Source organism: Hesperophylax consimilis, chromosome 15, assembly GCF_061612785.1.
Source record: "Hesperophylax consimilis isolate HC1 chromosome 15, BYU_Hcon_1.0, whole genome shotgun sequence".
Taxonomy (NCBI): domain Eukaryota; kingdom Metazoa; phylum Arthropoda; class Insecta; order Trichoptera; family Limnephilidae; genus Hesperophylax; species Hesperophylax consimilis.
The window spans coordinates 17369709-17441797 of NC_142850.1; the positions used below are offsets into that span (position 1 = coordinate 17369709).

General features: G+C 34.7%; 1 protein-coding gene across 2 annotated transcripts; it reads right to left on the reverse strand.

Moving 5' to 3' along the window:
- Window positions 1–20192: 20192 nt before the first annotated feature.
- On the reverse strand, window positions 20193–59936 carry FucTA (glycoprotein 3-alpha-L-fucosyltransferase A). Of its 2 annotated transcripts, none has more exons than XM_089640006.1 (8): window positions 59673–59936; window positions 32937–33559; window positions 28883–29005; window positions 25521–25964; window positions 24909–25103; window positions 22658–22893; window positions 22035–22206; window positions 20193–21721 (listed from the first exon to the last, which is right to left on the reverse strand). In XM_089640006.1, the coding sequence occupies exons 2-8, from the start codon at window positions 33024–33026 to the stop codon at window positions 21527–21529; spliced, it is 1455 nt and encodes a 484-aa protein (XP_089496132.1). In that variant the 5' UTR covers window positions 33027–33559; window positions 59673–59936; the 3' UTR covers window positions 20193–21526. The 2 variants fall into 2 exon arrangements, with proteins under 2 accessions (XP_089496132.1, XP_089496133.1); XM_089640007.1 differs by lacking the exon at window positions 59673–59936 and adding an exon at window positions 46472–46601.
- Between the last annotated feature and the right edge of the window lie 12153 nt (window positions 59937–72089).

Below are 72089 nucleotides of genomic sequence, written 5' to 3' on the forward strand. Positions count from 1 at the left end.
GGCGGGAGATTTAAGTGTTTACAAGGCTTGTGAAGATTACTTGATGGAATGGGTAAAACCCTTGGAAGATTTCAAATGTTTTGAGTGAATGACATTGCTGAAAGAGAACGAAAACCTAGAATATGATGATTTAGTTTCATGCATTGAGTTCTTGAACATCAGAGGTGTAGAGATTGACGATGTTAAGCTACACGATCAATTTTGTAACTTAATTTCATTTCTTAAATCAAAATCAGATGAAGATGAAGCATATTATGATTTGAAGTTGCACGAGCAGTGGACAGTCTAATTCAAAAGTGTTGAAAACATTGAATGTTTCTCATAACTCCTCAAGATCTGCGAGTTTTATTTTTGCATAAGCGCACATAACGCATAACTCAGTAGAGCAAAGAGAGGAATAGACTAAGTGTGCAGTCCGTTAAATCTTTAATTCTTACTCAATACAACTTCAAAAACATGACATGTGAAGATTTTTATAATTATTTGTTAAAAAACCAAGAACTTCATTCCAAAATTGGCAGCCCTATTTTTGAATGTCCTCCTTTTTTACAGCAAATCCTCCTTTTTAGATCCATCTGCCCTCCTTTATAAAATTATCATCGGGCAACCCTAGTCGAAACAGGTCGAAAGTAGACGTAATACGTTCCTAGTGAGTGCTTTATTTATGCGTACCTAGTAGCCCACCCAGTCAATGAAGGGAAAAAAAGACCCAATGTCGGAACTAATTCCCCGGAAGCTGAATTTTTCACAGATGTTAGAAGACCTTTAGAAATGTATTTTTACAAAAGTCCCCGACTTTCCCCCTTGTGCTTCCTTCCCCACCCCCTCTTGAATATATTTTCCAAAGCCTTTTGGAAACGCTAATATCTCCTTAATGGTTTGATTAAATCAAATTATTTATTTTTTGTTTATTTTCTTATTAGTTACTCTAAAAAATTGTATTGTTTCATTTTTGCGAGAAAAGCTGTATAATCTCTACAATTTCTTAGTAAAGGAAAAATGTCAGTTTTTAAAATAGTATTTCAGAATATATTTGCACATAACTTTTTTCTAAAATAAATCAACACAACTTGTAGACAATATTTTTAACTATAAAATAATGTATATAATGATGGGGTTTAATTTATAATAAGGCACGTAGGCTGTTAATAAGGAGCACGGCGCGCGGCGGCTCGAACGCGCAGCGGTTCGCGGCGCAGCGAGAAATTACAAAAACCTAAGGAAAATAATGATTAATTCATGTATTTGCTTTATTTTTATAACAAATTCATCTAACGTTGAAGAGTTTTATTGTTATTTACCAGTTTTAGTTCGGAGGAGATGGATCAATATAAATATTTTCCCCTGCCCAATGAAGCGCTTTCATTATCCACCAACCGCCGTGCCCCGGTCTGGCTAAACAGTCATATTATGTTGTATGATTGTTTGTAACTTGTTATTTAAATAAAGGTATGTGGTAAATTAATGGGAATCAGTTTACGCGTCCTCAACAGTAACCTACATGCTCCAGGGACATGAATATTCTCGGGCAAACAGAGCCTACACTTTAACAGCAGCGTCTCTTATCCACGTAATGAGAGAAGAATACCAAGATATTGATGTGAAATTAAGACAAATAGAAAATATGTATCAAGATTTAGTTACGTGGAAAAAGATATGGAAGAGGTTAATAATGATGACAATCTAAAAGAGACGATTCCATTTACTGAAGCAAGTGAAGACAGGATTAAGGATTTCAGATGACATAGGCCCTGAGGGAAATTATTTTCTTCAGGGCCTCCTGTGTGGAGTAAATATAAAAAAAAAAAAAAAAAAAAAAAAAAGGAATCATCTAGTAGGACTGCCAAGTTGTGGCTTTACCTTCTACGTTGCATCGACCTTATGCTTAGATTTATATTTGCAGAGAAGTCCGGGAATCGGAAAATGCACCTAAATACTATTGTTGATATGCTTCCATGTTGAGCTGCGCGAATCAATGAAGAAAAGGGATGAGCTAGATATAGGAAAATATACATCATGGCTAATACAGCCCGTTCACCAAGCTCTCAGGGGAGCTGATGTCTCTTCAGGGTTTGTTACAAATAATAGTCTCAATTGTGATAACGCTTAGGTGGGGTAACTATGAAGTAGTAACTATGAGGTGGGCCTGGCAGCTATGCAAAAAATGAAAGGATGTAATTTTGGAGATATTGTTACGTAATACAGTCTCCCTATGAAGTTGAATAGGACATAGTTGCCCCAACTTCCCCTCACTAGTTGCGACACACGCGGCCAGATGGTCGAAATACGTGATCGACTTGGACCACCCAGGCTGCTCGCGGTCAACACGGGCGGCCCTAAGCGCGCTTCGTCAGTGCAGAACCGACCTTGGTTAAAGCAACACGGTCACTCGCGATGGCAAATCTACTCGCGGACATGACTGGCATAATTACGCAATAACGAACGCGATCTCGTTCCAGTTTTCTAACTAAATGTATCGCCATCAAACTTCCAATCATGTTTATTATCTCGGTTCGAACTAAACTCAATGGAGTCCCGTTCTCGTGTAAAATCCCGAGTGCATATTACCACACCAACAGTACCGCTGCTTTTAAGCGCGGGAAACCTGGGTCAACATGATGTACCACATCTCAAGGCGAATCGTAAGCTTTCAACCTATCCCCTTTCTTGTGTTCAATTCTGGTAACTTCATGTAGAATCTGCGCTTCATCCGGTCGTCGTCAATTTAGAGGAGAGAGTAGGAAGATCTATGTCACCCCTGTATTTCTCGAGATGATTAATATACCTTGTGCCTTTCTACCCATGTGTTATTATTGTGTGTAAACCTGTCCGACCTCCTAACCGATGGACGAGCTGATGACCAAAGGAACTGCCTACCCCTGATAGTACACGAGTTTCATCTGCCTACCCTTTATCTGAGCTTAGCCAACTAATTACCTGGTTCGATTCCGGTTTTATCCATGACTTAGCACTGACGCAAAACGTGGGTTTTCTTTGGTTAATTAATCGTCCATCGGGAGGTCAAATTGGAAATAATCTTGTACTCCTTCACTCTGTTTTCATGCCTTGTTTTGTATCAACCTTTGAATAACAATGTTTTCTTCCAATAAATCTTAGCTGTTCTACAAACCATCGCGTCAAATCTAAAACAACCGTGTCACATTAAAACAATTCGGTGTTAAATTACAAGTTTTACGAATCGTCACTCGACAAAATTTTAAGTACCGGTATTCTATCACAAGGTGCGCAACCAACATTTACTTCTTTTCGGACATCTCAAACATCACATAGTGATCCAAAACCACAATGGTTTACTTTCCAAGTGCAATTATTAGAGAGAATGAGCTACAATAATCTACAATTCAACAGTTTCAAATCTTGTACATGATACAAAATAAATTCCTTGTTCGTGGAACCATAAGCCAGCATTGTTCTGCAAAATACACAACCAAGGAAACTAAAGCCCTTCTGTCATTTGATAATTCCGCTTTATATGTAATAAAGGTGGGTAGAGTATCCTTTTCGAAAGAAAAGTCTTGAAAGCCGACTTACCCTTTACATATAATTGAGATTCGCGATTGACGTAAGTCCCCGACGTTTGGCACTTCTCCGCAATGGCCTGTCGTTTGTCTAGTGAAAGGGAATTTTACGAGTAAATAACCAAACACTGGTTCTGCTTAAATTCAGACAATTGGTCACGAATCACAAACAAACCCTCCAATAATTGTTGAAAAAACAAACAATACTCTCTCGAAATCTGCACTTTGAATTTTTGTTTTTTTTCTCGGAAGAAATTTTTTTCAAAATTTTTTCTTCGAAACCAAGGACTTTGAATTTTTTTTCGGAAATTTTTCAAAACTCACATCTCAGGGACTTTTCCACTAAAATTGCAAGGAAACCCCTGGCCGTTTTGTTTTCACAAATCAAAGACTTGGAAATTTTTTTCAAAAATTTTCTTCACTCATCAAGAACTTTGAAAATTTTTCGGAAATTTTTCAAAAACGCACATCTCAGGGACTTTTCCATCAAAAACACAAGGAAACCGCTGGCCATTTTTTTTCCATAATTGGAACTTTGAAAATTTTTTTCGGAAATTTTTCAAAAACACACAATCTCAGGGACTTTTCCATCAAAAACACAAGGAAACCGCTGGCCATTTTTTTTTTCCATACTGGGACTTGGAAAAATTTCACAAAATTCTTCACCTACCACCACAAGCAAACCCCTGGTATTTTTTTTTGAAAAACAACCAGCCACACACTCGGACAATTCTTTTTCTTCTCACAAAGTCTAAATCAACTTCCACAAAATGAATCCTCAAAACATCACCTTAGGCATAATAGCCAACATCTGCTCTCAAAGTACTCAAAGCTTAGAAAAGGAATTAAAAGACAGGAATATTTCTCCTTTCAACAAAACCAAAAACATCCTGACTAAATACGCAGCATATTTCAACAGGAAATACATAAAAGGGCTGCAATTTCAACCCGGCAGTATAATTGCTGACACAAACAGACACAATCTACGCAGGAAACATGTCACCTTTAAGGAAAACGACACAGTTTGGAGACGCAACAACACACTCTCACAAGGTGCTTTGTACTTCTCTGCAAAACTGGCTCCTCGCTTTGTTAAAGCAAAAGTGCTGAGAAAAATCTCAGATGTAGTATATACCCTATCGGACGCCTCTGGTAAACACATCGGTAACTACCACGTGAAAGATATTGTCCAACTAGGAAGTGTGGACACAATGGACACCACCTTCACTAGGACACTACACTCATAACTAACTAACTTTTGGCTCTACCTTTGTCCCACGAGATTTGGCCCTCGTGCAGACAAACAGCATGTCCTATCGCGTAAGTTTCATATAAAAACTCGCATTTCGACCTCTGCAAGGTAACCTTCTCATTTTTCTAAAAACACAGAAGTGTCAACTGTGGCTTTTAATCATTTCTCACCCATACATGTACTACTATGCTCTTTTGTATAAACCTTTTGTTATTTTTGTTTCTTTGTCACACCTCACCGTGTATTGTATATAAATTGTACTCATATTTTGTACGTATTCTTCTCTGGAACTGATCATTCTAGTCAAGAGACTTTTCTGCTTCCCAAACGATTGATGCTCCCGGAGTCATGACCCTGGACATTAGTTGTTAGTCGTCACCATTCTGACACTTACGACACTAAATATAACTATTTTTTGTCATAACTACCACAAAAGTCACGTACAATATTGTATGTAAATGTTTTTTTTAACTCCCTCATGTTCTCTGTTATTCACATTGTTTTTCACATTGTTCTTTCACATTTGTTCGTCACATTTGTTCCAATGGGTTCCATCGTACATATAATAATGACCCTTTGCAACATACACCCAATTGAGGTGAATTTTTCTACCCCTGTAACTTGTAATCATAATGCGTGTGTAAATTCCAGTTTGGTATCGTCATTTGATTCAAGTTTACATAGGTGTAACAAATAAAAGTTACAATTACCTTTTTTTTAAAGTTTTTTCAGTTTTGTCTAAAAATTGAATGGCGCTCAACATTCCCATTTGCTCTAATTTGTTGTTTTTTCAGAAATTGATATTGACACGTCAATTCTGAAAAAGGTTGTTGTAAAGGAGAACAAACGCCGTTTTGTCCTCCTCATCAATAACAATGTATCATACATAACACCTTTCGGTCACATTGAGTATGTAAAATCTTAAGATCTCAACTTTCTGACCCCAATTTGTTATATTATGTACTATATTTTGACTTAAATGACATTAATTTGCCTTGTCAAATACACCGAGCCAGGTCACTTATATTAAGTCATCCTGTGTCTCTAGGTGCCTCTTGTATCTACTTGTAACATAAAGTTCACAACATTCGTGTTTGTGGCAATTTTGGCAACACCAAGTGTGTTCCCCGTTTTGTGTTTGGTCGTTTTAAGTAAGTAAAACCCTAAAAGGTCTTAAATAAACCGCTACAAACCCTTTTTGCAAGCAAAGAGTAAGTAAAACCGATTAGGTCTCTTTTGCTATATGTGTGTCTTGTTTAAGACATCCTTATAGGCATATGTTTTGTATTATTGCCAACTTAAAGCATAAACCCAACCAAGGGTTATGCCATCTCAACATTTTGTAAGCAAAGAGTTAGTAAAACCAAATAGGTCTCTTTTGCTACATCTGTGTCTTGTTTAAGACATCCTTGTAGGCATATGTCTTGTATTATTGCCAACTTAACGCATAAACCCAACCAAAGGTTATGCCATCGTCTTTTTGATAATACCAATAGCCACTACTTGATTGTTTTTGACATTGTGTATGTATCTTTTTTCCGGTATTGAAATGGTACTTTTTTATTATTGAACGTTGATATGTTATTTTCATGATACATGAGAATGTTACAATATCCACCATGAGACGAGGGATCGTTATAAAATCTAATACTATACATGAGAATGTTATAATATCTACCATGATACGAGAAGTTCGTTATAATTACTTTTTTTACTGGCTCACATACACTGTGGCCAAAGAGATAATTTGTTCCATAAATGGTTATAAATATCTATGTTGTACCGTCCTTTCAATACTAGGGTTCTTTCGTAATTCGTTCAATTTCTACATGAGACGTGGAGACGTTATAATACTTACCATGATTCGTGCGAACGATACAATATCTTGTTGTTGTTTTCTTTAAATAAGTTGACACTATGTACTTGTTCTACCGGACGTAGATCATTTTACCCTGACTTGTCGCCCTTAATTGGGACCCTTTTGTATAACTCATGACACTGAGGGAAATGTCCTTCACTGTAGTGAGAATTTTTGTTCTCTTCAAACAAACATGAAGCTGTGCATTCAGCAATTTTTTACGCTAACTGATACCTGTGGACTTCTTGTCAAGCGGACCCAAGAACCATCCACTATCCATTGACCATGGACTAGCCATCAGCCTCACTGTTGGTTATGAGGTATCGTGTCGTGGGAGTTAATTGAGACAGTGACACAAAACCACCTAACTCGTTGTCTGGGAGACGAATAAGAAAAACTCCCAGGTTTGTGAAGCCTGAGCAAGGGTCTGTCATGTTCTCACAAACTGTAGAAGATTAAAAACGACCCCTAATCTTTCACCAAATACACGTGAAAGATTAGATTGCTATTACTGTGTATTCTCCTTCACCTTTTCATCAAATTCATGTATATGTGTAAAGAGTTAGGAAATTTGCTGGTTGATATATTTCGTCCTCACATGGAGATCGAATTGAGAATTAGCTCAGTCACTATCAATTTTCGCTGCTCAAACCCTCCATCCTTCACCTTTCCATCAAACTCATGTACATTTGTAAGAAGCTAGGAAATCTGCTGGTTGACCACATTTCGTTCTCTGAAAGAGATCGAACGGAGAATTAGCTCCATCACCAGCAGACCTTCTCGCTCAACGCCATTTTTTTCTCATCCCTCATTATCCTTGAGGTTAATTTCATGAATCTGGAAGGTGTACCCTACGCACATAGCGTATCGTCTATCTATAAGACAATCTTTATCCATGAAATCTGCTTCAATAAACCTTCCTTTTTTCACCCCATTCCTAGGTAATCAACACATTTCTTGTAATTTTGAAAGTCGTAAGTTGTTATCGCTCAAGCGCTAACACCGGCCATGGAAGGCCAACTTCTTTCAGAAACTTGGTGTTACTACGGTACAACCACCTACCTATACCTTGTAAATCAAATAGGTAACCTCACGCCAGTCGTGATAGTTTTTGTCTCCCCGATCTCGGGATACTCATGGTATAGTCAGCACATTAGATCTCTCTCTACTCTCTCCTCTCTAACCAACAACGTTTTTTTGTCTTTTTGTCTTTTCTCTTGAACACAATTTGTTTCTCGTTTTTTCATCATTGGTCTACCAGGCAGGTAAACTTCAAGAATTTTGACTCTAATAATAACCAATTCCCGGATTAAAAAGAAGACCAGCAGCCCTCCTCATCACCTGCAAGCTGAGCTTCACTTCTTTGCCGCCTTCACTTCCATCACTCACTTCTCTCCAATCTCTGCGTACCAAAAACACCCGACCGCACCCAAATTAGGTGTGAGTCGTGCGTGCAGTTGCAAATCAAGTTGTCTCATCATTCAAACCACATTCAAAAAACCAACCTCAGAGCATGCCAGCTCAAGGTTAGTTATGTTCCTGCAAATCAACCACTTGCCATTGTGCAATCACCAGCCATTTGTACAAATCAACCACTTGCCATTGTGCAATCAACTACTTGCCGATTGTGCAATCAACCACTTGCCATTGTGCAATCAACTACTTGCCGATTGTGCAATCAACCACTTGCCGTTGTGCAACCAACTACTTGCCATTGTGCAATCAACTACTTGCCGTTTGTGCAATCAACCACTTGCCGTTTGTACAAATCAACTACCTGCCGTTTGTACAAATCAACCACTTGCCGTTTGTGCAAATCAACTACTGGCCGGCGTACAAATCAACCACTTGCCATTTGTACAAATCAACCACTTGCCGATGCGCAAACTCAACATAATAGCCATCACACGCATCAATCATCAATCAACTTACTGGTATTACTCCATGTTATTACCAAATTCATTTCACCTTGACAACCACTGCTCCACCACATCAGCATAATGGAATTCACACAACAACAGAACCCGGATACTTCTGGCCCTCAGCATCACCATCTCTCAACCACAACCAAGAAGCACAGTTCAATTTCTATGACCCTAGTGATACTTGAGTGCAATCTCAAATGGGTCAAGTTACAGTGAAAGTGTAACTTTACTAACTTCAGTGAAATTACGTCTACTTGGTACTCAACGAAACACTACGCTCTTCAAACTTAGCTTACAGACCAATGAAATTTTAGAATCAGGTTGTTGTCTTTTCATCACTGCATAAACTTGTATGTTTGTCTTTTCATCACTGCATAACCTTGTATGTTGTTCTGTCATCACTGCATAACCTTGTATGTTTGTCTTTTCATCACTGCATAACCTTGTATGTTGTTCTTGTCATCACTGCATAACCTTGTATGTTGTTCTTGTCATCACTGCATAACCTTGTATGTTGTCTTTTCATCATTGCATAACCATGTTTCTTTTCTTTGTTTTTTTTTGTAAATCAACACTTTTTTCTCTCTCTACTCCCCTCACGACAAGGTGAAGAGGATTTTTAGCGCCTAAAGCTTCATTACCACGTCGCCTTTTACTGGCGGAGGGGGAATGTGTTACGTAATACAGTCTCCCTATGAAGTTGAATAGGACATAGTTGCCCCAACTTCCCCTCACTAGTTGCGACACACGCGGCCAGATGGTCGAAATACGTGATCGACTTGGACCACCCAGGCTGCTCGCGGTCAACACGGGCGGCCCTAAGCGCGCTTCGTCAGTGCAGAACCGACCTTGGTTAAAGCAACACGGTCACTCGCGATGGCAAATCTACTCGCGGACATGACTGGCATAATTACGCAATAACGAACGCGATCTCGTTCCAGTTTTCTAACTAAATGTATCGCCATCAAACTTCCAATCATGTTTATTATCTCGGTTCGAACTAAACTCAATGGAGTCCCGTTCTCGTGTAAAATCCCGAGTGCATATTACCACACCAACAGTACCGCTGCTTTTAAGCGCGGGAAACCTGGGTCAACATGATGTACCACATCTCAAGGCGAATCGTAAGCTTTCAACCTATCCCCTTTCTTGTGTTCAATTCTGGTAACTTCATGTAGAATCTGCGCTTCATCCGGTCGTCGTCAATTTAGAGGAGAGAGTAGGAAGATCTATGTCACCCCTGTATTTCTCGAGATGATTAATATACCTTGTGCCTTTCTACCCATGTGTTATTATTGTGTGTAAACCTGTCCGACCTCCTAACCGATGGACGAGCTGATGACCAAAGGAACTGCCTACCCCTGATAGTACACGAGTTTCATCTGCCTACCCTTTATCTGAGCTTAGCCAACTAATTACCTGGTTCGATTCCGGTTTTATCCATGACTTAGCAATATACGACTGAAAAGGAAAGACATGGTGACTACCCAGCAAGATTCAAATCCGCAACTGTTAGGAAGAGACAAGTTGCAGTAAACCCCCAGTAGCTATTTAACAGAATACTGTGCATCAGTGATAGTCCTAGCAAGCTTTAGACCTAGGTACTTAGGATATGAATTGGCTTCAAGACCCCTTCTATTTTTGATGAAGTCTTCCTTCGTAAAGGAACAAAATCATGTATGGCATAAGTATTTAGCGAAAGTATTCATGACGAAGTTGATTTTGAAAATGCTGCAATAGTCATCGATGGGGGATACCTCGTACACTCTGTTGTTTGGCAAACTGAAACTTTTTACGGAGACATCATCAAATCATACTCACGTTTCGTCCATATTAAATTTGGCAAACATTCTATTGTCGTTTTTGATGGATACCCTGAAGAACCAACTGTAAAATATGAAGAGCAAAGACGAAGGTCCGTTAAAAACTCATCGTGCGATATTGAATTAAACTTCACTGCACGTTGTTTGACTAAGAAGGAAGCTTTCTTATCTAATAAGAATAACAACAAGAATAATGATGGAAGCACTATGTCATGAATTTAGTGAATCTGGTTTGAAAACTGTCACGACCGCAGGTGATGCCGATATTGACATTGTACTAACCGGCATCGAACAACTCAACATCTTCTCAAAAGTGATTGTTGTTGGCACGGATAGTTATCTTTTGGTATCACTTGTAAGTCTTGCTCCTGAAGGAAAATCTATTTTTTTCTGTAAAGATGTTGGTGGAAAGGCCCCTTCAAAAACTTTCTATATCATAGAGAAACCCATAATGTTACATAAACGGGCTGTGATACGACCTCATCTTTATATGGGTTAGGAAAGATAAAAGCTGTTGACGCGATGAAAAACAATCCCGAAGCAAAAGGCGCAGCTGAAGCATTTCTGGAAAAAGATGCAACTGAAGAGAACTTGTTGCAAAATGGAGAAAAATTCGCTCTCGCCATGTATGGTCTTGGTAGCTACTCTAATTGAAACGAAGCTCGATACTATAAGTTTAACAGACTTACGACAAAATCAGCTTTTAAATCTAAATTTGACTTGGCATAACTACCACCGACTTCACAATCGTGTCATCAACATTTGTTGAGAGTTTATTTGCAAGTACAGTTTTGGTTAGGAAACAAACTAAGCCCTATAAACTGGGGATGGAGGTACGAAAATGGTGGAAAGTAGAAATTTTTGAAACCATTTGTTCCTGATGACATTCTTTCTATGGTGTACTGTTCCTGCAAGTCTGGATGTGGAAATTACTGTGGCTGCAGAAAATCTGGATTTATCTGCTCTGCCATGTGCTACAACTGTAACGGATTATCATGTCTGAACACACCCCAGTATGACGAAGAAATGGAAGACTCTCTTGACTAGAAAATTATTTGAATATTTGCCTAATTTTGTCATAGATAATAATGATAAGTATATAATATAATTCACAAACCGTTTTGTCATTATAATATTTTTAAGGTATATTTTAAGAAGCTTGTTTGAAAGTAAACCATTTTAGATGTATGCACTATTTTAAGTGATTTGTTGTTTCAGCATTTTATTGTTGATAGGTGCACATAATAAAACAAGTGAGAATTGCCACAAAAGATTTTTTAGAACTTCGCCATGACATAAGGTCTGCGATATTTTAATGTGGTGAAAGGGTAGTCCCACGATGTCGTAGGTATTTTTGTCTTATTTCACATAACTTTATTTAAATAATAAGTTACAAACAATCATACAACATAATATGACTCTTTAGCCAGACCGGGCCACGGCGGTTGGTGGGTAATGAAAGCGCTTCATTGGGCAGGGGAAAATATTTATATTACCCCCCTCCCCTCCGAACTAAAACTGGTAAATAACAATAAAACTCTTCAACGTTAGATGAATTTGTTATAAAAATAAAGCAAATACATGAATTAATCATTACTTTCCTTAGTTTTTTGTAATTTCTCGCTGCGCCGCGAACCGCTGCGCGTTCGAGCTGCCGCGCGCCGTGCTCCTTATTAACAGCCTACGTGCCTTATTATAAATTAAACCTCATCATTTATACATTATTTTATAGCTAAAAATATTGTCTACAAGTTTTGCTCAATTATTTTTTTCGGAAAAAGGCTCAGAAAAAAGTTATGTGCAAGTATATTCTGAAACAGTATTTTAAAAATTGATATTTTTCCTTTACTAATAAATTGTAGAGATTGTATAGCTTTTCTTGCAAAAATGAGAGAATACAATTTTTTATAATATCTAATTAAAAACTAAAAAAAAAAAAATAATCTGATTTAATAAAACCGTTAAGGAGATATTAGCGTATTCCAAAAGGCTTTGAAAAATATATTCAAGAGGGGGTGGGGAAGGAAGCACAAGGGGGAAAGTCGGGGACTTTTGTAAAAATACATTTCTAAAGGTCTTCTAACATCTGTGAAAAATTCAGCTTCCGGGGAATTAGTTCCGACACAAAACCTTCATTGACTGGGCTATAGTACCTACCATCATGGCATGTACTTCAATGAATTAATGTATTAAGTGGTTGGATGAAATGATGTTCAAATGATGCTTTACCTGGCACACTTTGGCCAGGAAACAAACATGGGCCACCTGAGAGCCGCGGTGATCTACTTGTGCCACTGCAGGATTACATTAAGAAAGTACCGAAGCAACCATCTACAACACGGAACACAGTGCCACAGGTGCCAAAATTTCGGACATGGGTCCAGAAATTGCGCACACGTCGCTCGCTGCGTCAAATGCGAAGGAAGTCACGCCACACCGGAGTGCCCGAAAACAAATCGAGAAGAGCCGGCCGTCTGCTGCAATTGCGGCGGAGCCCATCCCGCAAACTACGGCAAATGCCCCAACAGGGTGGCATACGTAGCTGCTCTCCAGCGCAGACAGGAGCAATCCAACGCCCAGAGGCGCAAAGAGGCAGAGCCCCGGGCACAGAGACCCGCGGCCAGAGTTGACGGCCGATCCTGGGCGGACGTAGCGGGCCGAAGCAACCACCAGCAACAGGCTCCTGAACAACAGGAACCACCAAGAACCACACCAGAACAACGCCAAGCGCCAAACACCGGATCCTCTGATGACGAGGACATAATGATCCTACTGCGAGGCCTCATCAGGGTACGCGAAAAATTGGCCTCCTGCTCATCAAAGACAGAGAAACTGATTATCCTAATGGAGCTCCTCAAGGAGATCACACCGTGAAGCTCCATGAGAAAAATAACAGCGATGACGAAGAAATAGTATCCTTTTTTAATATAACAAAATATGTTTTTTCTTCCACAGGAATTCTCTAACAAACTTTTTTGCAGGACCACCGAAGCGAAAAGGACGCAGCCAAAACATGAAAAAATGAAATACTTAAATTCAGTAAATCACAAAGTCAAACAGCGTAAAAAGTTCAGAACTTATTGTTTTCTTTTTCTTGTCATTTGTATGAGGTTTTTTATCCAGTTAAGAATTTTTCCTCATAAAACTTATTAATGTAACATAAATTCAGTCAATTAAATACAACCATCAGATGGTGATAGTAATAAGGCTAATCAGCCGCAGTACTAGTTAGTTAGAAACATGAAGGGTATTGTTATAAGCCCTAGCTAGTTAGAGGATTACGAAAGAATCCATAAAATCAAAAAAAAAAAAAAAAATGATGTTCAGATTTATGGATCTATACCAAAGTCATCCCTGTCCTTGGGATCAGAAGCAAGAAGTTTACAAAAATAAGAATGCCCGTGACACTGACATTAATTATACTATTTTTGAAATGTTACTGTAACTTAGTAGTTATTATTATTAAATAACACGTCTGTGAATGTTTCAAAAAATAATTCTTTTTTTATCTTCATAACAAATAGTAGGGCATCAACTATTGCAACGAACACTTCTTTTATAAACAATGATATCGTATTTTTGTAACTCTTTGCATTGAAAAAGAATCCCTCATTGCCAGGTATCTTAGAGTAATTTGTAACTTAGTTTTTGCCGGGACAACCTCGCGTATAACTGTGTTCTGATTTTGGATTTTTTCTCAAATTTTAGACAACAATATATTAAATTGTTCTGCGGAAATTCGCAAATGATTTCGATAGCCTTCGGTATCTTCTAATGCCATCTCTCTCAATATAGTGTTAGAAGCACCCAATTCGTTTCTCTGGCCCACATAGATGTTTTTTCATATTCTTAAGTTTCTTTCCGTAAAAGGTCCGAAATCATAAGGACGCATGCAGCGATTATTTCACTTTACGCCATTTTGATTAACAATATCGGTTCGAGTTAAATCGAAACGTCTGAACGAAATCCTTTTCAATTTTTGGCGTTCAACTAAAATCACTCTGTCTGAACGGGGCAATAGCAATGGCACAATAGATGAATCATCGGTGATTTTCTTGATCTTTTGGAATTGATGAAATCCCCAGACGGCCCAGACCAGCCCAGACGTTCCTAGAGGTACTGTGATCTCAATCTTATAACAGTATGGCACGGCACAACGGTTAAAATAGGTCTAACAGATCGAAGCGGTGAGTCTGGACTTCGAGAACCCTTTAAGTTTATAGGCTTCTGAATAGTGATGCAACAGAGCTCTGCTTCCGCTTCCGCTTCTGCAGAAGTTCCGCAAGTTTTTCACTTCCGTTTCCGTTTCTGGTTCCGCAAACTTTATAACAGAACTCTAAACGGAGAACACAGCGAGGAGCGCGAAGGCGGGGGGCGCGGGGACGACTGGACAGGGGGCGGGACACAAACGATACAAACGTGTCGCAACGAGTTCGTTTGTTTATAGTTTATGTATTTTGGCAACACTGTGTTTATTTATTTAGCGATCCGTCTGATTGACAATCCGTTGTTAACCGACCAATTGCCTTCTCTAATGCATAGACGCAATGTAGGCATGCTGTGTCTGTTCTACAGGTATTTCAATGGAGCTTGCTCCAAGGAGCTAGCAGCATTGATTCCTGATGCACCGGTGCGCGTGCGCGAAACTCGACGGACACGAACTGAACACCCGTTCACGGTTGACGTTGGCTTCATGAGAACGGGCCGTTTTTACGACTCGTTTTTGTGTAAGTCGGCTCGTATGTGGAATGAGCTACCGGCATCTGTTTTTCCTCCCTCCTATGATCCGAGCCTCTTCAAGGCCCGCATTAACAAATCCCTTCCTACAGCCCCTACCTTATTCCGCCTCACAACGCCGCCCAACCGGGTGGTGACATAGTTCCCCTATCTGTACACTGCACAGGCAGGGACACTCTTGTGAGGTGTCACATAAAAAATAAAAAAAATCATGATTCTGCATTCTGCGCATCGCCACACCTCGTGACAGTCGTGACGTTTAGTAAATCTTCTGTTATTCTACTCTACTTATTAATGTTGTGTTTAGTGCAATCATGAAACCAAAAACAAGTCCCGTTTGGAACTATTTCGTTGAGATTGATGACTCAAGTGCCAAATGCAAACTCTGTCAAAAAGTGTATTCGCGAAAAGGTCGCACGACTACAGCTTTAAAGAGTCACCTAAAATCTAATTTACCACTGTTTAATTTAGTACACTGTTTAAAAAATATAATTTACCACTGTTTAATTTCGAGTACTAAAAGTATAAAATACAAATTTAATTAAACAAATCTTAAAAAATAAAATTGTGCTTTTTCTTCATAGTATTAACACTTCCGCTTCCGCTTCTGCTTCTGCTTCCGCTTCCGCTAAGATTTACTTTTGACATCTGTTTCCGTTTCTGCTTCCGTTAAGACACTTCCGTTGCATCACTACTTCTGAACTAGTTGCTCCAATATGTAGCGAAGAGCATTGATTCCCCCTGGTGGCCAGCCGAGTCTGTTGATCCTGGGAACTTCAACTGCCATTGAATTTGTATCCTAACAAGTAACAATAATTTATATATTTTAATGATGCATTTATGCATGCTGTACGGGAAGATGAGTTTCAGGATAATCTGATAACCGAATTTCAAAGCACCTACATAATAATATATTTATGTGTATTGGTGGTGAAATAAAATAAGTCTTTTATTTAAAATATTTTATTTACAAACATCACGTTCATGACTTTTTGTGCAAGATAAAAATAACATAATAAAAATATATTGGATTAAAAATAGACACAAACTTATATTTTAAATTAGATTTGCACAACATTTGTGTAAGTATGTGTTAATTAACGAATGATTTCCGTAATCATATTATGTAATAAAATGGCAGGAAAATAAATTTATAATTAATTAACAGAAATTTAAAACATATTATTTGTAAGAAACAAATAATATTATGGTTTATCTATTTCATTTTTTCGTAAGAACACTATGTTTCTGTTAAAATTATCACATTTGCTACAATAACTTATACTAGATATTTACATTTCATTTAGGTAACAACGTACGCTCTGACTAGTTTTCCTGCGAGCATAGTAGATAATAGAAACAATGATATGGCATGGAAACGCCGACCAAACTGCACGAACTGTCAAAGGGACGGAGCCAATGAAAGTTGCGTTTGGTGTGTAGGCAGAAACAATGGCAGTAGATGTTGGCGACACTACTGATGGTTCAAGGTACATCTCCTTTGCTTCTATTATCTATGACTCCCTCCAATATCTGCTATCAATAAATTTGGAATGCCACAGAATAAAAAGTGTTTGTACATTAAGGCGTAGGTACAGCTGACAGCTCCGTTGAACCAAAACCTCCTAGAACACAAGGCCGGGACACTCATTCAAAGCAGCCTCCTAACTTGTATGGGATTTTACAAAAAAAGATTTTTTTTTTTCAATTTATTCTTATTTATTAAAACATCTTAAGGCGATGCACTACGTAGTAATGCAAAATCGTGTGTTTTTGGTTTGAAAATTTTGTCGCCTAGAAATGTTTCAGATGCTTTAATTAAATACTGCGAGTAGAATACATCTTGACCTTTGAAATAATCGAGTATTTTTAGATAAGTCTGTTTATAAGCCCAGAAAAAAATAATGTATAAGGCCTATGAAAACTGCTTTAAAGTTCAAAATCTCCTACTTACGAACCCATTTTCGGTTATGATTTTATTGTATAATGTGGCAAATTAAGTTATTTATAAAATGATCGGAAAAAATTAAATATTTATGCCTGAACATCCACAAAATAAAATAAAAGGCACTTTTGGCCATGTTTTTTTCTTGCATAAATCAAAACAGGCGGATGGTGTTAAGCGGGAATTTAAACCTTATCGCCAACTACATAAGGGGTGTTATCGCCAACTACATAACGGCTCGATTTAAAATATTACACGACGGAGTGCATCGCCTTAAAATGGTTTGGTTAATTTAAAAAAAAAACATTACCTGGATTTTCCCATATAAGTTAGGAGGCTGATTTGATTCATTGTCCCGGCCTTAAGATTTTGGTAGAACTCATCATGAACGCATCAAGAAACTGAGGTTGCAAAAAGAAGCTCCTAGCGGCAGGACCTCCACTTTTTTTAATAATAGGCAATTATTGCGGACCATTCAAATCAAACCTCGCATGAAGTTTTATTAACAAATTTGTGGTAGTTAAGTTTATTTGTAACACCTAAAAGGTTTGTCGTTGAATCAAAATTGTGTATCTTTATGAAAATAATATATTTTTATTAAAATTAGGTGCGAGTCCAAGCGAACAAACCCTATCAATAACATTGCCTATTTTTTTTTAATAAAGAAAATTTAACATAAATTTTCAAATAAGGTTATTTCTACTTCGCATAACGATGTATAGAATATGAATTAAATAATTGCCAGTCTTAAAAATAAACACATATGAAGCATAAAATCTTTTATAATAATAACTTATATTTAAAAATCTTTCACGAGGTCAATACATATTTGGTATTTCGACTAGAAGTCACAAGTTACTTTTATTATTTTCTAATTTCACCTCCGGGCATTTGATTTTAAAATGGTTTTCAACATTGAATAATATGCTTATTTAGTTGTAGATATCCTATTTACAATAACCATAGCATAATTATTTATATATTGCAATAAATATATAATATCAGTGTTATGAAAAAACTTTAATATGCATGTAAAATTTGTGCTATTTTGTGTATTAATCACTTTTATAAAAAGTGTAGGAGCAGGTTTTTTTAATGTTTCTTAAATGATGCTTAAAAATTAAATATTACAACAAAAATGCCCTCAATAATTGAGAAAATAAAAATTGTTAATTCATGGAATTAGTGAAATAATATTATGTGACGAAACTGATATTATTATAATATTACACTACCAGAAATTAAACATGGATAAAATTACACCTCCTGGAGTTACATACGTAAAAAGAATGCAAGTTTTAAAGAGAAGTGTTTACTAAATAATTTTCGCATCGAAAAACAAAACGAAGAAAAGAATAAGGTTCGAAATAAGAGATTTAAATTCTTATATTATTATTAGTAGAGAAAGTTTTAATAATGTAAATAAAATATTAATAATCATATTTCGCAATAAATATAATTCTTCAAATTTTAATCCGCAATAACAACATATTTTTAAATGTAAAATCTTATTTCAAACATCCTACACGGAGAAAACTATATAAAATATTGCTAATTTGTTTCAAAAAATCTCCTAAAATTATTCATATTTCGGTTGAAAACGGTATTGCAAGCAAACGGCATTAAGTAAAGAATTGGTAGATTTCCCATTAACTGTTTGATGTTTTATCGTGAATGAACACGTGTTCATAAAAATTGAAATATTTTCGCATTTGGTCATTGTTATTATAAGGACAAACGCAGCTGCACGAACACGTGTTCCGATATATTATGAAAATACTAAAAGTTTACTAGGAAGCGGCCTGCTATCACGTTTTCAGCAGGATTTTAATAAATCAGCAATACTCATTTTTCACCGTGCACAATTTTTCCATTCTCTTTAATACCTATGTCGAATGCATAAAATACGTAAAATTAAAAACTTATTTTTTTTATTGTTTTACGCGGTGACCGGATAACTCGTCAAAATGACAATTCAACACACCTATAAAAAGTGTTATAAAGTTATGAAAAGTGATGATACATTGTTTTTGTTTCATCACTTTTAACGACTTTATATCACCTTTTAAAGATATGTTGAATCGTCATTTTGAGGAGTTATCATAGAACCGTTTTACCCATGTACAGATACGTTTGTACATCGCCGAAACATTCTTTTTCTAAAAGAATTTATAAAATCTATTTAAAATAGTATATTAAAGTATAAGTGGATAAACAGGTCTTTAAAACACGCGCGATTTTTCGAAATAAAGCAAGTGTTTTAAAGACCAGTTATCCACGAATACTTTACGCTATTTTTTTATTGGTACACTTTGAAAACATAAATATTGATATTATTATTAAAAATTTGGAAATAAGAACTATTAATGAATTCGTGATGTGACATCACAATATCATGTTGTCATGGAAATGAAAAACACAAACATTTGACGTTTAAAATATTCCTGTCAGATTTATAGTTAAAAGTTGACGACTTCACATTTTGTTGATTTGTTGATGTTGCCATGGTAACTTAAAAAAACGCGCGTTCCATAAAGTGCGATTTAAACACGCTAGAGCGTACTTTAAATGAGTAAAAAAGGGCACCAATAGAAAAAAAAACATTACAGCACGTGGCATTGGAAACTATAAATGAGTAGCATTACGTGTTGAAAGTGTCCCAATTGTTATTTTCAAAATGCGCCAAAACACTAATTTAGGCATTTGTTTTGTCAAATCTACCTTTTGTTTTTTTTTCAACAAGATATTTATTTAGGACACTAAAATTTAAACCTTATTAAAAAAAGATTATTTTGACGTGTACAAACAATGGGTATAATAAGTAGGTGTAATTCTCTCCACGTAATGTAATATCATCCATATTAATTCTCACGGTGTAATATTGTAAATGAAATTCACGACTGTATACTTTTGACCCGACACTGTCACATCGATAATTATTTATTTTTTATTAAAACACAAATAACTTAGTTTACATCACTTTATTTCGATACAAAATCTCAACATGTTTCGTGAACCAAGTTCACATCATCAAGAGCACAAGTATATACCTGATGATGTGAACTTGGTTCACGAAACATGTTGAGATTTTGTATCGAAATAAAGTGATGTAAACTAAGTTATTTGTGTTTTAATAAAAAATAAATAATGCCATCACAAAGTGAAAAACAGTTAGAAGAAGTTTTCTTCGAAAAATTGATAATTATTTATCAAAGAATGGTGGAATGTCATTATTTGGTACAAACATTTCTTACTTTTAAAAATAATATTCACAAATACTTTTTTCTACTTATCTAGGTACAGTTTATTTTTCTGGTAGGCATAACAGTCACTGTTTTTCTTTGGTTTTTACGATCGTTGATAGTTTAAATAGTTGCGGTTTGAAAAAAACAACGGTTAGGTTCAATCGAGATTTTTTTTTTGGTTACCATTACGTGTTGCGTTTCCTACTTGTTTAGCCAACATTTCGGATAGCGTCATAGTGTCCATCATCAGGGTACATATGTCACTGTAACGTTATCCGAAACGTTGGCTAGGGGGAAGCACAACACGGCATAATAATGAAAAAATTAATCGCGATGATACTTTTGGCGTGAAAATGTCAAATCATACCCAACATTTAGATTATCATAACAAAACATCAAGTTATCAGCCTTTTACAAAAAACCATAATAATTAGTAGATACCTAATCTAAAAATTAAAATAAAATAAAATAATAATAATAATAGGTAAGTACCCACATTATTATTAATATTATCTTTTTACAGTCTTCATCGTCACATCACAGCAGGCGTAACTCAAAATCGTTTGAATTGTTTTAGGAATGATGAAAAATTATCAAATAGGTACACCATTATTTATAAACATGTTATTCAATAGAAAGGTGTACTCCGTGCTTACAACAGGCACAAGCAACTAACAACTGTACTCCGTGGTTGCAACAGGCACAAGCATCTAACAACTGCAACAAGTTTGCCCTACACTTGTCATGAAAGTATCATTTCAATAATTACATCAAGCGAATTGTACATTTTCTACACTGACGACTAGGTATAATATATAGTAATAATAATATCATGATATTATAATCGTATCCTGAAAAAATGTTTTAGCGTGGCCCTAAACTAAACACTTCACATTTATTAATTACAAAAGTAAATAAGGTCGATAATTTTTCGTGATTTCATCATTGTTTTTCTCAAATTTTGTAGGATTATGAACTTGTATTACTATTATAATACTTCGTTAATTATTTCCTAATAATTATTCAAAAGTTTTTCACTGGTTTCCGTTCAATTAGTTCTCCTAAAAACTTCCTAGATTTATTTGCTGTTCCGCCCTTTTCGAGAAAGTTCTTTCGCCTTTTTGGTCGAATATAGCTATTTTCTGAGTGTACAGCATAATTTTTTTAATCTTTGGCAGGCTTCTCTATACTATCCTTTTAGTTTATTCGTTGTCTCCACCTTCCTCGAAGTCCTGGTCTGGGTTCGCTGGTCCCCGGTTTCTCCAGGATCCTGTAGTACAGATTCCGTTGCCTCTCCACCACTGTGACACGTCTCTGTAACTCTTGGGCTGGATATCATCGTGCAGCATTGCGCACACACGACACCAGAAGTACGTATTGATGAGCGTACCAGTACCCTGTAAGGAAAACACACAAACATTAAATTCATATTAATTTACAAAAACTGTTGATTAATTACTTTTTGACAAATAACCCAGCATAAAAGCCTATTTCTTCATAAGAACATGTCCGATTATTAAAAAAATATCTGACAATGCGAGCTACAGGAACACACACACACACAAGAAACTACAAAACTTAATGTTTGACTCATATTTGTTTAAAAAATTCAAACATTGCCCGCGTTATTACCAACAATCCCAGCCTGAGAGCAAATCCACGAAGGCCCTAATCGAAGCCAGATCTCTTTTCAAATGTATTGATACTGACCTTCCATTTGAAGTAGGTGTTGTATAGCTCGTCATCTTTATCAAGCCGGTGAAGATATTCTGCCAGTTCCTTCGGACTCTCAAACTCGTCCACGTGTATGTACGAGTTGTAGGGAGCTGCCACTTCATAGTCCTCCGGTCTGGCGCCCATTACTATCGGCAATATGTTGCGGCTGGAATAAACATCGATAAGTCAGTATTACAATAACACAAAGATGGTGAAACTAATATCACCACCGAAGAGTTCAATTTAGAAAGATAGATAAAATTTGAATTCAGGGTATACATTTCTCACAGCCAAAAGTTACAGGCAACCCAAAAGAAGAAAATACATAATTAGCAGTCTTTGAATGCAAAATAGGATAACTTTAAGAATGATCCATGAAGTCGAGAAACTAATGCAAGTGAAAGACCAAAGACCGCGACGGACTGGCACCGGTGGATGTGCGACCCTAGTGGAACAGACCCAGTGAAGAAATGATTTGACTGCTTAGAACAAGATTGTAGTAGGATGTAAACAACTAGAAGATGGGCGGAGAACATTTGTAGAAATGGCCAAATCCACACAGATGATGGGGAAATGTAAAATAACTTAGGAAGCTTTGAACTGAATTTGATAATTACCCTAAACCATTGACGAAGAACTTCTCCGTGATGTAGTCTCGACAGTTGGAGTTTTCAAAAGCGAGATAAAACTTGTAGTCCTTGTCGAGGATCTCGAAGCACTTGTCCGCGTTGTAGCGGGGACAGCGCATGGTCCCACAGGCCCCGTAAATGTCCACTTGGATGTGCTTCCCGAGCTCGTTGGCGTACTCGAGCCGGTGGTTGCGGGCCCCACAGTTGGACACGAACCAGGCCACCTGGAAATAATCAAAAGGAAGATGTCAAAATAGACTAAGATACCAGATAAGATAACAGACAAGACCGTCAGGGGAGGACCTTGCCATAAGGTTGCGTTTAATTGCTTTCAACAGTAATTAAACGCAACAGCAAAACTGAAATGTAAGCATATTATTTTTATTCAGAAGCGTCGTCCAATTTCCACGACAAGGAAAATTCAAACATATTTCTTTCCAGCTATTTTTTTCCTGTACCTAACCATCAAGCAGACTTTTAAAAATATTTTTCACAAAACAACAAGTTTTACGTTTACGTGGAAGACAACAAGTAAAAACAGACCCGTAAAAGGATGATCGAGTAAAACTTTTAAAATATAATGCTACGTATACATACGCGAGCCGAACTGCCAAACTGAACCTCAACTTATGGAAAAGGAACGCAGCAACCGCAAATGGCGCGAAACGCCGCTTGCAGTAGCTTCGTTCCTTTACCGTAATTCGTGGCTCGGTTCGCGTTTAAGTTCAAAAATTTATATGTACCATAATATAAGAAGACAAGAAATTGCACAAACAGATAAACCAACAGGCAACGAACTAACTTTATGGTAATTAGAATAGGATTTAATTTAAAACAAAAGTCGCCACTCTTCTCGACCGACAAAAGTCATGAACAAAATTACTTACTTACAAGAAAAGAAATTTCGCTTACAATATTGATACAAATCAAAAAATATATGTTTATTTTCCTTTCGGTGGATTTTCATTTAGTCCAAGGATAAATTAAATTTTCTGGAAATATAATTAATTTAATCTAATCTATATTATTTGTTTACCTTGGTTACTATTTATTTAATGTCCCATGGATATTTCAAAATTACCAGATAGTGTTAATCTGAACTAAGTGTGTGTCTGTTTGCATTGCCGATAAGGGTGCGTACACAGTTTATGATTTATTGCAACATGCAAAAGTACATAATATTCGTATCTGTCCGGTGGATCACCTTGTTTACACGGCACTTATAATTTTTTTAAATTTTATACTTTTATCTTGATAAGTGGATTTCAAAACAAGCCCAATAATAACAACATTGACGAGGAAATGAAATGAGTCTCTTTTACGATAGCGTTACATACATTAAATTGATACGGTGTCAATCACCAACACCTTTAGTTAAAGCGACATAAAACTTTAATAACGGGGCGCTTGCTCGAGGCAATCTTTTTAGGTTACCCACCGGTGTAAGTTATTTATATTTATGATTAATAAAAATAGTACCTTATCATTAAAATATACAAGTAAGTAAAGTACAATTTATAAAACATTTTTCACCCATAAAATTAGCGATGAGCACCAGATTTTATTTATCTAGATGATGAAATAGTAACTTCCCCAGGTATTTAGAAACATATACAATTTTAGTAATAGGTACGTTTATTAGAAATAATTCAAACAAACCCCGCGGAAAAATCAATTTACTAGGCCTGCTAGGGTAAATTCGACCGTAGGTCCGTTCAATACGCTGGGCCGCATGCCGAATATTTTTGAACACGCCTTCTTCACTTACGTCTTTGAGATTGCGATTATATTTTAGGGTATTATTTATTGTATCGTCTTAATCGGTTTCTCGGACGTCTTCTGCTTATTCTTTTATTAACTTGCACGATATATATTGTCCATCCACTTTACATAACCAAATTTGTACTTTTAATAGTGTACTGTCTAGTGACTTGCAGTCAGTCCTCCATAACTTAATTTTCCTGATTTCGTACTTCTGTAAACGTCATCAGTCATCATCAACCCTCCCGTTTTTTAAATAACATACTCTACCTAATATCTCTAAATTGTGATGCTTCTGCAGCCTCTTTTTCAAACCTCTCGACTCCGGACTTGCTTTACAATCATAATTAAATCAATCTGCATCAAAGATCACTGTTCTGATTCACACTTCATTCATCATTTAGGATTGAGATTGCTAGAGCTTCCGTACTGTTAGAAATAACTGGTATAATCAGCTGAGCTGAAGAAAGAGTCGTACCTTTTTCGTTTTGTTGGTGGCGTAGTTCCTGTCCATATTTTCGTTCTGTGTGATATGGGGATTATAGTAGTACCATCTCTCGTAGGGCGTCACGATGTCACTGTCTCTTCTGTAAGTGGCTGTCCAATTGAAGGCGTCGGGGTTTTTTATGTTGGGAGTGTGGTAGGGACACTCGAGATGATACAGCATCCATATCTGAAAACAATTACACTTGACTTTAAAACAATGGTTCCATGATAACTCAACACAGTGACAATTCAACACACTTTTAAAAAGTGATATAAAGTCATTAGAAACGATGATTTTTTTTTAATCTAACCTAACCTACTTAACCCAGTTAATAAAGTGTTTGTTTCATCACTTTCCATGACTTTATATAACTTTTTAAAGATGTGATGAATTATCATTGTGATGATTTATCCGGTCACCGTTTACACCACCAAGTTAGGCACATGCCCGTGAAACTTTGGACAATCGATATGTCACTAACTTTTCAATTGTGGAAAAGCCAAATGCTTGAATTACGAAACCTGAACTCATGGGGATAAATTAATAAAGCAGAGTTTTGTAAGAAGCTCTAAGTGACAATAATAATACTGTAAACATTCTTACTTGGTTTTTAGGTCTTGCGACATTGGGTGGTATGAAATGATCCTTAAAAATTATGGCATCAGCATCTATCGTGTCTTCGTGCTCAGCTGATATGGTGCACGTGCTAACTGGGCAAGAATTCTGCTTGTTGAACACGCTCCTTCCTGGCTTGACGTTCCACGCACCCAGCCCATTCGGGAGTACGATCTTCTTCAGCTTTGGACTGTCTTGGTTCGGTACATAGTCCGGAGGGACGAACATCAGCTGGTCTGGTATTCTGTCGTCTGCGGATTCTGAGGGGAACAGTCGGGCTACTCGCCGGTTTGTTTGGAGATCTCGGAGGGCACTTCCCGGCCTTCTGACTCCTCCCTTGACAAACCACGGCAGGGGAGGGGGCGAGCTCAAACGGGCCTCACCCACTGCACCATCAATAGGGTCATAATCGGGCCCTTGCGTTGCTAGAATCTGTAAAGAATAACAATAATTCATTATATTTATATTGTCTCGTATAAATATTTATCACTGCACTGCGAGGAAATTGCACTTCATTCAACTGGTTTCCAAGTATTTCCGGAAACTCTTTGTTAAAAAATTAATTTCCGGAAGTAGTTATTAAATGTTTTTCATAAATAAACTATCGCTTGCCAGTCACGTGTTTTCGAATTATTGGTATTTGATGATTATTTTTATGAAAAGGTGAGTGCAAAGGCAATCATTTTTTTATGATCATATTCTCAAATGCTACTGAACTGACGGAAAATTCTTTTGAAAATTTATTTCACTTCGCAAATGACATTCTATTACCACAATAAATTTTAATCAAAAAATACTAATATATGTTATAAATTGCCTACCTAAAATGTTCAGCATTACATTACAAAATCTTATAATTTTATGGTTTTAATTTTTTAAACTCTATTATAAATAAATTATTAATTATTCCGACAACCCCAAAAATTTGCAAATAATTATTGTGGCCACTATATCTGGAATCTATTGAACATTGATTTTTATCAGATGGCGTAATCTGGTTGATTGATATGATATAGTGCCTGTTTTTCCATATCACTGCACTGCAGAGAGATTGCAACATGTTCTTGAACTCTTTAGTGCCTATTTTTCCATATCACTGCACTGCAGAGAGATTGCAACATGTTCTTGAACTCTTTAGTGCCTATTTTTCCATATCACTGCACTGCAGAGAGATTGCAACATTTTCTTGAACTCTTTAGTGCTTATTTTTCATAGCACTGCACTGCAGAGAGATTGCAACATGGTCTTGAACTCTTTAGTTCCTATTTTTCATAACACTGCTCTGCAGAGAGATTGCACCATGTTCTTGAACTCTTTAGTGCCTATTTTTCATAACACTGCTCTGCAGAGAGATTGCACCATGTTCTTGAACTCTTTAGTGCCTATTTTTTATAACACTGCTCTGCAGAGAGAATATAAATTAAAGAATATAGAAATTGCGGAATCCTAATAATAGTTTAAATAGAACTACGTACAGGAAATTACCTAGGTAACCAGCCGAGATAACCTTATCTTCTCAATATTATATTATTTGGCATGGGGCGAATCTACTGATCGCATTGACATGATAAAGATTAAAAGATTGAAAGGTTTCTGCTATCAATATAATGTAAATATGGTTATCAGAAAACTATTGATCCAGTATACGGGATGTACTAATTAATGCTATACTGATACCTAGTCAAAGTACATTACTTTCATATACGTTAATTTTGGTTTCATTAAAGTAGTGTTCATATAATAATGATTTAAGAACTGGTTTATTTTTAATACCTACTATAGTTACCCCATTTATATTAATGTTTATTTTCCATGTAAAAGCCGTAAAAGGGCCTAAATAAATTAATTTAATTCATTTAAACCGAACATGGCATATAGGACGGATTGTTTCGGAGAAGTTAATTATCAAGTTCTGTGAAAGATTTTTCAAGTTCTTAATAATAATAATAATAATAATTGGATAATTTGTAGAGCGCCGTTTTTGTGAAAAATCACCTCAAGGGCGCTGTACAATTTATTTCCTAGGATCTACATTTGTTATTTAGAAAAGATACCAAAACATACTTACCTGGCAAGTCACTTCCGACAAACACACTTATATTAAAAAGTTTATGCTTATAAAAGATAAAACTGCACGCAGAGGACACTATATCAAAAAACAATGGTTATCGCATGACCTTAAGTCTGCTATAGTTTTTATTTTAATTTAACTGTCTTAAAAAGCCTACAAATTGTTAGTTGAATAGAACTTTCACAGAACCCGAAAATGAACTTTGAAATTTGATGAATTGTTCAAATTCTCCGAAACAACCCGTCCTTAGCTGTGTAACTATGTACTTTGTCATTTGTTTTTTAATTATTTTTTCTCTTTTCCAAGGTTTTACAGTTGACTTACAGACTGGTTGTTTTAAAAGTTTTTTTTTCAAGTTCTGTGAAATTTCTATTCTAGTTCTGTTTGATATCATTGTAGGCAAGTTGCTTCACAGCACTGAAATAATAACAGAACTTGAATTCAAGTCACACCGAACTTGAAAATTGACTTCGAAATTTTATGAATTGTTTAAATTCTGTGGAACAACCCTTGGTGTTAAATTTTATTTATTTTGTCTCACTAAACATAAATCATGTTTTTTCTCATAAAAATCAACCTCACTAGGACTAAGCCTGTATCGAGGTTAACAATTTACAGTTAACATAGAGTAATCACAAACATAAAGTAATACTACATACAAATACAAAAAAATTCAAAAAGAAAAAAAAATATGTGTTATATAAGTTACCAGATGATATTGAAATAACTTTTGAAGGTTATACCCCATCAATGTATTATTAAACATTGAAGAAGCAGATACATGGATAAAAATTAGTATTGTTGATTTATTAAAATCCTGTTTTCCATTTCCTAATTGAATGTTAGTACTAACTAACATTACCTTAGTTAAAACCTTACGCGTACGGAATACGGAACACATGTTCATGCAGCTGCGTTTTCCCTGTTAATATATAGTGACGAAATGCGAAAATATATTTTTATGAACACGTGTTTCGGCGTCGCGTTAATAGTCTTTTTTTACTAAAATTTAACGTGCAACCTCTCAATTCATTCATTAATGGCTTGCAGTCCCGTTTTTAACAGGGTTACGAATAATTTTAAGAGATTTTTAATAAATTAGCAATATTTTATATCAGTAAGTTTTCTTCATGTAATACTGATAAATCTAAAAGAAACGTTAAACAGAACAAGACACAGAAAATTAAAAAAAGGTTACTAATTTTTCCCATATGTTATGTACACTCATTTTAAATTGCTTTATTACCATACAACATAATATTGTGATTAATAAACTTACCCCAGGTATATTATTAGGCAATTGGACAACGTGCCAAACGTTGTTCAAGTCTTCGCCTGCCGAAGGAATAGGGGCTAGAAGATTGCTCTGTTTCTCTGAACCCCATCCGGAGAGTAAAGTTTCCTGTTGAAATTAGATGACTTATTTAAAATGGAAAAGGATAATGACGAATGTTTTACTCAAAGAAGATAAATATTTGACCTTTTGCGTTCCCCTTATTTCTTAATTTTTTTTATTATTTGAACGATTTTGATGAAAGGGTTTCGGCCTAGAGATGACATGTATTAGGAAATACAGACTTCTCAGAAGAAATAAATACAATTAGAAACCAGCAAATATTTAAACCGGTAAATATTTAAACGGGTAAATAAATAATAATTACAGCCACGAGGACAGATGATAATGATAAAAATGGCGTACCTACCCAACAGCAAGAACTGGGGGAAATTGAACGCTCAGTAGATAAGATCAAAGGAGATGTTAAAAATGAGGCAAAGAAAAATATGAAACATCCAGATCCTATTTATTGTTTTTGTGTTTAATTCGTAGAACTCCATTTAATTTTTTTTATAAATTTAATTTAGATTAAATTTGATAATATTATTATTAAGTTCTGCAAGTGTTTTAGTTTTTTATTATTGTGACAGCTGTTTCGGCTTACAAGGCCATTTTCAAACTGTGGTTAGTCCACATTGAGACGACGTATTTATACTATTTCAAATGTAAATTTTGAAGGTGCATACATTGATTTATTACTGTTTAAACCGATGACATGATATATTGTTGGTTAAAGCAATCTATGATTTCCCCTCAGTAAATGGTAATGAATTCTTAATTATTTACTAATGACTTTATTGCTATGAATTATTTGGGTGCATTATACTGCTTGGGTTTTGTGAAAATACTGAGAAGTGGTGAGTAAATTATTTTCCGTACTTTATTAATTAGTGTTAAATTTGGGTCATTCGTTCGTTTATTGATTTCTAATTGTTCAAGTAAATTTAATCTAATGCCCTTTTTTTCTATATGCAATGGTTTAGGACCGCATGGGAATTTGATACCCTAGATTTTGATACACGCGAACATATTAACGGAATTATATTTGAAAAATTTAAAACACAACAAAATAAACTTCAAAATTTGATTGATAACAAAAATAAAAATTCGAAAATAACTAAGATTCCCACCAGAAAAAATATAGAATTTTATAAAAAAACTGTGAATTTGTCAAACACTGCATTTGAAACGGATGAAAATAATTTATTAGATAAAGGCTTTAAATATAAAATCCCTAGCGAAGTAACACGCAAACAAATAGAATCATTAGCTATCGACACTGAAATTTCTCTACGTAAAGTGGAAAATAATAATTTAACAAAACACGTCACGGCAGTTATTTTAGAAAAAACACTAAAATCGATAAACAATAAAAATAAATATGCTGTCAGTACAGAAACCCGAACATTGAAAGAAATTAGAGATAAAATTAAAAATAATAATCTAACTATAACCAAAGCTGACAAAGGTAACTCAATCGTTATTTTAGATAGAATTGATTACATCAGTAAGGTGGAAGACTTCTTGTTACCAGAAGATTTTAAAATTTTAACTAAGGATCCAACCAATAAAATTGTCAATAACGTCAACATCCTTATAAATAATTGCAATGCCATATTTCCCACCGAATGGTCAAAGAAAAACGTAAGGGTCATGAACCCAAGAGCCCCAGCTCTGTATGGCCAACCTAAGCTCCATAAAGCGAATAATCCAATAAGGCCCGTAGTATCTTTTATTAACGCCCCTACATCAAACCTGGCTAAAAGACTTAACTTCATCTTCAAAAAATTAACAAATTTTTCACCACGTTACAGTGTCAAAAACTCGATAGAACTAGTTAATAAAATAAAAAATTTTAATCTCCCGCATAACTGTAAATTCATTTCTCTAGACGTAAAATCCCTATTTACCAACATCCCCATTAAAGAATGCCTAATAATAATTGAAAATATCTTGGAAAAATGTAATATCAATCCGGTAATAAGAAAAGAGTTATTCCAGCTCATAAAAATCTGCGTAGATACAAATTATTTCCTTTTCAATGATATCTATTACCAACAACATGATGGTCTCCCCATGGGGTCACCATTAAGTCCACTTCTAGCGGAGATATTTATGGATTATATTGAAAATATAATTCTTAAATCTCCCTTAGCTAAACATATAGTATATTATGTCCGATACGTAGACGACATCCTTATATGTTGGAATGGTACCAACCGACAGTTAGATATCTTTACTAATTGGGCCAACACCGTTAATAATAAAATCTGCTTCACAGTTGAACATGAGATTGAAGGTAAAATAAACTTTTTAGATCTGACAATTGGTAAAAGTAATAATAAACATACCTTTGAAATATTTAGAAAACCAACTTTTACAGATACAACAATAAATTCAAATTCAAATCATCCTTGGTCCCATAAATTATCAGCTTACCATTCAATGGTACATAGACTCATTAACATTCCCTTAGACAATAAAGCTTATGTAAAAGAAAAGGAAACGATAAAAACGATCGCGATTAATAACGGCTATGAGGCAAATAACATTGAAAAAATAATAAAAAATAAGAAATATAAAAATAAAATCAATTTAATATATCCGGTAAATAACAAAAATATAGAAAAATTTGCATGTCTCGAATTCCTCGGCCCAATATCTGAAAAAATTGCAAAAGAAATTAAAAAATGTGGTTTAAATATAGCTTTTCGAACAAACAATAATTTAGGAACAAGCCTTAAAAACTCTAAAAGTAAAATCCCTATACTCAATAACAGTGGCATATATGAATTAAAATGTGACCACGCCGATTGTAACGCCACTTACATCGGACAAACGGGGAGGGCATTCTCAACTAGATTCAAAGAACATATACGATGTTATAATAATAAAAACACATCCTCAAAATTCGCAGAACATCTCTTGGTAAATAATCATACCCCACTTAACAACAAGGGTCCTAAACCATTGCATATGGAAAAAAGGGCATTAGATTAAATTTACTTGAACAGTTAGAAATCAATAAACGAACGAATGACCCACATTTAACACTAATTAATAAAGTACGGAAAATAATTTACTCACCACTTCTCAGTATTTTCACAAAACCCAAGCAGTATAATGCACCCAAATAATTCATAGCAATAAAGTCATTAGTAAATAATTAAGAATTCATTACCATTTACTGAGGGGAAAACATAGATTGGTTTAACCAACAATATATCATGTCATCGGTTTAAACAGTAATAAATCAATGTATGCACCTTCAAAATTTACATTTGAAATAGTATAAATACGTCGTCTCAATGTGGACTAACCACAGTTTGAAAATGGCCTTGTAAGCCGAAACAGCTGTCACAATAATAAAAAACTAAAACACTTGCAGAACTTAATAATAATATTATCAAATTTAATCTAAATTAAATGTATAAAAAAAAAATCCAGATCCTAGAGAACATGGGAGAGTAAGATTAATGAAAAGAAGCGAATTCAGATCCAAACACACTAAAATAAGATAAATGAACAATTGTTTATTTCTAAATAGTATAAAATATAGTCACTCTAAAATTTTGGTAGGGTTTTACAAATATAATACATGATTTTTATTTATAGAAAGCAGAGAAAAGTCGATGTTTTATAATCAAGTCGAAAAATATATTTTCTGACAATACATTGTTAACGCTGGCTAAACCTTATGAGATACATCAAAATAAAGCACTACGGAATTGTACATCTTAAAAAGGTCTACAGAAAAGTACGTAATCGTAAATGTCTAAGTCCTAAGAATAACCCCCAGCAACCCTGGGTACGCGTCAGCTAGTCCAATAAATATTATGGGGCTGACAGATCATATATCGTACTATACGCATCATGGCTTTGCCTATTTCAGCACATCGCTCGCCACACAATCCCAGTGGGAATTTATGGCGTGCGATATGAAATAGGCCAAGCCACCAGAATATTGCGTGGTCTGTCACAGGTTGTAAGATCTTACCTGGAGAACGCTGATCCAGAAGAGAAGCAGCCCAAATAGCACCATCACCGCCAGGAACAGCCTGCGCAAAGAAACTCTTGGCCGAGGCATCGTGCATGACGGTCCAACACCTGACTTAAGAAACCTTCCACCAACAACTATTCACAACAGTCCATTACTGGACTTTTCATAAACTGTACTGTAAAACACGCACTCATACCCAATCTGGTTAATCTCCAAAATGGGCGTCTGCCTACTTCATAATTTTTTAAATGGTTTCACTGTTTCTTAAACAATATTAAATTTGTTTGTTTCTTCTTTGCTTCTTCTTCGTGTTCTTCAATCTTTAATGCTTAATCTTTAAGTTTCTTCTTATTTGATTGTCACTGAATCGTTTTCCTTGGAACTTTGTCAGGCAATGTGCCACGTTTTCTCTCGAATATTATGTTTTCGTATCCATTCGTTAATTTTATGAGAGAGTTTTTTATCGAAAATTGATAAAGATTTATGATTATTTTATCGTCAGTGTGATATGTTTTTTAGTCTCTGTTTTTATCAGTTACCCATATAAGGTAAGCTTATTAATCTGGGCCATTTGTCAGTATTTTACAATTTCAGCGTGCATCTATGTGGATGGTCCTTTTCTGAAAACAAAATAATATTTTTTTATTAAAATCTGTCTAGAATAAATCAAAAAGCACCGGTATTTACCCAAATTATAATACATTTTGTAATTATTCGGAATCGCTGGACACGCATTATATGAAATATTTTTAAATAAAATCTTCTGATTTACCTCAATGACTATAAAAAGAATCTGACTGCATTTGAAATTTTTTTAATTTTAGCATTTTAATTTTTAATTACGTTATCGAAAATTCACTTTCGTTGTATGAGATGACAGCTGCAATGATTTCTGTACTATTTTGGCCAAACTCTAAAAATATTTAGATATGTTTTATAAATAAAGAAAAAAAAATTAAAAAGTAAGGTAGGTTAGGATGGGTTATTATAGGTTAGGTTGGGTTATTATAGGTAAGGTTAGGATATAGGTTAGGTTAGTTTGGATTATTATAGGTTAGGTTAGGTTAGGTTGGATTATTATAGGTTAGGTTGGGTTATTATAGGTTAAGTTAAAAAAATTATATAATAATACCCAAATAAACATAATTTATGCTTTAAGTAAAATAAAAATATTTAATTTTTCGAGTTTGGCCAATATAGTACCTACCTAGTATTTGCATTCAGTAAATGGTTAAAATTGTAGCCACTCATATCAGGAATACCACCAAAAGAAAATGTCATCGACAGAAATCATTCCAGCTGTCATCCCATACAACGAAAGCGAATTTTCATTTTACGTAATTAAAAATTAAAATTAAAAATTTCCCAAATGCAGTCAGATTCCTTTTATAGTAATTAAGGTAAATCTAAAGGTTTTATTTAAAATTATGTCGTATAATCCGTATCCAGCGATTTCGAATATTTACCAAGGCATTCATAATTGTGGGTGAACAGCGTACCAGGAAAAAAATTACATTCGTCTCTTCTGCAAAACATTAGAAAATCGAAAAAACAAACATATTTTTAAACGCTTTTTCATAAATAAGTAAAATGATTATTAGTGGTTATAAATATTTGAAACTGACAGTTGTTTCAAAAATGATTATCAATAGCATTTTCTTTAGCCACTGATCAATAGTGTTACATTTGACAGCTCAATATTTTTGAATATGGAACCCGCACCGGTGTGGTTCGGACCTGGCAATGAATTTCTAAATTAAAGTTAACACACAAAATTACGTAGGTGTCGTAAACTTGAATTCTTATTTTAATCGTCGGAGAAAATAATTGATGGTTAATTAGTCAAAGCTCCCAACCTCTTTTCCGAACCAATTTTGCCACATGCCAGAAAAATTAACACAGAGCTTTTTTTATCTTTCGAAGTGTGTAGGAACTGGCACAGAAATACGAATGAAGGATTTATTCCATGGTACCTATTCTTTGTTAATTTATTGGAAAGGTGTTATCAGTAATGTATAAAGTAATATAATATTTGTTCAATCCTTCATACTGTGGAAGTACTTTAATATAGATACGTTATCTGTGTACACACTATAAAGAATACTACCCTGTGTGTAATAGAATATAGGAAACTTGAGCCTTTCGTATGTTTTCATATATTGCCCCACACGTTTTTAGGAATAAGTTCACGATGTAGATAAAGTATTTATCAAATTATGTGCCGATTTGCCTGCAAAAAAGCGGTAAAAAATTCCCCGACACCACGCGGTTGTGATTTAGTCACTAAATAAACGAGGATAGCCCGGTTTAGTCACTAAATAATCGACGATAGCCCGGTTGATGGCCCGATTTAGTCACTCAATAAACGAGGATAGCCCGGTTTAGTCACTAAATAAACGACGATAGCCCGGTTGATGGACCGATTTAGTCACTCAATAAACGAGGATAGCCCGATATAGTCATTAAATAAACGAGGATAGCCCAATTTAATCACTAAATAAACCGAATTAGTCACTATAACGCGTTGTGGAAATAGCATAAGAAATTTTAGACATAAAATCGGTGCAAGTTTTACGATATCAAAGCATACCATTTGAGAGTTATTGCTTCAGCACATGCCTCATAGTTCATATGATCTATGATTAAGCTCAAATTATTATATTAACACAACACAATAGTAATTGATTTTTTTCATTATATTGAATAGCGTGATGTTAAACAGTAGGTAGGTATATTATTGTAATTGAAACAGGGATTAGTTAGTATAAAGGGAAATCTACATGTTTCGTGTAATTATTTATTTTATTTAGTAATTACCGATACCGAGAGATTTTTACATGATTGAATGCATGATGCAGAGACAAAAAAGTTTCAAAAAAGTAAAAAAAAATAAAAATAATACACGGTAGGTATAAAATTGCATTTAAGTGTATATAAGAAAAGAGCGAGAAAAGATTCATCCCGTAAAAAAAATTAATTGACTGAGGATTGAACCTTCCTCCCAGGAACTGACTCTTAAGTTGCTGTGAACTTTTAAAACATAAAAAAAAATGTTGTTTTGAAATAACTAAACCTTCCTCCCCAGGGACTGGAGTTAACCACGCTAACAACTCAGCCAAATCCAGATTCAGTAGGACCGACACTTATTTCGTATATTAAGTTCTGTAATGTCATCCAATTTCAAAGAAATGCGAGTCTGTCCGCGTGTGTGTACACGATTACCACCAAAAGTTGATAGAACGCATTGTCATCGACCTATCTGCCGAGTTTCAGCTCGATCGGATTTCGGGAAGTGGGTTAATTTCCACATCCAAGGTTTGCATTTATTCGTGAAAACAATAGTGAAATTATAAAAGACCTACATATTTAAAAACAGAAACCAGTTTTTTTCATATCTTATATCGCATAAAAATAAGAAGTCCATAAAGCATTTTTTTTTTTTTTTTTTTTTTTTTTTTTTTGACGATATTATTTATTTATTTATAAAATATACGACTTTTAACAGCTTTTATATAATGTACGAGATAAATATACAAGTTAACTGAAGTCAAGCCACAGAAGTGAATAATACAAGTGAATAATATATATACGAGTAAAACAAAGTGCATGATTCAGAAAAATAAAAAAGGGGAGCAATTTTATACTAATAGTAATGTAGATAATAAAAAGAATATATGTTATATTTTATAACCTATATCATTAATGTCGCTATTCAAAATTCCTGTACTATTCAAAAATCTGTTACTGAAAAAATAAGAAAATACACAGATTTAGGAAATGAAATTAAAAGAATTTGGCATTCTGAGACTATAAAAATATTACCATTTGTTATTTCGGCTACTGGCATTATACCTAGCTCTCTCATACAAAATTTAGGCATATTAGATCTGTCAAAGAATTTATATATAAAAATGCAATAATCAGTCATTTTAAATACATGTAGGATTACGAAAGATTTTTTAAATATTTATATTGAGGGATCAGTCAGTAGGATTAATAGGTCGAATTAGATTTTCTACCGAGCCGAACCGTCTGATATGAAAATATCTGGAGTCGGTGTATTATTTTTCCATTTCATCTCTGGTGATTTGACGTGTTGTTCTTGTATTGTTTTGTATTTATTTTGCTTATATAATGCACTTGCATAATGTTGATTGACTAGATGATCATTTGTGGAAAATTTTGTGGAAGGGTTTAGTTTTTCCTGTGAGGAAGATTTAACCCGGACATAAAGTCGAAAGAAATATTTTTTAAAAGAAAAATATGTAATGCTCCTGAATAACAATGATATGCTTCGTAAAAAAATATACAGGTAAATAGGTATATTTTAAAATGAAGTCAAGCTTTATTGAAGCCAGTAGATCATTATAGTGTAAGTCGTGAGGTAGTTTTGTAACACCGCCTTGGTTTCGGTTTGTTTATTGATTTTCTCTGAATTCACCTCCCATCCGTATTGATTTTGGTACGTAAATGTACTTGGCACAGTTGCTTAAACTTTAGCAAATAAAATAGCCCATAAGTAGGAATGGTATTGCTATTTAAGCACGACCTGGGTAAACATTGTCGTTTTAACGTGGTAAAACCCTACTTAAACCATAGGAGGGTTTTAACATTATATCTTAAAGAAGTTTAAATCTGTTTTCAAAAACAGTAAAAATACTTTGTCTAAATACTGAAGACAATATTAGTGATTTCTAAACGAAAATCTGAAACAGAAAAATCAGAAAAGGAAACGGTCACATCTGGGACTCGAACCCAGGACCCTTGTCTTTCCGGGACAGTGCTCTACCAACTGAGCTAATTGGTAGAGCACTGTCCCGGAAAGACAAGGGTCCTGGGTTCGAGTCCCAGATGTGACCGTTTCCTTTTCTGATTTTTCTGTTTCAGATTTTCGTTTAGAAATCACTAATATTGTCTTCAATATTTAAATATTACAATTTGAGGTTTTACTCAATAAAGTTATTCCGAAAAATAAATACTTTGTCTAGTCAAATACAGCAGAGCCTGTTTTATTTATTTTACTTCCAGTTTTATTTATTTATTTTATTGATACATGATTTAGAGAGTACATGTGGTTTTTTGTGATATTTCACCCTCCATGCTAGGGATGACTGTGTTATGGCGGGTGAATTTTACAGTTTGCGGACATAGAATCTATAGATTACTATAATATAAAAAAAGAAAAATGATGTATAGCTACTATGGGTTGCAAGAAGAGGATGGAGAAGTTAGAGAATTATAAGAAGATGAAAAATTATTAGTAAATAGATCACACTAATTAATTATGTCCATACTATACCGCTAAGTTAGGGAACAAGGATATATTATGTTTTGTCTGAAAGGTGATTAAATTAATAGAGTGTATTAGAATGAATGGGTATTGTAGTTGTAATGTATTCTGTGTGTAAGGATCCATTTCGTAATTTGTTTTTTAAAGGAATGGGGTTGACTCACGGTTATTAGGTTTTCAGGGATACGGTTAAAGATTTTAGGAGCTATAAAGAAAAATTGTCTGAGCTGACGTGGTAGGTATGTAGTGAAGGTACTTTGTAGTGACCGTTGATTATTTTTGACACGGGTTCGTGTCCCGTTGGCGTCATGTATCTTTTATCAGGAGATTTTTCAATGTGGATGAGTGTTTCAGGCGAATAATTATTGCTTGTAAAATAATTGTTACCCTTTGTGCTATGCATAAAAAACCTTGTCTTAAAACATTAGTTTACCAAAAAAAAATAATTATTTTTATATTTATTTTATTAAGTTAATAACATTTTAGTGTTATCGTGCCGAGTTGCACTTCCGCCTTCTTTAGCCAGCGTTACACTGTCCATTATCAGGGCAGATGAAACGATATCCGAAACGTTATCTAAAGAAGATGGAAACGCAACACGGCACAGAAACCCAAAAATAATTACGAAAATGATTTTTGCAGCAAATTTTTTTTTTTTTAAATAATTCGTTCTAATTATCAAATTATTATAAAACGCAATGCGACAATAAGTACTTTCAAAGAATCAATATGAAACCCATTTAGTTACCTAACTACTGGAAAAGGGCAATGTGATCCACTTTTAAGGTCATGGTAATGTAGTAGTAGAACAGCCCCTACAGTTTTTCAAGTAATTTAATATAAATCAGTATTTTCCCTTTAAGAAGTAATAACTGATACCATACAATGATATTGATAATTTCCTTCAAGTGACATTTTTTAATCTCACATATTCACCGCACAAATGTGTTAGTCTATTTGTGAGCACTGACCACAATGTTTTTCAATGCTGTAGGGACAGAAGATAACGCATTATCAGCAACAACTATTTTACACTTAAAGGTGAGGGATATTGTTGTGCTTTATTGCTGTTTTACGTTGGTGTCATTAATTATTACTATCGGCGCAGGTAGTAATCAGAAAAAACTGTACGTTCAACTACGGAGTAGCTAAATGATAAGAGGAAAATAAAACAATTAAACCATCCTTCAAAACTTTTCCTATATGTATTATGTATGCTGTACACACGTGTATTTGTAAGCACACAGTATAAACTCTTTATCAGGAAGCTTTTTTTTATAGAATACAAACAATTTTTTTTAGGTTATACCTATTTTAGTGCCCGATTTAACAAAACTAGAAACTAACTAAAAAGGAGAATTCCATCAAAACAGTTGGAAATAAGCCTAAAAAAAAGGACGGGTTGTTTCGGAGTATTTGAACAATTCATCAAATTTCAACGTTCATTTTCAAGTTCTGTGAAAGATTTTTTCAAGTTCTGTTTTTATTTCAGTTTTTTCAAGCAACTAGCCTATAATGATATAAAAACAGAACTTTAATTGGACTTTCACAGATCCCAGAACGTTGAAATTTGATGAATTGTTCAAATACTCCGAAACAACCCGTCCAGTTTCATTTAAAAATATCAAAAAAATCAGTTCAGAATAATATTTTTAATTCTGAATTTGAAATATGAGATCGTCAAAAATGACTTAAAATAATTAAAGCAATAGCCGAGTTGTGAGAGGCATTGTCCCAGTAAGACAGAAATCCTGCGTTCAATTCTCAGTTGAAATCGTTATCTTTTTATTTTTCTGTGCCTTGTTCAGTTTCATGTTTGTTTAGATATATTAGTATTATCTTCTTTGATAAATCCTATGTGCTTTTGAGGCGATTTTTCCCGAAAATGGCGCTATACAAAACATCCAAATATTATCACATATTTTAATAATCAAACAATTTTTATTTGAACTGGCGAGGACTCCTTGAAAAATCCTTGGATATTTTTTGTTGTTGTTAATATATATTTTTTTTAATTAAAGTAAAAATTAAAACACGAAAATAAAGGTATAAATAAAAATATTACAATAGGAGGCAATATGCTGGCCATTACACCACCAATTATTGTAAGAAAGGCGGCACTATTTTATTATATGTACTGAAAATATAGTTTAGAAATTTACAATATTACGTACACACTTGTGAAATTATATCTCTAAATAGTATAAAACATATTCCAGAAACACCTATCCGCGTCTCTCTGTTTGTGCGCTTAGTTCTTCTAAACTAAAATTTAGAACTTTTTTCCTGAAGGTTTATACATGTTAAACATGCATATTGTTTTGAAAGAAAGCAGAGAAAAGTTTATGTTTTGTAATTTAGTCATAAAAAAATCAAAATAATAAGCCACGAAATTGTAAATCTTAAAAAGGTCTATGAAAAGTCCGTGATGGTATATATCTCCTAAGGTAACCCCCAGCAAAGCAGGGAACACGCCCGCTAGCTTTTCATAATTGACATATCACTTTTTGTTTTATATTTTTCAAGATTACAAAGTGTTAGTTCGATAACTTAAAACATGCTTTCATTAAAAATTTATTAAGCTCACCCATATAATCTCTCTAATATCCGACCTCATATGTATTGTGTTACAAAAAGTTAAATTGTGCCGGTTAATTTGACTCGTTCATTCATTGCTCGATTCATCGAGGTTAACCTGTATTATAAATTAAAGTGTTCGCATTCGTAGGCCTGTATAATAATACATAGCGTGATAAAAAAATAGGTTAAAAATTTGAAAGTAAATTAAATGACCAATTAATCCAGTTGGGAGAGAATTTCCCAACCTTGATTATTTAGGTGATTTTTTCGTTCGTTGTTGACATGGATTGTGTAAAAGCGTAAATTTGTATAATACATCAATAACATTTGTATATGTTTATCGCTTACAATTTCATAAACTCTGGTACAAAACGTTAAAAATTTGGAAATAATTTGAAATTGCCTACAATTTCAGGTTATGATAATATTATTATTATTTTATATTTTCTTTTTGTAACAAATAGATATAATGATATCTTCACTGGGATCTCCCGTGCTAAGAATTTAATTTACATATTATTTACCTGCCAAACTTTTCTACCATGGAAAGCTCCGGTGGGAACATTAAAAATTGTCTTAACTCTAGGAATGCCAGTGGTAAAAAGCCAATCGCACACCGTGTGCGACTTAACCCTAGGTGTGCCAGTGGTAAAATGCCAATCGCCCATCGTGCGCGGCTTAACCCTAGGTGTGCCGGCGGTCAAATGCCAATCGCCCATCGTGCGCGGCTTAACCCTAGGTGTGCCGGCGGTCAAATGCCAATCGCCCATCGTGCGCGGCTTAACCCTAGGTGTGCCGGCGGTCAAATGCCAATCGCCCATCGTGCGCGGCTTAACCCTAGGTGTGCCGGTGGTCAAATGGCAATTGCCCACCGTGCGCGGCTTAACCCAAGGAATGCAGTGGTAAAATGGCAATCGCCCACCGTGCGCGGCTTAACCCAAGGAATGCCAGTGGTAAAATGGCAATCGCCCACCGTGCGCGGCTTAACCCTAGGAGTGCCAGTGGTAAAATGCCAACCGCCCACCCTGCGCGGCTTAACCCTGGGAATGCCAGTGGAAAATGCCAACCACCCACCATGCGCGGCTGACACTATTTTCGTATTAAATTAGGTACTTAAGAAAAATAAGTAATTTTCCAAAATCGCAATTGTGATATTTAACATGGAAATTTGCGACGCGCTTTTACTCAGATAAAATTTGCAAGTGACGAAATGATAAGCTAGAACAAGGCTGCCCAACCCCAGGCCCGTGAACGAATTATAAGTGGCCCGCGTGAACCATTTTCAAAAAACCCGCCAATTTGAAGTCGCGGGCCCGCGGTAAAACAAACAATGCAGCTTGCGAGCGGTAACCAGTGTTGCCAACGAAGGCGATTTATCGCTATTTAGGCTACTCAGAACGAGAATCAGCGACGAAAAATCTAACCTCTTGAACTTACTTTTTAAACAAAAATACACCGTTTTTTTTGCGTCCGAAATGGAATCTTGTAGCCACCCCCCCTCCCCATGGAATTCGAAAAATTGTTGTGGGGAATCACATATGATGTTTTTGGGTGTGCGGAATTTTTCTCAGTGAAGTTCCGTAACAACCCCCCCCCCCACCCCCCTCCCATGGATTTCAAATATTTTGTGGGGAGCACTCATTTTGAATTTTTTTGTGGGGAATTATGTTTTATAGAAATTCTCTATCAACCCCCCCCCATGGAAATAGGAACCGTCAGCATTCAGTGGCCCGCCAGTGATTTTTAAATCGTCAATTTCGCCCAACTCATAAAAAGGTTGGGCAGCCTTGAGCTAGAAGATAAATTATTTTCTTGCCAAGCAAACAAAATATATTTTAATACGGGAGAAGCATTTTTTAAGGTTCAAAATACAATAAAATCGAACTGCTAAGAAATCTAAGGAAGATTTCTCGGCACATTTGGCGTTAAATTACTTAGAATAATCTGAAGAAAAACTGATGATCGGTTGTTCAATATGCATATAAAAACGATTAATTCTCAAATACATCATTTTTGTTTTTTAATATTGGGATTTACGAGATAATCATTCTTGAAATACATTAAAAAAATATATGACCGCAGCAGTCAGTAGTATCAGTACGAAACTTTTCCGACTTAGAATGTTTTTTTATAAATAATGCTAGTTGTGAGCGCCGAGAAATCTTTTTAACGGTCATTTCCCTTAAGAATGTGTAATAAAAACAACGTGTTATTCCGACCATAAAAATGCCAATCAGGTTTTATGGATTTTGATCATAAATCACGTAGATAAGTTGTCACAATATGTACTTTTAGATAGGTACCTACTCAAAACGTGAAGTGAAGGATCATCATGTAGCTGGGTAAAATAATATGTCAATTGTAGGTTAAAAAAGTGCAGGTTGGTCGGTCGGTCCTATTATACGGTTATAGCAGCATAAAATACACAATTACCGGTTTATCACTGTCATTATCAGGTTGACGTGTTGCCTTTGCGGTATAATTTCCTTTGTGAGGCGCTATGTCGAATTTGCATGTGAAATGAACGCAGCATCCTTTATATTATGGTCTAATTGGAAGGGAAAATCACAAAATTCAGAGCACGAAATCAACAATGAAGGTGTTGGCAACACTAAACAATAATAAAGTGATACAATAAAAAATTGTGATACCTAGCTGGTAGGTACTGCAACTTCATCGAAAGCATCGTTAGCGTTTTCACTCATCAGCCAACTGCAGATTGAAAATGGAATAATGCGTGGTTGTAGATATATTTTTACTCATGACACGTTATCAATGTATTGTGTACCTACCGACATACATTAATATGTGTATATTACGTGCGTAAATGAAACAAATATATATGACCCGCTTCGCGATAGAAACTAATGAAATTCCTAGGTATTCGACATACGCAACGGCTGGTCACTTTGCAACTCTTGGATTGTTTGCTGAGAGCAGTTTTTTTTTCTGTCATGCTTTGGTATTATACAGGGTTTTCCAATAAGAGGTGTTATTTTGATATTCAATCGTAAAAGATCAATGGTTTCGTTGCTTGTGTGGCACGTAGCGCCATCTTGTTGAAAGTAAACGTTGTTCAGATCAATACCATCCAATTCCGGCCATAAAAAATCATTAATCATCTCTCGATAGCGCAATCCATTCACCGTAACTATTGCTCTAGCCTCATTTTCGAAAAATTAACAATTTTGCTTGTTGACAAAGCCACCGAGGTGGAAATGGGCCTCATCACTCAAGATGATTTGCATTTGATTCACTCAAGTGAATTTTAATAATTTCAATGAGTTGTTGAAGCGTGTATCGTTCTATTTTTATTAATGGCGTAGTTTTTACTTGTCAAATGTCAAAAAATGACAGCTTCAAAAGTAACATCTACCGAAATAGCGGGCTATTCAAAATAACACCTCTTATTGGAAAACCCTGTATATGTTTGTTTTTTTAAATTAGTACAATATGTATATTTTTTTAATCTAATCAAGCAAAGGTATCTCCTGCGACTTCTACAAATGGATACCGGACCTTAGCTTCGAAATTGACAGAAAGATAGTTAATTTATTACCTATTTTTTTAAGGAATCACCATAGGCAGGTACTATATCAGATTATTCCTACATAGATTCGGTAGGAATCTTATCGAAATGTTCTCTCCTTATTTGGTAGTTTATTTTTTTGTAATTAGTTTTTAATTACACATACATGCAACGATTGTGTATTTTCCAGGTGATAAAGAGGTTACGTTATCAGTACAATATGGAAAACGTCAGGTAAATGTGTACGTTATCTTCGTCTATCACAAAAACAGATAAACGCCACAAAATGTCCGTATGACTACAAACCTACTTATATTTTTACATCGACATAAGTTATTATAAATACTACTGCCGATGTATTTTCTACAATAATTTTATTAGTCGAAACATGGACGAAATACATTTTATGTGTAATTATTTAAAACACGTAGCAGTTCTTGATGAAATGAGTAACATGATATAATTGTGGTTATGATTAATTATCTCATAGGGCCTAACCATTGATGTATTATACTAGATTAGCCCGGTCTAGTTAAATTCATTTTAAAAATAACGCCACGTAGCGTACGTCACAAATGTGGAGATGAACTTAACAACCCAATTCTGTTTAAACTCCTTGTACAAGCGTTCAAACTCGTAAGCAAAACCACGGAGAATTTGTTGTCAGAGGTGTTGTAATATGGACATAATTCAAATTTAAATATTTGGAACTCGGTTATTTTTGTGATTGAAAAAATGAACTTGCCCAGCATAGCTGAGAAGCAAAATAGACCAACAAAAGGTAAAACGCAATGCACAGTGCCTATTTCGCATTGCGACATAATGCGTGGGCCTTTCCATAAATGTACATGTGAACCAAACCAAAATTATGTTGGTGTTATTTTTAAATGAATATGCCGTGTCTAGTCTAATTTAGTCTATGGGCCTAACTGATTAATAAACGTCTTAAATGTCACACCCCTGATAAACATATCATGTAGGCTGATAACGGCCTCCGTGGTAAGGCTCTCGACTAGCAATCCGGAGGTCGCGAGTTCAAATCCTGACGTGCAAATTAAAAATAATGATTGGATTATTTGTATAGCACCGTTTTCGTGAGAAAATCACCTCTAAATTGATCCAAATATTTTGATTATCATTGAAGAAGAAGATAAAACTGATAAATCTAAAAGAAACATGAAACAGAACAAGACACGGAAAAATTAATAAGATTACGGTCATAAGTAAAAATTGAACCCTGGATCTCTTGTCTCACCGGGACACGCATCTTAAGAGAAAGCTACAAGACAAAAATGTGTTTATTCTTGGTACACCTTATATTGTAGGTAATGGGCATTAAAATCGCTTGGCAAACGGAGTCTAGAAACGTTCGATTTCAAGCACAAAACTGGTTTTTATTTATTTTGTAAATAATTTTATAAGAAAGCAAAAAAATTAATCAATTGAAACTGTTGCAGATAATTTTAGCTATAACACTATATTTTTTTAAGTTATTTACTTTACGCGTTCATACATTTCTATTGAAAAAAAATATTTCTTATTAATCTGAATTTATATTTTTTATTGAATAATTTATCATTTTATTTGTATTCTACTTAGGCGAAACGTTAGGAAAACCTTCAATTTATCTAAAGCATATTTTTTTGTATTCATAATTTTCACCAATTCGTCATAAAGATTAATCAAAATAGTGATTTAACATTAAGCTTCGTCTAAACCACTCAACTCGTTAAACTCCTGGGTTCAATTTCAATTGTGATCTATATCTTTTAATTTTACTGTGTCTTGTTCTGTTTCATGTTTTGTTTAGTTTTATTAGTATTATCTTCTTCTTCAAGGATATATTACATTGATGGGTATAACCTTCAAATTAATTTAAAAAGAAAAAGTTGTTACTGATTTTAATTTATCATTTGTCTAACATTATTTAATCTAGAAATCTATTAAAATGGTACAAAAATACATCAAATTACAAAATATTATGCATATATTATGTGCGTGTACCATACCACAGACATGAATTTGATAATTACTGATAAAATTACCTCCAATCTTATCTTATGTTTATTATGCGAGAAAATAGGTGTCTTCCCACAACACATACCTACTCATCATACTGTTTTTGATACGTACCTTGCACGAAAAAACACTTAACTATTTAGCGGTAGCGATCACTTTTACCATGAAAATAAGCACACGGCGGTATACCTGTCTTGTGAGTGGACTCAAAGACAAATATTAATTCACTAATTCTTGTTTATTTTTAGATCTCTATTGGAGTCAACAACATCGAAAAAAAATATAAACATTCACTGTGTTGCCGGTTTGGGAGGTGCAAACGGTGGCGACCACACGTTTGGACAGTTTGGTATAAATGGCGAGATACCAGACTTGTCAAAACCTACCGCGGCAGAGTCCCCTCCAAAATGATAAAACAAGTCCTTATCGCAGCTTATCAGATTTATATCACTGATCTGATAATAATTAGGGAAACTGATCTTCAGATTCTACATCTCGGATTAGTACCACAGCCTGTGAACTACAAAATATTCAACGAAAATTAGGTAAATATCTGTATTTGCGTACATTCTAATACCCTTCAAAAATATGTTTCAGTGCATCAAAGGAATTAAAAATTAATAGCACATTGTTTTTGGATGCATACACGGTGTCCGGAAACAAGCGGGAAACTGGTGAATCTACATTAAATTTGGAGTCGATTTTGTTGCATAACTTTTTTTGATTTGGACATTCGTTTTTGAGTAAATCGAGACCGAAGTCGGAATTTTTTAGGTTTAATTTTGAAAAATACAAATTTGATAGACAGCCCATCCCGAAAAGGAAAACAAACCAAGTTGCGAGGAAGGGGCATGACCGTCTCCCTAAACGTAATTTTCAATAAACGAATCTGACCGTACACAGGCAACTTGAATTATAATATTACCATTTGTTCGCGAAAATAAAATCTGCCTACGAATTAGTAGTGCTTTTCACTAATGGCTGGCTGCGAAAAAACTTCAAATCAAATCCCAAATCGGTTGAACAAAAGTTCGAACTTGTTCAAAACTGAATATTTTGTTACACTATTTAGTTAGACACTTTTTTTAAATGTGTTATAATTTACCCACATCACACACTTTTAGCGTCGCTATGCAACCCGATTTGAAAACGGTTCAGTTTTTTAATCGTTTTTATGAACATTCCGATCCTGCGCACAAAAGTACTAAATTGACTGCGTTGCAAACCTTTGTTTTACTTTATTTTTCTGCGCAGGATATGTCAACGAGCGCACTTCGGCGTGCAACGTACAACTGATGTCGTAGATTATTCAAAGCATTCTCGAATCCTACTGGTGCCAAACATATGGTCACGTGGTTTGCCTCCAGCTCGAAAGTTTTCTTCTTAGCTGGAATGTAATTTCTGAAGCAGCACGAACTATCAAATGATAAGCTCTGGCTCAGTGAAACTATTTTCAGCTCTCAGCATTATCACCGTCAATAGAAATATTGAACAAGAGAAGCATTTCATTACAAATATCAAGAAACATAATAAAATCGGGCTAAATATAAATGGAGCTCTTCTATGCAGATTTTCTGATAATTTTTTGCTAATCACGGCGATGCAAAGCCGTTTATATATGAGACCGAATGCATAATATCATAATTTTACACATTTACAAGATAACAGTATCTTTTGTAGTCGTGTATAAAGGTAGCATATTTTATGTACAGTAGGTAAACGTCTTTGTGCCCGGAGGAGAATATGTATTGGTAATTTAATTAATAATCTCTTCAAATTATTGGTGATCCGGTTAAAAATGGTATTGCACGCCGTTTCCTGATAAGCTTTTAGTAAATTCCTAATGTATCGGAACACGTGTTCATGAACCTGCATTAGCCTTTATAATGTATACTGACGAAATGCGAAAATATTAGGACGTGTTCCGACATCGTGTTAACATATTCATATTTAACTAAAAGTTTATCAGTAAATATAATAAATCATTATTTAAGAACCTGCAATCCCGTTTTTAACCATATAACGAATAATTTGAAGAGATTCTTAATAAATAAGCAATACTTATTTTTCTACTTGTGCAAGGCGCATAAAAATAATTGACTTCGTAAAATATTTTTCAAAACTCTTAGAGTAATCAAAATGAAATAATAAAGAATTTAAACAAAAAAAACTTTAAATGGATTTCTCCCAAATCTCGTTTTTAACCAGATTTTAATAAATCACCAATACTCATTTTTCTCAGTTTATCGGTGTACACGAATACATCCAAATATGTCCTCTTTAAAATGATTTTCCTGTACGAACCACATGCGAACAGAATCACACACCGTTGTATATTAGTTAATAAATAGGTACAATGTAAAACTTTTGCTTAAGACGAGACAATACCCTAAAATAAAGCCAGAATCTTAACGACGTAAGTGAAGCAGCCGTGCACAAAAATATACTACGCGCGGCCCTGGTGTATTTGACAGACCCTAGGTTGAATTTGCTCTGTCAAATCTCTAGATAGTGATGAAGTCGTGTAAAAACAATATTTGACGCGTGGCCCGGTGTAATGGACGGACCTACGGGCGACTTTGCCCTAGAAGGCCTAGAAAATCGATCTTTACATGGGGGTTATTTTAATTATTTCTGATGAACGTATTACTAAAATCTCAAACGTGTCTAGAGGGATCATACAGGAAGTTAGTAAATAATCTTCTAGAAAAATAAAATCTGGTGCTTATTACTAATTTTATAGTTGTGAAACACCTTTTATAACATTTTCAACCCGTTTTAAATAAAATATTTTAATGGTAAGGTCCTGTTTTTATTAATCTTATATATAAATAACTTACATTCGTAGGGATCCCTCTAGAAACATTTGAGATTTTAGTAATACGTTCATCAGAAATAATTCAAATATGAACCTCGAGTGAACCCTTGTTATTAGAGTCTTATATCGCCTTAACAGCCTGTACAAATAGTAAAATAAACACGGGACACTAAAGCACACATATGTGTCACACAATAATTAACTAAATAAATACTAGGTTCCTACCCAAATACGCTTAATTTGTTCAATTGATAAGGAAATAGTTTAAGAATCTTCTATTTACATTTACCTACAGGCACGTTGAACCACATAGGCATTTTTTGTTATTTATCAAGAATAGCTGACGTTAAATTTACGCAGAATTTTTCGAAATCAAATGTAGAAATCCTATTTTGATTGAGAAGTGTGCAAAATTTAATCAAGAACAAAATTCTGCTGTAAGGGGTGGGAAAAGGGATTTGGGTAGTATTTCGAAATATTATGTAGACATTCACTTTCCTCTTGTTTTGAAGGTCTATTGTGTAAAATTACATCAATTCTGATAAAACCTACATTAGATTTATATTGATTGTCGATGCCGTGTTGCGCTACGTACTTTAGCCAAAATTTCGGACAACATTACAGTGTCCACATCTACACAAAATAGATCATTGTAGAAATGTATTATGTATTTGTACAGCGACCTTGAGGTGATTTTTCACAAAAATCATCCAAATAGTATTATTATTACTATCCTGATGATGGACACTGTAATGCTGTCCGAAACGTTGGCTAAAGAAGGATGTAGCGCAACATTGCATAACACCCCAAAAATATCACTATAATACTTTTGGCCGTGAAAATCTCACATCATATCTACAGTAGATTTGTAAATTTGTACACGAAGAAAAATGAGTATGGCTGGTTTATTAAAATCCTGTTACAAATGTGATGGAAAGTCAATTCCTAATAAAATATCAGTTTATTCCAAATATATCGGAACACGTGTTCATGCAGCTGCGCTTGATAAATATAATGACCAAATGCGACAATATTAGAATTTTTATGAACATGTGTTCCGACATCCTCATAACACATTCGTGTTTTACTGATAGTTTGTTAGGAAATCTGTCAATTCATTCGTTAAGGGCCTGTTTTTAACAGGATTACGAATAATTTGATCATATTCTGAATAAATTAGCAATATTTAATATGAGTAAATTTCCTCCGTGTATATCTATTGTGCAATATGTGCAACGGCATGAAAAGTGCCTAATTGCATAAAACTGCATTTATTCTGCGTTGATTTAACACGATTACGCCAAAATGCAATTGTTTCCTTGCTAGGTAGGTATATCCCGCCTATGCAATTAACTCAATTATGAAAACGTTCTAAGCCGTAAATGGTTTTCTAAGGCTTTAAACAATTTTCATTGCAACAGATGATTATGTTATTAATTCACAGTGTATTAATTCCAGAAGAGAAGATTTCATAATAAATTGTAAAACCTCTTTCAAAAGGCTCGAGCGTAGCGAAGTCCTGTTTTAACTCGAACGTTTTGCATTTCGTCTGTCCGTAAATTTTGTATGTTCCATTTTAATGGTTCAATAAATATTATTTTGTCAAATGTGAAATCGTCGTGTTTATTTTTACTTTCGTGTTCGCGTTTTTTTTTCAATATTATGTTACCTACCTGTCAGAAGATCGTTTGGAAAAATAATAATTGTCTTTGAGATAGTGACGTTTCTTTGAATAAATTGTACAATACCTTATTGGAAATAAACAATGACTTAAAATATACAGTATGTAATTAAGTACCTACTTACAATCCATATGATTTCAGAGGAAATTGTAAATTGTAGTTTTGATTTATAAGTGAAAATTAGAATCATGTTTTTAAGAAGCGAGGTCTTCTGTTCACAGAACTACTACAAAGAGGCTTAGATTAAATAATAATATATATATATGAAAGACAAAGGAAAGGAAAGGAACCAGTCGAGTAAATAAGTTATTCTCATGCTGCCAACATCAACAACTGTGGTAGGATATGTCACTTTTGTTCGTTAAGTTTCTCACAAGTTTGCGAAGTTAGGTCAATAATTACATTTATGAATGGGATTAATTAAACCCGGTATAAAAGTCTTCCCCGGTGTCCGAGAGCTTGTCACCAAGCCACAAGCGAAACTGATATAATATATTGTCAATATATTTACTGAGCACGACCTGCACAATAAGTTACACGGAGTAAATATATTTGAGCTTGTGTACCTTTTCAAGGATGTGAAGTGATTGAATTTGTGTAAGTAACTAATAATTGTAGAATGATTTATGACAATTGCACGATCACCACTTGTAAATAAAGAATTGTCACAGGAAACCACAGATGATCACGTCATCACCAACTAAAACAATGTCGCTTTCAAAATATTTATCCATCACACACTTGTAGAAAGTAAATAGTAAAATAATGAAAAACACAACTTTACTTTATTCGATCTACACTTTATCCTTAGCCAACAGGCCGAGAAGCGATGAGTACGATTTTATTTCACCAAATAATTTTTTTTCTTGTAAAAATGATAACTAACCACACGCACAACGAAATAAATACTAAACATTCCAATAACTAACACTTTAAAACAATTTTCACAAGTAACTCAAAAAAGAAATAATATTTATGCATATCACAGAAGAAATGAAGGTGTACTGACGGATTCACCAATAAATCTCAATGATAACTTATTTATATTTGCGCTTACTTTTTTACTTTGAAGCGTGACATACAACACACATTGGTAACACTAACCTCAGAAACATATGATTTGTTTATATGCATACCAATATATACTGTGAATGCAAGACATTTTTCATAAAAAGTTTATGGCAGGGCCGTAATCAGAAACATTATATTCATAACGCATTTACGGATACGACTGTTAAAGTCGTTTAGAAGAGGTGTGATTTTATGACACAACCTACATACACGTCTTTTAATAGGGGACGCAATACGACTAGACTTCACAAAAAACACACGTCATGTGAGAATACACATGTTTCTGAAAGGTCCGTAAATATGTTAAAAACAGTGAATTTAAATGGATTGAAATTGTTTCCGCCGTTAAGTTTTCAAACTTGAATATTATAAGATAGTTTTATTGGTATTGCAGATAATATTGCAGACCGATCGGTGGCTAAGTTGACATCGCATTTGGGTCCCACCCGGGCGTAGTGTGTTCAGTTCCTCGGCTGGCTAAGTCCTCCATCACAACACAAGCAACATTTTCTGCTTACGTTGGTGGCAGTAGGAGATTTTCAAATATTGTCAGGTTATTCGTAACCCGCGAACTCTCGAAGAGTCTTTCTTTTAACAAAAAATGTTGGGTCTAAAGTGGTACAAACTCACATGCATTGCTTGCATACAGCACATTTCAAACATGTTTTAAAAATGAAAATTCCAGCAAAATATCGTAAAAACCAATTTACTTTTCAAAAAGGTTTTTTTTAAGTTGGTTAAAAACTAAAATAACCCTATGAAAAAAGATTTTTAAGGTTTTTACAAACTTTTCGGGTACCTATTCAAGGTGTGTGTGAACAATTTCGTGTGCACTCTTTGTCCCCTTTTCGCCGTTTGTGAACTATAATTAATGATAATAATAATATTTGGCTAATTTATATAGCGCCGTTTTGGTGAAAAATTACCTCAAGGGCGCTGATAGTGTCCTTGAACTAGACACTGTCTTAAAATAGCCAAAATTTTATAAATTTTATGAAAATATATGAAATTAAGAAAAAGGTGGAAAATATGTTTTAACTTAAGGTTAAAATGGTAATCTGAAAAATTCAGTTAGAGAAAAGTGTATTCATATTTCATAGCGCCAGAGCACACCGTTTTTACAAGTTTTTACAAAAAAATGCAAAATAAAGAATTTAAAAAATCTTCTCTATAAATAAGATATTGTAACAACGCGAATTTTCTAGTTCATTGGAGAGTAATTCAAGCGAATTATAAAGGCGTTCGATTTTATTATGCTATAACACTAAATCAATTAAAATTTGAAGGTTTATATGGTCGTAAAGCAACATTAAATAAGCAGAACTTCATTAAACTCCTTTTTGAAACGGTTCAATTTTTAATTATAAAATTGTCGATAAATTTTTTACTGTTTTTTTATTAATTTTTCCGCGCGGCCCGATAAATTATTTCGAAGACGAACCGACTGACTATACTAAGTCCGGCCCTTTCTCATGAATTGGATCATTTTGTTGCGGTAGATAAGAATACCGCTACAATACTTATTTATGAATAAGTTTCCCCCATGTAGGCAACATGACATAAATATCTCCCAAGATTATCCTCGTAAATAAAAATATAACACTAATCGCGCGTGGCAAAAAATTTCGATGAAATAAAATGCAAAATTTGCAGTTTTTTAACCGTAAATACTTTGCTGATAAAAAATATAAAATTTTATGTGGGCATGGGAGGAAATTTTTAAGGATATCATTGTTGTTGATAAAGAACTTGGAGACTTTTAGGCAAGGTTTGAAGTCTAGAAGAAACTCATGTGGTTGGACACAAGTAGAAAACTAACGCTGGTACATCAGCACAGCACCCTGCAGCAAATGAAAACACGCTGAATGCCAGGTGTCAGGTAAACAACGGTTAAACACCAACCTAATTACTAATAAACGTGTTTTAATGTTTTATTAAAATCCCGCTAAATTCGAAAATATTAGATTTTTTATGAACACGAGTTTCGATATCGCGATATCATTCATGTTTTACATAAAGTTTATTGGGAAACCTATCAATTCATTTGTTAAAGGCTTCCAATTCCATTCCTAACCAGATTACGAATAATTTGAAGAGATTCTTAATAAATTAGTAGTATTTTATATCAGGAAGTTTTCCCCGTTCGTTTACCCCACCAATACAATAAAGAAGTCTTACTAATTAGATTCTTATACGCTGGTTCAACGTTGGTATGATAAGCCGGACTTAAGCCGGGTATAGGGCCGTTTTGACCGTACAAACGCCATGGTAATGCGTCAAGTTTTTCACTGTTCCGACCTTACACGCCGCGTAATACAGTGTTTTCCAATAAGAGGTGTTATTTTGATATTCAATCGTAAAAGATCAATGGTTTCGTTGCTTGTGTGGCACGTAGCGCCGTCTTGTTAAAAGTAAACGTTGTACAGATCAATACCATCTAATTCCGGCCTTAAAAAATCATTTATCATCTCTCGATAGCGCAATCCATTCACCGTAACTGTTGCTCCAGCCTCATTTTCGAAAAAGTAAGGTCCAATGACTCCGCCGGACCATAAACCTCACCAAACAGTCACACGTTGAGGAAAGGGAGGCTTTTCAACAATAACTCTTGGGTTTTTCGAGCCCCAGATGCGACAATTTTGCTTGGCCTCATCACTCAGATGATTTGTATTTGATTCACTCAAGTGAATTTTAATAATTTTAGTGCGTTGTTGAAGCGTGTATCGTTCCATTTTTATTAATAGCGTAGTTTTTACTTGTCAAATGTCAAAAAATGACAGCTTCAAAAGTAACATCTACCGAAATAGCGGGCTATTCAAAATAACACCTCGTATTGGAAAATCCTGTATTTACACCGCGTTTATATAAGTAAATGGGTTCATTGAAAACGTCCTAGGGGCAGAACAAAGAAGAGACTGGAATTGACAGCGTGAAAGAAGAATGGATTAAGAAGAGAAGATCCGGGAATGAAGGTGAAGATACAAGCAGGAAACAATTAATAGCATCTTTTAAAGAGGCAAAATCATTCCCTAATTAAAAATAATAAAATAGGTACGACAGACGTAGAGTAGGAGTAATATTTTATAAATTTTGTCTTACTATAAATAATCTAGGTTCTTCTGTGTAGCTGTGAAGGTTCTTTTTGGTCCATCCGTCCGTTCGGTTGTCCATAACAAATTATTCACAAGGAAAAGATCGATATAAAGTAAAGCATGAAAAGCTAGGGTTAATAATTAATAAGCACATCCGTGTCGTTTCTCTGAAAATTTTTTACCCCTGTATTATTATTATTTTTAATCCAATGATAGGTCAAATAACATTATTGATAACTGGTAAAGCAAGCTCGTCTTACTAAAGGCAAGTTGCAATTCTTTATGTATTATTATTTTTTTGTCCTTTTTTTTACCCCATAATTTTACGACATAAGGCATTCTTAGAAAATGCACATTTTTAATCTAAAAATACTTTGTAATAATTAGTACCTAATAACGAGTATTTCAGTTTTCTGAAATGGAGTATATTGCATTTTAATATTTATTTCGTTCAAATTAAAATAGATTGTTCACTAGGCGACCATTGCGTAAAGAAAAGATGTAAAATTATCCGTAAATGAAATAGCCACTAAAATGCCTTATTTTCCATTTCCGAAAATTTAAATACTTACTTCTCATTATTATCTAACTGATGCAAAGTGTTTTTAAAATAAAATGTGACTATTAACCTGTCGATAATAAAACAGAAAAATATTAGTGGAACCTAAAGTTATATATGTATATATAAAATCGCATCGTAAATTATTCTAACACGAATCATACTAGAATGATCGCATGTTCTCCAGAGACTCATCGGCGTTCCACTGGTTGGGTTATATTGTAAAATTTGAATATTACGGTATAATAATGTAAATATATATTCGTGAATAAGTTAAACATAAAATTTTATGATACAATATTTTTTTATAAAATAAAAAATAAGTATACAACGAAAATTTTATATTTTTGGTAAAACTGTAGCGATAAATTAAATTTTCAAAGAATTTATAGGAATATTCTTGCATCTGAAAAACTGCTTATGAATTACAGCTTTAGATTTCCTTGAAAATGGACTGTAAATAATTTAAACGAAACTAAATGATTTAGTGTTTGCTGGAATTGGGTGATGGTTTATGTGGGAGAAAGAACGAGGTATAGAAGGAAAACGCGATGACCAATCACTTACCACTGTATCTCTGTTGATTTCTGTGAAGGAGAACACAACAACACAGCAAAACAAATGAGTATTTAAAACGATAACGTAATAAAAAAAATATTATAGGATTTTAAACATTTAAGTTCTTCCAAGAGTCAAATCTTTTTACTTAAAAACAAGATTGTGTGCACGAAAAACAACAACAACTTACAAGTCGCAATCCTTCTTCTGTTTTCAAAAACAACCGCACTCGAATTTGCATTATTTATTTGAAATTGTCATGTTCCATAATTCAAATAGTTTTCCAGCAGTGTGATGGTTATGGAGAGGTAGGAACTGGATAAATGACACTCCGGTAGGAACCAAGCATATTCTCATGGGTTTCAACATCTTTAACATTCAGCCATAATTTTAATTTTTAAAATATTTTTAATATTTTTGTAAAATACTTTATTAAAGACATATTTTTATTATTATTAGAAATTATTTTTATATAATATTTATACATATTTCATGATGTATAAATAATTTAAGGCTATTTTAGTTTCTTTGTGTAACAAGTAAGTCAGAGAAAAAATCATCACAGCATTTGGAAAGACTGTTACGATGGTAATGTTGCCAGAGTTGACGATATATATTATTTTTATTGAAGTAATTGTAGTATAAAAACACAAATTATATTAAATTTACTTGCAGATGCCGGGATTTGAATCCGCGACCTCGGGATTGGTAGTATATAAAATCGTAATAGTCGGCACTTGAACTCTCGACAACAAATCCCAAGGTCTCGGATTTTAATACAAGCTTCTTAAATTATTGAAGTTTTCACTAAAAGTTATGAAATACGGTTCCATAATAACTCTACACAGTGACAATTCAACACCTTTTCACAAAAGTGATATAAAGATGACAAAAAATTTTTTTAACCTAACTAAACCTACATAACCCAGTTATATAAGTTTTTGTTTCATCACTTTCCATGACTTTATACAGGGTGTATCGGCACGTACCCGACAAATTTTAACCAGCTATTCCTTAGCACATTTGGAGTAAAAAATGTTATGGGCACTTTGCTGTCCATTTAATTGTAACATTTTTTTTAATAAAAAATTTACTATTCATATTTTCACCACATATCACCACTGTTTTATCCTTTGTCAAAGTTTGAAAACCCGTCTGGCAATATTTTGTTCGAGTTTCGTTGAATAATGTACGTACGTACCTACGTTGGCACGCTTTTACAATCACAACGAAATGGCACGGCACCATTCGTCTCATTTTTAACTATTATTATTTAGTGTGTACGAAAGAGCGAGGACACTTTTTGACACACTTGCTAATAACAGCTGTTGAACACAAGAAACAATGCAAATGACAGTAACGGAGTGTGGATTTTTTTTATTTATTTTCAGTTTTTAATGGAAAAAAATGTTACCGGACAGCAAAGCGCCCATAACATTTTTTACTCCAAATGTGCTAAGGAATAGCTGGTTAAAGTTTGTCGAGTACTTGCCGATACACCCTGTATAAATTTTTAAGGATGTGGTGAATTATCATTGTGATGATTTATCCGGTTACCATGAAATACATATATTTATTTATTTATGTGAAACCTGCTAGGAGCTAGAAGGACTATGACATTTCCAATTGGGGTATGTTGCGAAACAGAAGGGAGATTTGTATGGAAGGAGATGAGAAAGAGGAAGATTGGAATGTACCTGTCTATTCAGACCTGATCAGATCTGATCAGATCTTCAGGTTCCCAAACGGAGTCAGGTCATTAAAGCTATTTATTGTTTCGATACTGAATTGTTAGCTTTAGCCAGGGCGATACTAAAAGTATCTAGCACACGTTAAAGTAAAAATGTATCTATAATTTCCAGGTAAAATCTCTCACCTTCACTTTAGATTTTTTTAAATCCGTTTTTATGTTTGAATTTGTAAATTATGCAAACAGATGGACCGATATAGTTTTATTATTAATTATAAATACGTAATATTAATATTTCTTGAGTTCTCTTCGAAAAAATAGTATTTTATTAACTCATACTTCGGGGCAAAGGTGACAGTGAAAATGTCACGTATTCTGTTGACATTTTGCAAGTCGATACCGTATCAAGTCTCGCGACTCACTGACATTATAATATATTGAAATGAAATGACGAATTGTAACTTATTGGAATGTACTTAATCAATATTACTACTCCAATCCAATCATTTATGTTCAAACATTAAACGAACGGCTTAAATCAAAACAATAAGAATTAAGTATGAAAATATGACTAGCTAATCAATAATTATTACTAGTTCTTACCCGTAAAAAAGCAAGATGAAATACAATAAATTTTGTTTTTATTAAATCAAGAAATAATATATTTTTTTAAAAAAAAGGACCCAGAGGGAAATTATTTTGTTTATTTAATAAAAACGTATTTAGTTTATATGTTCGGTGGCCGAGTTGACATCGCGCTTGGGTCCCACTCGGGCGTAGTGTGTTCAATTCCTCGGCTGGCTAAGTCCTCCACCACAACACAAGCAACATTTTCAGCTTACTGTGGTGGTAGTAGGAGATTTTCAAATATTGTCAGGTTATTCGTAACCTGGGAATTTTTGTCTTTCTTTGTTAAAAATTAAATTAAATTAAAAATTAAATGTACTGTTTTGTGTTGCTTTAATTTATTTTTGTTGTACATTATTGACATACACGGAGAATAACGAGTATTGCTAATTTATTAAGAATCTCTTCAAATTATTCGTTATCCGATGAAAAAAGGGATTGCAGGCCCTTAACGGGTGAATTGTTAGGTTTCTTGATAAAATTTTAGTAAATTACGAATGTATCACAATGTCGTAATACGTATTCACAAAAATTCTAATATTTTCGCATTTCATCAAGGTGCAGGTGCATGAACACGTGTTCCGATATATTAGAAATTTACTAAAAGTTTTTCTGGAAACGGCCTGCAATCGCGTTTTTATCCGTAGGTACTACCAATAATTTTAAGAGAATCTCAATACATTAGCAATACTCATTTTTCTCCTTGTAGGATAAAGAAGAACACATATTGATTTTTTATTAAAAGTTTTCGTAAATAATTAGCATTACTCACTTTAGGCACATGATAAACGTGACTCAATAATTATTATCGATGAGTTTAAAATGCAATATTTACAATTAAAAATGTATTTACAAGTTTTTTGAAGAATTTCTCAAGAAATATCTGAAAATTTTCCTTAATTTTTATCTATTGTATAAAATTGTTTGTAGTAAAAAATAATTAATTTCAGTTTGCGTATAAAATGTTAATTTGTGATTAAAAGTTATCAATTTCTTTATGATTTGTTCAACATTAAAAAGAAATTTGATATTGATTTTTATATAACGTATACACTTAAATTTGAAATTTAAACGAAATTCAGATTAACTGTGTCAAAAAAAAGATGAACCAGTCCAAATGCACAACATACTCGTATGTAGCAAAACATCAACTTACAAATGTCATAATTCAAAAACACAACGAAAAAATACTTGTACGAGCAATGAAGACCGACTTACATCTTTATGATGAAATCCCACCTCTATGCACTACACTTTAATTAAGATCACATGCCACACTTGAAAAATTCACTTCAACACGTTTATCACGAGGGATTGTATTACAATAGGTTCTTCTGACATACTTAAATTGAAAAAGGATCCGCGCATTCGTCGGGACATCTGACCGGCGATCTATAGTGGTTACATTATTTGTGTGTAATGATTTATGTGTATTTTATTATTGTGACAGTGCCGCTACTCTGAACAGTCGAGGGCGTGACAGCCCCGTTTGGTCAGCATCCCTCTGTGGGGGAAAATCCATAAGGATACGTCGCGGCGGCCGGCGCATGCGCCGCGACGCCCCCGCGCGCCCCAGTCACCGCGGAACTACTGAGGTGGGTGCTGGGTGGTGGGTGGTGGGTGCAAGGTGGCTAGTGCTAGGGGTGTGCGGTGACTCCCGTTTGCAGGAATCTCTCCCACGCATACATGTTTGGTAGTTGTGATTGTTTTGGAAACCAGGGTTGAGCCAAAAATAATCTTTTTTCTGTCAATATATGATATAATAATATTTTAAAAATGGGTTAGTACAAGATGCTGGGTGGTAGGTGCCAGTGCTAGGGATGTTCAGTGATTGAAATCTCTCCGACGCAATGATGTTTGGTAACGGTTATATTTACTTTTTTTTATATCTGTGAAGTAAGCGGGAATTCCATTCCGGATAAAGTAATTTGAAACAGAGATGTGTTTTCTTTAAGAAATCAGATTTATGATTTACACACGGAGAAAAATGAGTATTCAATCTCTTCAAATTGTTGGTAATCCGGTTAAAAAGGGGATTGCTGGCCGTTCCTCATTATCTTTCAATTTATAATATAACGGTAAATTCCTAATATATCGGAACTTGTGTTCATGCACCTGCAGTTGCCTTAACAATATATAATGCGAAATGCGAAATTATTAATATTTTGATGAACACGTGTTCGTGATAATACATTCGGCCTGAAATCACGTTTGGTTAACCGGATTACAAATATTTTCAAAAGGTTTTTAATAAATTAGCAATACTCAATCAGTGTAGTTATGATTTAAGATATGCAAATGTTTGATTCTTATAGTTTAATATCAAAATGAAAATTTTTTAAATTTATCATAAAGTTTTATTCAAAAAATTTATTTCACAAGCATATTTTCGCAATTTAATTTTGTAAGTTTAATTTCCGTAGTTTAATTTCAATGCCGCTTTATAAAAAAAAAACAGGTGGACAGTGAACAGAGGTCACCCTTTATCTAGATTAAGTTATCATGATACTTGATACGATAATAATAATTTGGTGCAGCTGGAACACATCACTCCCCCTAGCGCCAAGCGCTAAGCGCCAAGCATGGCAGTTGCGCAGCACGCATTACCAACTAACGAACTAATCCATGGCAGGGTTGCCGTGTCAAACAACCGCAACCACTTGCCTTAGTGAGAAACATTAAAATTTATAAACCTAATTAAAGCTGAACAAACACTAAATTAGGCACGCCCGCAACTACGAGTACACTCAGGGCCGGCCCTGAGCCAAACGGCGCCTGGCGCTAGTTAAATTTTGGCGCCCCTTGTCAAAAACACTAAACGCCTACCTACCACTGTAAACAATAATACAGGTTTTCCAATAAGAGGTGTTATTTTGAATAGCCCGCTATTTCGCTAGATGTTACTTTTGAAGCTGTAATTTTTTGACATTTGACAAGTAGAAACTACGCCATTAACAAAAATTGAACGATACACGCTTCAAAACGCATTGAAATCATTAAAATTCACTTGAGTGAATCAAATGCAAATCATCTTGAGTAATGAGGCCCATTTCCACCTCGGTGGCTTCGTCAACAAGCAAAATTGTCGCATCTGGGGCTCGGAAAACCCAAGAGTTATTGTTGAAAAGCTTATCTATGCTCAACGTGTGACTGTTTGGTGCGGTTTATGGTCCGGCGGAGTCATTGGACCTTACTTTTTCGAAAATGAGGCTGGAGCAACAGTTACGGTGAATGGATTGCGCTATCGAGAGATGATTAATGATTTTTTTATGGCTGGAATCGGATGGTATTGATCTGGACAACGTTTATTTTCAACAAGACGGCGCTACGTGCCACACAAGCAACGAAACCATTGATCTTTTACGATTGAATATCAAAATAACACCTCTTATTGGAAAACCCTGTTTTAGGATGATTTGTATTTTTGCGTCGTTTGTATGAAAAATAATCTCATGGGTGACGTGTTGACTGTCAGGTATTATCAGCGCTTTGACAACTTGGCAATTCGACGCCCAGAGCAGACTGCTCCGATTGCGCCATCATAGAGCCGGTCAAATTCAAGTCAAATCAAAGTCAAATTACGTGGATGGACTTTGAAGCTTCACTATGTTACTATGTTACTTACAGTATAAGGGTTTTACATAGATAACAGAAACAAAATGAGATATGACATGGAAGCGGGCTGACCGTCGACGTGTCGACGACAAAACTGCACAGATTACGAAAGTGTCAGCTGGGTCCAGACATGTTCTTTTGTCCGTACCGTACCTCCGTTTCGTACCAGCGTCGCGATCCAAAAACTCTGGACGCATCATCTTTTGTCCGTACCGTACCTCCGTTTCGTATCCGCGCCGCGATCAAGAGCCCGTATCTCCGTAACGTCGCTGCGATCATCGCGTGTTCATTTCCTCCCACCATGTCGTCGACTGCGGAAGTGTTTGAGAATTTGACGATTGCTTGTGCGTCCTTCATTGTTATTCACAATAATATAACGAAAAAAAAAACAAAAAAGGCGACGTTGGTGGGAGTTAGAATTGTTCAAAAACAGAGAAAGATGTAAGACGCCGCGAACACGTCCAGACTGGCGCAGACCCGTACTGTATCGCCTTTGAACGGGTCGAAAAACCGACTCGCGATGGATCGGAGCGTACCTCTATCCGTATCGAGACGCCGTACCACCGTACCGTACCGAACGGGCGTCCAAACTAGCGTTTTTGATCGCGACGCTGATACGAAACGGAGGTACGGTACGGAGAAAAGAACATGTCTGGACCCAGCTTAAAGCTGGGTCCAGACATGTTCTTTTGTCCGTACCGTACCTCCGTTTCGTACCAGCGTCGCGATCCAAAAACTCTGGACGCATCATCTTTTGTCCGCACCGTACCTCTGTTTCGTATCCGCCTCGCGATCAAGAGCCCGTATCTCCGTAACGTCGCTGCGATCATCGCGTGTTCATTTCCTCCCACCATGTCGTCGACTGCGGAAGTGTTTGAGAATTTGACGATTGCTTGCGCGTCCTTCATTGTTATTCACAATAATATAACAAAAAAAAAACAAAAAAGGCGACGTTGGTGGGAGTTAGAATTGTTCAAAAACAGAGAAAGATGTAAGACGCTGCGAACACGTCCAGACTGGCGCAGACCCGTACCGTATCGCCTTTGAACGGGTCGAAAAACCGACTCGCGATGGATCGGAGCGTACCTCTATCCGTATCGAGACGCCGTACCACCGTACCGTACCGAACGGGCGTCCAAACTAGCGTTCTTGATCGCGACGCTGATACGAAACGGAGGTACGGTACGGAGAAAAGAACATGTCTGGACCCAGCTCAAGCCATCGATATTTGGTCGATGGGCGGAGTCAATGACAGTTAAAGCTGGGTCCAGACATGTTCTTTTCTCCGTACCGTACCTCCGTTTCGTAACAGCGTCGCGATCAAGAACGCTAGTTTGGACGCCCGTTCGGTACGGTACGGTGGTACGGCGTCTCGATACGGATAGAGGTACGCTCCGATCCATCGCGAGTCGGTTTTTCGACCCGTTCAAAGGCGATACGGTACGGGTCTGCGCCAGTCTGGACGTGTTCGCGGCGTGCGACATCTTTCTCTGTTTTTGAACAATTCTAACTCCCACCAACGTCGCCTTTTTTGTTTTTTTTTTCGTTATATTATTGTGAATAACAATGGAGGACGCGCAAGCAATCGTCAAATTCTCAAACACTTCCGCAGTCGACGACATGGTGGGAGGAAATGAACACGCGATGATCGCAGCGACGTTACGGAGATACGGGCTCTTGATCGCGACGCGGATACGAAACGGAGGTACGGTACGGACAAAAGATGATGCGTCCAGAGTTTTTGGATCGCGACGCTGGTACGAAACGGAGGTACGGTACGAACAAAAGAACATGTCTGGACCCAGCTTTTGTTGGGTCCAGACATGTTCTTTTCTCCGTACCGTACCTCCGTTTCGTATCAGCGTCGCGATCAAGAACGCTAGTTTGGACGCCCGTTCGGTACGGTACGGTGGTACGGCGTCTCGATACGGATAGAGGTACGCTCCGATCCATCGCGAGTCGGTTTTTCGACCCGTTCAAAGGCGATACGGTACGGGTCTGCGCCAGTCTGGACGTGTTCGCGGCGTGCATTGGTCGTGTTCTCTATCACTACCCGAATCAGCGTGAAAAATGCAGTGGGATAACTATAATATTGTGAAGCTTATCGATGGATATAGGGCCAGGGAAGTTCTGTGGGATCCCGGAAACAGGAATTATTAAAATAAAAATATAAAGCAAGATGCATGGGAGGAACTGTCTTTCGGTGTCGACGATATGAAGAAGAAGATGGATGCTCTTGATCGCGACGCGGATACGAAACGGAGGTACGGTACGGACAAAAGATGATGCGTCCAGAGTTTTTGGATCGCGACGCTGGTACGAAACGGAGGTACGGTACGGACAAAAGAACATGTCTGGACCCAGCTTTATGTGTTTGGTACGTACCATAAAAAATGTTTTTTATATTTAAAAAAGGAATAATAATTAAGCAATTTAATTAGAAAAAAATAATTAGGAAATGAGATAAAAATAATTTGGCATTCTCAGACTATAAAAATATTACCATTCGTTATTTCGGCTACTGCCATTATACCTAGCTCTCTCATTAAAAATTTAGGCGTATTAGATCTATCAAAAAAATTATATATAAAAATTCAAAAATCAGTCATTTTAAATACGTGTAGGATTACGAAAGATTTTTTAAATATTTATGTTGAGGGATCAGTAGGATTTATAGGCCCTGTTAGGAATTCTACCGAGCCAAACCCTCTGATATGAAAATATCTGGAGTCGGTGAATTATTTTCCCATTTGATCTCTGGTGAGTTGACGTGTTGTTCTTGTATTTTTTTGTATTTATTTTGCTTATATAATGCACTTGCATAATGTGGATTGACTAAATGATGATTTGTGGAAAAGTGTGTGGAAGGGTTTAGTTTTTCCTAAGGGGAAGATTTAACCCGGACAATGTTGGAAAAAAAACAATAAAAGAGAAAAGTCCCAATAGACCACTTTTTAGTAGTTTGTCAATGGGTAACTTTGAAAAATACTTATTTTAGTTCGCTAGTATAACCATTGGAATGATTGGTATCATATATATACATTTACCATCTAATTAATTACCATTCCTCAAAATATTAATATGAAAACATATAAAACTGATTTCTGCAACTTAAAGCTATTGAATCCACTTCGATTTTTCCGCTTATCCAATATTTTTAGGTTCTATTAATATGGCACACTATGACAAGCGATCTCTCAAAACGTTTTTGCAATATGCCAAAAAATCGCTCCAGTGGTTGGGAGATATGTACAATTTACATGTATGCATATATAACTTACATGTAAATATACATACACATATTACGCAATTTATAAAAATACAAAATGACACATGTACACATTTATAAAATAATAATAATATGATTCCAGAGGTAACAAAATTAAAACATTTTAAATATCAATCATGTGGCGGGTCAATATTGATAGTAGGTATCTAACAACAATACAAACTATGTATACATAAATAAGTGGTATAGCCTAAATAGATGTAACATAAAATTAAAACTAAAAATATGTGTATATGCACTTAGAAATTACTTGTATTAGGTAGATATAATAATATCTGTGCAGTCATAAATTGCTTGTATCAGATATAATAACATGTACGCAGTTGGAAATTGTTTTATATTAGATATAATAATATGTATGCAGTCATAAATTGCTTGTATTAGATATAATAATATGTATGCAGTCATAAATTGGATGCATTAGATATAATAATATGTATGCAATCATAAATTGTTTGTATTAGATATAATAATATGTATGCAGTCATAAATTGCTTGTATCAGATATAATAACATGTACGCTGTTGGAAATTGTTTTATATTAGATATAATAATATGTATGCAATCATAAATTGTTTGTATTAGATATAATAATATGTATGCAATCATAAATTGTTTGTATTAGATATAATAATATGTATGCAGTCATAAATTGCTTGTATCAGATATAATAACATGTACGCAGTTGGAAATTGTTTTATATTAGATATAATAATATGTATGCAGTCATAAATTGCTTGTATTAGATATAATAATATCTGTGCAGTCATAAATTGCTTGTATCAGATATAATAACATGTACGCAGTTGGAAATTGTTTTATATTAGATATAATAATATGTATGCAGTCATAAATTGCTTTTATTAGATATAATAATATGTATGCAGTCATAAATTGGATGCATTAGATATAATAATATGTATGCAATCATAAATTGTTTGTATTAGATATAATAATATGTATGCAGTCATAAATTGCTTGTATCAGATATAATAACATGTACGCTGTTGGAAATTGTTTTATATTAGATATAATAATATGTATGCAATCATAAATTGTTTGTATTAGATATAATAATATGTATGCAATCATAAATTGTTTGTATTAGATATAATAATATGTATGCAGTCATAAATTGCTTGTATCAGATATAATAACATGTACGCAGTTGGAAATTGTTTTATATTAGATATAATAATATGTATGCAGTCATAAATTGCTTGTATTAGATATAATAATATCTGTGCAGTCATAAATTGCTTGTATCAGATATAATAACATGTACGCAGTTGGAAATTGTTTTATATTAGATATAATAATATGTATGCAGTCATAAATTGCTTGTATTAGATATAATAATATGTATGCAGTCATAAATTGGATGCATTAGATATAATAATATGTATGCAATCATAAATTGTTTGTATTAGATATAATAATATGTATGCAGTCATAAATTGCTTGTATCAGATATAATAACATGTACGCTGTTGGAAATTGTTTTATATTAGATATAATAATATGTATGCAGTCATAAATTGGATGCATTAGATATAATAATATGTATGCAATCATAAATTGTTTGTATTAGATATAATAATATGTATGCAGTCATAAATTGCTTGTATCAGATATAATAACATGTACGCTGTTGGAAATTGTTTTATATTAGATATAATAATATGTATGCAGTCATAAATTGGATGCATTAGATATAATAATATGTATGCAATCATAAATTGTTTGTATTAGATATAATAATATGTACGCAGTTGGAAATTGTTTGTATTAGATATAATAATAAGTATGCAGACATAAATAGCTTGTATTAGATATAATAATATGTATACAGTTATAAATTACTTTATTATATATTATACAAACTATTACTCTCAGTGAGCAAATAAGTCTTCAACATAATATTTGATTATTAATAATTAACTTATTTCAGGGTTAAAACTCAGTTGTTTTGCCTATCTTCTATATGAATCCATATCTATTTATATAAAGAAGAGTGTCTGTGGCGGGCGGCATGAATTTGATTTATATACAAATCTACGGTTTAATTTGATGAAATTTTGCACACTCGAATAAAAGGAAGGTCACTATTATCAACGTGAGATTTCTAAAAACTACGCCATCCCCTTTTGCCACTCTTTATAGCAGAAGTTTGATAAGCACTTCTTGATGAAATTTTGCACACTTGAATTTCAAAATAAAAGGAAAATTACCGTCTGCATGATTTCAAACAACTCTGCGTAGAGCACTAGTAGCACTACTAATAAAATTTAAAAAAATTAAATCAAACCTATGATACTAACCTGTAGAAACTTTTGTAGGTACCAATATATTTTTCTTATCACAACATTTTTTTATGTTCAGACACTAGCAATAAAAATAAAATAAAACTGTTTCTTTTTTATCAAAAACTATAAATTATTGTTTTGTAGGCTTCATAAACATACGTCCTTCGTTGTGTAATCCTCAACTGAAACTGCAATCATTTTTGAAAAACAAATTCTTTTTATGATTTTAATTCATTGATGATGGTGCCGTTAAATTACCAATTTTCTCGATTCAAAACAGCCATTATTATTTAACGCCGGAGTTCAGCCGTTAAGGATAGAAGACTGTAAAATGTTCAAGGAAAAATATTCAAATAATGGCAGCAGGTGATTAGCCATTTATAAACATAAAAGATCCATGAACTCAAAGTTATGTTGTACCTTACAATCTTAATATGTATATTACAAATATATAATACTAGTGGGGCCGGCAGACGTTGTCCTGCCACAGACCGCCTTCTATCTATTGACATCTGTATTACGCTTATAGAGAAATACCTCACTCAAACATCGTTGCATTTTCAGGGAATCGTTTAAATCAGCACTGAAAATGAAACATCACAATGATAATTCATCACATCTTTAAAAAGTTATATAAAGTCATGGAAATTGATGAAAAAAACTTTATTAGGGGGGTAGGTTAGGTTAGGTTAGGTTTAATTTTTTTTCATCGTTTCTAATGACTTTATATCACTTTTTAAAAGTGTGTTGAATTGTCACTGTGTTGAGTTATCATGGAACCATTTAGTCTATATGCGTAATACAGATTATGTCAATAGATTTATTCACAGCTTACACAACTTAAAAATTAATTACGATTTTTTCCTATGAAAATCCTTAACATCACATTAAAAATATTGAGGGGGACGTGATTTTTATATATTACGATATATTACTAGACGGCTATTAGCCATTTTCAAAGAATAAGAAAAATGGTTTGACTGAAGATTGGAAATTCCTCCCCAGGGACTGGAGTGAACAACGCTACCACCTGAGCCAAATCCTTATTGGATAGTATCGATATTTATTTCATAAATTAACTACTTTATTTTTTTAAATATGGAATAGAATGCTTTATCATCGACAACGAGTTTATTTCCGAGTTTCAATTCGATCGGACATCGGGAAGTGGGTTAGTTTCCACTTCCAAGATTCCATGTTTTCTATTAATTTATTTAATCATTCATTCGAGAAAACAAAATCTAAATTCAAATAGATGAAATTAAAAATAAGCTTTTTTCTTTCACTTTGATACATTTTCATTTCATATTATCTCGGACAATTTCGGACCTCGTGTTAAAATTCAATGCCGTACCTAAATAAAAATAACAGACATTTTACCGGGCGTAAAATACGACTCCGGAAACCTAGGTTGGGAACAGATACAAACATAAACAACATGACCATTTTGCTTCGCAACTGATCATTAAATGCTGCGTAAACATTTGCGATCCGAAACGCGAGCCGAGCCTCGAATTATGGGAAAGGAACGAAGCAAACACAAGCGGCGTTTCGCGCCATTTTCGAGTCATCAGTGTGTAAACAAACAGAAGGACACTACTACTACCGTAGGTATATCAATCACCTCACCTCACTTATATCTTGAATGAACAACGTGAATAACGCCTGCCAAGCATGTTCTGAACCTACCATTTCCGCGGAGTCTGTTTTTGTGTGCACGCTGTGCAAAGGGACTTATCATCTGCAGTGCGGCGGAGTAGCTGGGAACACCTACCGTTGCCTCAGTAAGGAGCGGCGTGTCCAGATTAAGTGCATAAAATATTAATATTAAGTGCACGCGTCAAATCTATTGACATATTTTATTCACCTTCTATGTTTTGTTTCAAATATTATGAACGGTGGAAATAGCTGATCAGTTATATAATTTGTGTATACTTCCATGTACAGAGACAAACAATGCTCTCGTAGTTCAACAAATATTAACTCAATCTGCCCTAAAAATATTTCCAAATGAATGTCCGAAGCATAAAACGAAATTTTAATGAATTGTTGTTAGTACTCACAGACCTGAACTCTGACTTTGACATAATCATTTTAAGTGAATGTCGGATCAATGAAAATCACATTTCTAAAAACACAATAAACTACACACACTACAAAGATAGAATAACCTAACTCAAAATGATTGAGTCATCAAATACATAAAAAATCACATATCTCACTCAGTAAACGAAATCGTAAACAAACACTCTAACTATCTCCAAATTGTTAAAGATAAACATGTAACCATTTTTTTCTATATATCTATAACCCCTTTCTAAATTCATTAAATCAATCCTTATCGTGCGTGAATGAGTGTGATAATATCCTTATTATTGGTGATCTCAATGTAAATATAATTAATTGCATTCATCCTCAAGCCAATGAATATATTAATCTACTAACTCTACAAGGTTTCGTCCTAACCATCACGGCACCCACCAGACTATCTGACTCGTCAGTAAGTTGTATTGATCATGTATTTTCAAAATGTAAATTAAAAACCAGATCCCTTGTATACCAATGCACGGTCACAGACCATTAAGCTGCTGCCACACGCAAAGCTCACATCAAAAGTTAATGTACAGCGCATCATCTTTTCTACCGACACACGACGCTATCAAATATTTCTTGCTATGGTAGGAGAGGGGGTCAGTTGAATTCGAGAGCGGCCGAGGAACATAATTTCATCTATCAAAGTGACAACTTTACTTACTGACAGCTTGAGCACGTTTTCGAAATGGATGATACTTGTCGCCTATTGCTGGATCTGTTGGACAGCTCATCCTCAGATGATGATGCCGCCAACTATATAATTATAAATGCTATTTATAAACTTTTTAGATTTTAAACAATCTGCGCATAAATAGCGCATTTTCACATAACCTGACATAACCTCTCCGTCGAATCAGGAAATTCGCAGTTCGCACGCCGATCGACGAAAGCGACATATAATAAATTATTGTAAAATAAACTTTCGTCCAAGCCGTCCAACTTTTATCAAAAAACCGAATGATATTACCATATAAACATACTGAGATTAAAAATATGATTAACTTTGAAAGGGCGAAAATTTGTTTACTTCAAATTCAAATATTGATTATATTTATATTTTAAATATATGTTAAGTATGTTTGCCAAATAAAGTTTTTTTTTATGTTTCTAAATTTACTAGCACACATGACGATATGAGCTAACATAATAAATAAGAAATGCATTATTAGGCTGCTTATGTCATGGCTGTCAAAGGGAACACGGAACTTAGTTGGTAGCTCCGTAATTAAAATGACCCCCTCTCCTTTTTACGGCGGAGAGGGGGACGCATAACTTTTCAAATATCGCGTTGGGAGCGGTTACGTAAAATAAATTCGGTTAGCGAAGTTCAGAACCACACTTATAGCGCGTTATCTTTTTACGTGTGTCGGGTCTGTATGGGATTGATGGCGAGCGCTATTGTGCTTTATATTATCTGTTGATGTGAGCTTTGCGTGTGGCAGCACCATTAAGCTGCTGCCAGACGCAAAGCTCACATCAAAAGTTAATGTACAGCGCATCATCTTTTCTACCGACACACGACGCTGTCAAATATTTCTTCCTATGGTAGGAGAGGGGGCCAGTTGAATTCGAGAGCGGCCGAGGAACATAATTTCATCTGTCAAAGTGACAACTTTACTTACTGACAGCTTGAGCACGTTTTCGAAATGGATGATACTTGTCGCCTATTGCTGGATCTGTTGGACAGCTCATCCTCAGATGATGATGCCGCCAACTATATAATTATAAATGCTATTTATAAACTTTTTAGATTTTAAACAATCTGCGCGTAAATAGCGCATTTTCACATAACCTGACATAACCTCTCCGTCGAATCAGGAAATTCGCAGTTCGCACGCCGATCGACGAAAGCGACATATAATAAATTATTGTAAAATAAGCTCAACTTTCGTCCAAGCCGTCCAACTTTTATCAAAAAACCGAATGATATTACCATATAAACATACTGAGATTAAAAATATGATTAATTTTGAAAGGGCGAAAATTTGTTTACTTCAAATTCAAATATTGATTATATTTATATTTTAAATATATGTTAAGTATGTTTGCCAAATAAAGTTTTTTTTTATGTTTCTAAATTTACTAGCACACATGACGATATGAGCTAACATAATAAATAAGAAATGCATTATTAGGCTGCTTATGTCATGGCTGTCAAAGGGAACACGGAACTTAGTTGGTAGCTCCGTAATTAAAATGACCCCCTCTCCTTTTTACGGCGGAGAGGGGGACGCATAACTTTTCAAATATCGCGTCGGGAGCGGTTACGTAAAATAAATTCGGTTAGCGAAGTTCAGAACCACACTTATAGCGCGTTATCTTTTTACGTGT

Excerpts from the sequence above, each read along its gene's own strand:
- FucTA (XM_089640006.1), bottom strand. The coding sequence starts at position 33,026 with ATGCCTCGGCCAAGAGTTTCTTTGCGCAGGCTGTTCCTGGCGGTGATG. Across the intron at positions 25,965-28,882 it reads TGCCTAATAATATACCTGGG|ATTCTAGCAACGCAAGGGCC; the intron begins GTAAGTTTATTA and ends TATTCTTTACAG. Across the intron at positions 25,104-25,520 it reads TCGCAAGACCTAAAAACCAA|ATATGGATGCTGTATCATCT; the intron begins GTAAGAATGTTT and ends AATTGTTTTCAG.